This window comes from Cavia porcellus, unplaced genomic scaffold, assembly GCF_034190915.1.
Source record: "Cavia porcellus strain 051 isolate PalLab524CR breed Dunkin Hartley unplaced genomic scaffold, mCavPor4.1 scaffold_17, whole genome shotgun sequence".
In the NCBI taxonomy this organism is placed as follows: Eukaryota; Metazoa; Chordata; class Mammalia; order Rodentia; family Caviidae; genus Cavia; species Cavia porcellus.
Genome location: NW_026947500.1, coordinates 68162124 through 68234212, shown reverse-complemented (window position 1 = coordinate 68234212; position 72089 = coordinate 68162124). Strand labels below are relative to the sequence as shown.

The 72089-nt window shown below is 36.2% G+C and overlaps 2 protein-coding genes and 1 pseudogene across 2 annotated transcripts; all 3 read left to right on the top strand.

Annotated features, from left to right (window-relative positions):
- The first annotated feature begins 23201 nt into the window (after positions 1–23201).
- LOC100730781 (zinc finger and BTB domain-containing protein 44-like) lies at positions 23202–24433 on the top strand (annotated as a pseudogene).
- A 2219-nt stretch (positions 24434–26652) lies between these two features.
- Positions 26653–40940, top strand: LOC100730506 (olfactory receptor 7G2-like). Its single transcript, XM_003461717.4, has 3 exons — positions 26653–27596; positions 29076–29126; positions 40418–40940. Exons 1-3 carry the CDS (start codon positions 26680–26682, stop codon positions 40938–40940), a joined length of 1491 nt encoding a protein of 496 aa, XP_003461765.5. The 5' UTR covers positions 26653–26679.
- Positions 40941–61755: 20815 nt separating this feature from the next.
- On the top strand, positions 61756–62688 carry LOC100730232 (olfactory receptor 7E24-like). Its single transcript, XM_003461716.3, has one exon. The coding sequence runs from the start codon at positions 61768–61770 to the stop codon at positions 62686–62688; it is 921 nt and encodes a 306-aa protein (XP_003461764.2). The 5' UTR covers positions 61756–61767.
- The last annotated feature ends 9401 nt before the right edge of the window (positions 62689–72089 follow it).

Below are 72089 nucleotides of genomic sequence, written 5' to 3'. Positions count from 1 at the left end.
GATACTTACCTGGATATACAGGCTTGGTGACATAGATCCTTCACAGGGCCAACTCCTTTGAATCTTGTTCTCTCATTGAAGGCGGGTGATGCAGATGGAAGGTCTATTCTTCAAAGCAGAGAGAGACAGACACGTACAGGGCCTGGTTGATTGCTCCTGGAGGTTTTAGTGTGACACATAAGGGCCTTGGTGACTATAAGTTAAAGAGTTATGGGTTGTGTCCTGGGGCTGCATCCCCACTGAAGCTTATTAGACAAATTGGTCAACGGTGTGTTCACTCTATGATCAGTTTGGTTTCTCAGACACAGGGACAACACATGAAGAAGTCTCTGAATTTCCAGTCCCTAATTCCTCAGAGATCACCCATAATTATTCTCTCCTATGATCCTCTCCTGTGGGGAGAGTCACTCTAGTCTTTCTGTATCAGCCCTTGGTGACACCATTTGGTGGTTTACTAATTAGGTGGGTAACAGAATAGCCAAAGGTCTCAGAATTCACAGAGTGGGGATTCTCAGAAGTTGGCCTATAATTGGATAATGGTGACATCTGGTTTAAATAAAAATTGCTGAGAGCCACCTCCAGGTCTCTGTCTCAGTGAGTCTAATTTTGAGTCTGATAACTTGCATTTTAGCCAAGTTTCACATTTTACATCCCCAGGCAATCCTTTGACAAACAACTTTCCAGGAGTTAGGTTTCTCAAAAGTACTAACTGGGTATTTGAGTACACAGCTTAACAGTCAATTAAAGACTTACTTTGTTAATATCTTCAAGGGAAGAACTAAGAACTTGCTTTTCAAAAATATCACCATTTGACTTTTTGTGAGAGGGCATCTCACTATGTTGCCCAGGCTGGACTTGCACTTCTAGCCATAAGCTTTCCTTCCTCAGCCTCCCAAGTAGCTAGGACTACAGCTTCCCATTGCCATGACTGGCTTCATTTTATTCATTTTCAAATATACAATTCAGTGGCACTCTGTATAATCAAAATGTTGAATGCGATCACCGTGATCCATTTTCCATTTTTTAATCACACCAAATAGAAATACTATCCCCATTTAATGATAATTCCCTATTCACCTTGCCTTAAGACCCTGGTCATCCTTCTGGCACTTCCTGTGTCCGTAAAATTCCTAGTCTAGGTTCTTCTACTGTAAAAAAGTAATATGTATGACTATTGCCTTAGGAAAACTCATCTTGTAAGGGATAATTAGGAAAAGAAAAAACTAAATCTGTACTTACCATGTAGATATAATACCTTTAGTTTTTATATACAAAGTTCTCTAAACTCAATTATAGAAATTATTCTACCATCCGATCCCTTCTACTCATTATGAAATAATTTCAACTTGAGGATTGCATTTTTGCTAAAGTCTTGAGTATTCCAAAGTATCTCGACAATCAGCCTTGTCATTTCCCAACATCTAATCTCATGATATTTTCTGTTCTCAAAAAATTAGTCTTGGGGCTTAGGATGTAGTTCAATGGTAGAGTTCTTGTCTTGCACACACAAAGCCCTGGGTTTGATGCCCAGCACCAAAAAAACTTAGCTTTTGCCATTACCTCCGATGCATATACAGCATTCTTTCTTTTTTCCAATCTTTATATTTTGTTAACATTTTTGTAGGACATAATGATTACAGTCCTTGTGAAGAGTTGGTACATGAATATAACACATATCAGTTCTTTTTCCATCCCCTTCCCCTGCCCTCCTTCATCTCTTGGATCCCTTCCATTTTGAAAAATGTCTTTCTGCCTATTTCCTGTTATCTATTTTTATTTTTCTTGGTATTTATATTTTCAGTTTCTCATATAAGAAAAACCATGCAATATATGTTTCTGTGTGTGATTTATTTTACTTAACATAATTATTTCAAGGTGAATCCACTGTCCTCCAAATAACTCAAATTTATCTTTTATAATGGCAGAGTAGCATTTCATTGTATATAAATACTATATTTCTTGATCCATTCATCTTTTGATGTGTATATAGGCAGTTTCCAAGATTTAGCTATTATGAATTGTGCCACCAAAAACATGAGTATGCATATCACAGTAATATGAAGACTGTAAGTCATTCAGGAAGATATCTGTAAGAAGAGTAGATGGTTCATGTGGAATTTCTAGTTTTAGAGTGTTTTTTAGGAATCTCTATAGTGGCTGTACTAGTACACATCTTGTAAGCTTGAATCACTTTAAGATCTCAGCATCTGCTCACTAACAAAGGACTCAAACATATTAGACATCTTGGAACAAAGCATGTGTTTAGAGTTGTGCTGCACAAACTTGGTTGTACATTAAATACAGTCAAATGGAATAATTTAAAAATCCTTATTCTAACAGCTTTGATCTTAACACTCAGGATGCTAAGGCAACAAGATCACAAGCTTAAGATCAGCCTGAGTGGCTTAGTGAGACTCTGGCTCAAAAAACGGATTTTTAGGGGAATTCAAAGACCCAATCCAAAAATGGGACTCTGACATGAATTCACAATTCCCATATTGAGAAATACAAATGCAAATTAATACATGAAAAACATTCAAAATCACTGGTCATTAGAGAAATGCAAATTCAAACCACACTGAAATAGCATCTCACTCTGGAAATAATATAGCATAAAAAAAACATGTTGATTGGGATGTGGAGAAAAAGGAACTCTTCTGCATTGTTGGGGGGAGTGTAGACTGGCGCAACCATTGTGGAAATCAGTGTGGAGATTCCTCAAAAATCTAGGGTTATAGGCCATGGATTTACTCAGTGAATTAAGTGCCGGCCTGGCAAGCATGTGGTCATGAGTTCGATCCCCAGTACCAAGAAAAAAAAAAAAACAACAAAAAAAAAAAAAAAAAAAAAAAAAACTAAGGTTAGAGGTTCCATTCAACCCCGCTATTCCCCTCTTCTGGGTATTTTCCCAGAAGAACTGAAAACATCGTACTACACTGATATATATATATATCAGTGTAGTATCATAGTTGCACAATTTGGAAGTAGAACAAATGCGCATCAACTGAGCAATGGATAAAAAAGATATGCTATTTTTATATAATGGAATACTATTCAGTTGTAAAGAATGATAAATTTAAGGCTTTTATAGGTAAATGGATTCAACTAGAAACCATACTCATAAGTGAAATAAATCAAGCTTAAATGTGTAAACATCTTATTATCTCACTAGTGTAAGAAACTGAAAGAGAAAATAAGATCCAAAAGCTACAATAGATATAGCAAAAGGGAAATCATTATTTGATCAATTTTGAATGCTTGTATCTGGTACCCTGAGCAACTATTTTGAAGATAACAATATGCAACATAACAGCTATTGTTAAATTCCTATCACCATGAGGAGACAAGAATATGGTGACTTGCTAGGTAGCTGGGTAGAAAGCCTCTCTGGGAAAAAAAACAGCGCAAATGCTGGAATTTGACAACATGGAGAGGGCCAGATGAGTGGAGATTCCAGGAGGAAACTAAAAGAAAAAGAAAAATAGGAAGAGGAAGGAAAAACATTGGTGAAGGGCTGGAGCTGGACATGCTCACTGGAACCAATCCCCCACTGTGCTGGGTGCACTGTGGAGTAGCACGATTCAAGGTAGTGCTGCATCCACAGCTGCCTGTAGGTACCTCATACTGAAGCCTTGCTCTCCCACAGCTGCCAATAACAAGAGGTGGTGAGTTGCAGGCCCTTGGTGGGAGGACATAGGAGAGCATAGATTGCAGCCACAGTGGAGAGCTGCATTAATTCTCAGTGAGTGCTGGCAATTGGGTCCCATGGTGAGTGTGGCTGGCTGGAAGACATGTTAGAGTTGGGCAGAGTCTGGCACCATGGTGGTGTCAGTCAGCTGCCCCAGGCCCAGGGAGGACTGGTGGGATCAGCTTGAGTTGAGTCATGTCCTTGATCGGGATTCAATAGCCAGGGACAAAACTGTCCTGACCCAGTTATGTCCACAAAGCACAGGCTAAGTTGCTGAAGGCACTTGCCAGTTGACTGGCTCAGAGAAGAGGAACCAGCCAACAGTCCCTGTGTGCACCACAAATAAAAGCACACTGGAGAGGGCACCAAGCCTAAGCCAGCACACTTCAGAAAAAACGTAAGCAATACAGAGAGTGCCTGAGACTTCCACCACACACCTGTCTGAAAGAAACAAGAAACATGACAAGAGAAAGAAACAAGAAAAAACCTCCAGCCACTGACCCTGGGAAAATAAGTCAGGAGAGGCAAATACAGAAGAGAACCAGTGCAGTAATCATGCAATATTAGCCACAACACCAACAAACATAAAGAAATACCTTCGTGTCCTCATAGACGAACTTAAAAATGAAATTCTAACCCAAGTGAGGCAAGATATAAAAAGATTAATAAAACAAATGCTAACCCCTTCTCAAGAAGACACAGATGGAAGAATGGAGGAACACAGAAAAGGAAGAGAAACCTTTGGTGAAGAATACAAACAAAATCTAGAATACATGAAATGGATGCAAAGAGATTACCAGAAAATTACAAACTCCATTGAAAGCTGTCAAAATGCCTTGACAGAAACTCAAGTTAGCCTTTCAATATTTGAAGACAGATTTGCAATGTATGATCATGAAAGAAAAGATCTATTAAACATAACAAGGAACCAGGAAGTAACAACTCAAAGGTTAGAAGATGACAATAGGATCTTTAACTTTAGAATAAAAAACATGAGCAAAGAAGCAGGAGTAACCCAAATAAATTACAAAGATTATTCACAGAAATAGTTAAAGAAAACTTCCCAAGCATCAGAAAAAGAAATGATATCAGGATAAACGAGGCATAAAGAACTCCAGCCAACTACAACCAAAACAAATCTACACCCAGACATAAAATAATAAGGATCCCAGAAATCTGCCACAAGAACAGAATATTAAAAGCAGTCAGAGAAAAGAACCATATCACCTATAAAGGAAAAATCCTCAAAACATTGACAGACTTATCAACACAAACTATCAAATCAAGAAGAGCCTGAGGGGAAGTAGTCCAAGCCCTGAAAGAAAATAACCTCCAACCCAGATTGATGTACCCTGAAAAACTCTCTCTCAAAATTAATTTAGAAACAAGATGTTTCCAAGACAAGGAGGAACTGTGGAAGTTCATGGTCACCAATCCAATCCTGCAAAAAATACTGAATGACATTCTAAAGAGAGATAGAAAAAAATACCAGTATCCCAGCAACAGTGGCAGAGAGGCTTCAATGAATGGGGCAGACAGTGGAATGAAGAAGAAAAGTGGGTAAATAATAGCAGAAAAATAGAATAGCAGAGATGACACACAGAAGGTGGGCTATAATCTCTAATATAGATATCCTTGATACACTAACAAAAAGAAACACAGACAGAGTAGATTAGGAGGCAGGATCCATTGAGATGCTCTGAATATGAAATATACTCTACCTGAAAGAGGGTTAATAAACTGAACGTCAAAGATGAGAAAATGATGCTCTATCTGAAAGGGAACCAGAGAGAAATAGGGACAAGGAGCTGCTGCAGATAGATCAGAAAGCTATGACATTTTTGTGCAGTGGAGAGCTACACAGCTAAAAGTAAGGAAAACCTTGTGGCTTTAGTAAGTAAAGGAATACAGCTCAAGATCAAGCTCCGGGGTAAAAAGATTCAGTAGCACTCAGATAGATAACTGGTTGATCCCCTAATCTAAAAGCTAAGGGAACTAGTGGGACCCAAAATATACAAAGCATCTGGAGAAAGGGAAAGGTGAGGAATTGCCTAAAAATGGAAAGCAGAGGACATTGTTAATAGTGTATCAGGATTTTAAAAGCAACATTTGTCTTATCACTCTGTTTAGTTTGATTTTATTTTGCTCCGGACTATCTACTCATACTAGATTTGAGGGCACATACAGCTATCCCCAAAATAACAGGCTAACCTACCGTAACTGTCCTTAATTTTGTTTTAACTTAAACTGAAGCCGTGTATTACTTATGTTGTTTTACTATGACTGATCTTATTGAAGCTGGTTTGTTAGACCGCTGTTTTGTCTTGACTGATGTTATTCGAATTTGGTATGCTTGATATTATCAAAACTAAGAGTAGAGGCAACTACCCTGAAGATAAGATATAATAAAATATCCACTCAACTTTGATTATTAAGTGCTTTTGAAGTCCTACAAAGTCTCCAAAGTTGTGTTTTTATTAAAATGGCTATGTAATGCTATGTTCAATTATATTATGTCAGATGATATGGACAATTCTATTGAAAATAACAAGAGAAAGCATAGTAACTACTGTAGATCACCTAATATTGTAGTTTTATATGTCCCTTTCATTTCATATTTTTTAGGAATTTGTTTTGTTGTCTTATTTTGATCTGTTTTTCCCTATAATACAGAAAGGATAACTATACATGTAGAGATTCACACTGGGGGAGAATCTCTAAACAGTTTGTGAGAACAGATTACATAATGCATGATGTAATGAACAGATATTCAGAAGAAGAGACACTAAGATACCCAATACTAATGCTGTAGCATTATGATATCAAATCTAGCAATATTATTATTCACTGTTCAGAGTGATATTAGTTTAGTCTCTTATGCTCAATTTCAGCATATGTAAAGATAAGGACAGCTACTTCAAACAGAATGTGAGACATTATACAGGCATTTTTGACTTCTCTAGTGTCAGATCTTGAAAACCTAAAAAGCCTTCATCGTCCTGTTATGATTAGATTAGTTCTATGATGTTCAGTATGTATTCAATATGTGTGAAGATGGGGACAACTATTTGGAGGAAAACTAGAGACAATATGATAGACAGTGAAGATCTCCAGTGGGCTTGCTTTGAAATCCATGTTTCTTAAAATTGTTTCCTTATTATCTGTTTTGTTATATTTAATCTTACCCTCTTTAAAATAAAAAAATTCCTATAATCATTTGAAATCATATATCGCTATTATTGTCATCTTTGCTGCTGTTGCCATTTGCTTTTCTTGTAATTTGTTTGCTTGTTTTCTTGCTTGCTTCTTGACTTTTCTGTGTTTTTTCTCATTAAAATAAAAGAAATATTAATCACTTCTAAAGAAAAGCATTTAAAGGAGAATTTGTTGGGCGATGCTTCATATCGAAACAATAATGCCCAAGATGCCTAACAGGTCCTTCTGTATCAATATTATAAGACTGGTCCAAAGCAAAGAAAAACCCAGCAAGCTTACTCTTTGAAGTGAAGTACCTGAAAATGTTGCAAAAGAAGAGATTCTGAACACCTGGACGACTCCTGTCATGCCTGGAATAGAGTTGCAATAAAGGAGTGGGGTGCAGGTTATGACTATGGCTATGTCTGCTTGGAGTCTTTACTCTTGGAAACTGCCGCTGAGTATACAGAAGTCAACCAGGGAATTCTGATCTATAACAAAGATGACATCCTAAAAGATGTACCAAGCTTGGAATTTTTTGGTGACACAAATAGTGTAAGGCAAGCACTGATGGTCATTAACCTCCATATCCCTTTTGTAGGTGTCAAAGGAAGAGACCAAGCAACAATTAATAAGCTACACTCAGCATCAGTAAACATTCATACCTTCTTCGTGAAAAAAACAACTCAGCCTGCCCTCAGGGCCAGCTGACAAAGACCTAAACCCAAAAAGCAGAAAGGAGGACAACAATCAATGCTAGGGATATCAAAGGAGAAAAGCAGAATAATAGCTGTCTCATTCTCAAAGAAGAGCTCACTTTCCAAATAGTCTGAGAACCATAGTCTGGAGTAACACAGCCACATGGGGAGAGCAAGATAATCATGCTAAGCAGTTAATCATCCAGCCATCAAGTGTGACTGTGGAAGTGGTAGGTCCCTACATCTGTCTTACTAATGCTAATATCATCAAGAGTGTAACTGATCCCATAGACCACACCTATGGTTTTATAGCTTTTGGATGCCTTTACTTATTTTTTATTTTAAATATAGTAATCTTCTACTCCTGCTCTCCCATCATTTGGACCCCAGACTTCTACCTTGGAGGGCAGCCATGTCTGTGCCTGCTCTCCCACCCTTCAGACTCCAGACCTCCACCTCAGAGGGTAGCTACTCCACATTTGCCCTGCCACTCTTGGGGACACCAGTACCTCCTAGACCTATTATTGCTGTTGATCTTCAGCTGCCCCTCCTCCTCCCAGAGCCCTGGACTACAGAGCATTAACCTTGCTGCTTTGATGGGAGACTCAATAATCCCTCATCCAAACAGAGGATCTCAGTAGGCTTCCATCAGTGTGGTGAGTTTGCCCCTCAGTGGGTACACAGGAGCACGAGCAAAGTCATCTCAAGATGTAGGACCTTAGCAAGCCTGGCAAGAGTATGGGTGAGCTCTTTCTCCATGCAGATAACATCAAGTGGGTTGAGGAGTGTGCCAATAAAGCCTCCCCCAATCTGGAGAAAATTAAAAGGGCTTATGAGACACCCAGTGACACAGTAGGATCCCAGCCAAAACAAACGCTACAGACAGGGAGATCTGGTGGCCTGGAACAGCCTGAAGACATAGTACCAGCAGGAACTAAATGTTGACCTACATCAATACTCCTGTGTCAGAACCTGATACAAAGATATGTGAGGCATATAGATGCCAAACAATCACAACCAACATGAATCTACACCCAGACATAGAATAATTGAGGCCTCAGACATAAAGCATAAAGACAGAATACTAAAATCTCTGAACAGATAGCAAGTGAAACAAAGAAACAAATCCATGAGGCTATAGAGGAAATCAAATTAGAAATAGTTTCTCACATAAAGACCAGAAATGACAAAGAGAGGAAAAGAAAGTGTTCTAAAGGATATAACTGCATGTATGTTTAAGTGTATAGGATTGATAACCATATTACTAAGATTTTGTTGGAGAGTTGAACAGAACTATTTGCAATCTCTCTGGTTGTCCACTTTGTATGCTTTACTTTTGTAACTTGAACAACATCAGTAAGAGAACAATATGTAATTTATCAACTAGTGACTTCTTACTGTTTATTTTTTTGAAATTATGAAAATTATTTCTAAACTTCTTCTGTTTTGTTTTTTTCTCTTTAAATAAAATCTCTTAGAGAATCTAAGTCATAATTCAACTATCAGGAAAAGCCCATTAGAATCATAGCAGACTGTTCAGCGCAAAGCCTTAAGTTAAGACAAGCTTGGATTGAGATGTTCCAAGTCCTTAAAGAAAAATCTTTCAACCCAGATTGATGTACCCTGAAAAACTTTCTTAGAAGTCTAATGGATAAACAAAATACTTCCATAGCAAAGAACAACTGAAGACACTCATGTCCACCAAGCCAACCCTAGAAAGAGAGTTGAAAGGAATAATAGAGAGAGATAAAAATAACTACAATTTCCAGAACAATAACAGAAAGAAACCACCAGACAGGACAAGCAATTAAAAAGAGGAAAAACAAGAAAACCAACAGCAGGAACATAACATGACAAAGTTCAGGCAGTGTACATAACTGATATATATATATATATATATATATATATATATATATATATATACATATACAGCCTCCATGTAAATGAATGCAATTCACCTATTAAAAGAAATAGATTGATAGAATGCATCAAGAAACAGGATTCCACAATATGCTATATACAAGAAACACAACTGACTCAAAAGGAAATCATAGATTAAAAGTCAAAGAATGGAAAACAATATTCCATGTGACATGAACCCAGAAAAAGCAGGGGTCCCTATTCTATTTGCAGACAATCTAAACTTCAAACAAAAAATGATCAAAAGAGATAAAGAAAATCAAATCACCACAGACTTTTCAAAAGAACAATTCAACAAGAAGAGCTAAAAATTGGGAACCTGGAGTTCTGGGCCCGCCAGCACCATTGGTTCCAGAGGCTGGGTGGCCTGGGGTGAGTGTTCCCACACCATACCCTGAGCCCAACTAGTTTGGCATCCTAGCTGGGCCCCGAACAGGTAATTTCACAGCTTACTGTTGCACTGGACCAGTTGGGTGGGTCTTAAACAGGCATGCACAGGTCTTGCAGCTCCCTGCCGGGCTTGGCGGACACTGGAGTTCTGGGCCTGCCAAGCACCATTGGTGCCAGAGGCTATGCAGCCTGGGGTGAGTGTCTCCGCACCATTCCCCAAGCCCAGCTAGTTTGGGATCCTCGCTCTGCCTGGACAGGGAACTTTGTAGCTTCCTGTCACACTGGACCCGCTCAGCAGTCTTGAGGTGGTATGCCCCATCCCAGTGACCCTTTATCAATCTGGGGAACAGGACAGCCAGAGTCCCAGGAGCTGAGGGCATAGAAGAGGTTTTCCACCAGGCTCTGGGGAAGCCTTGGACTAACACTTGAAACACAAAAATATAGGAAAGTGACAAAATAAAGACCAAATTACAATATCAAATCTTCAGCCCATGCCAAGAAACCATATGAGGTATGTACATAAAAGAAAATATCTATCATACACCTGAAATATTGGCTATAATAGCAAGTGAAATAAAAAGCAACTCTGGGAAGCTTTAAAGGAATTCAAACCAGAAATAATCTCCCAGGTAAAAGAAGAAATGATAAAAGAAATGAAAGAGATGCTGAAAATATCTAAAGAAGACATAGTTGAAAATTTGGAGGAACTAAACAAAAAGGTAGAATGCCAGGATGAACAATATAAGAAACAAACAGAATACATAAAGCAGATGCACAGAGATACAGAAAAATTAAAAAATTCCATTGAAAGTTGTGAAAGACACCTCAATGAAAGTGAAGATAGAATTTCAGACCTTGAAGACAAGAATGAAGCTAGTGAACAGGAAAGGAAAGATCTTTTCAAAATAACAAAAAAATCAGGAAATAAAAATTAAACAGCTGCAAGATGATGCAAAGAAAAACAACATAAGATTGACAGGGATAAATGAAACAGAAGGGAACAACATAAAGGATGTCAAAAGACATTTAGAGAAGCAATAGCTGAAAATTTCCCAAACATGAGATTGGAAACTGATATCAGGATCAGTGATGCATGTAGAACACCCAAATAACCATAACCAAAATAAAACTACACCCAGACATATAATAATATCCATCCCAGAAATCCAACACAAGAATAGAATATTAAAAGCTATCAGAGAGAAAAGACAGATCACCTATAAAGGAAAACCTATCAGAATCACAACAAAGTCAAGAAGATCGAGGAATGAAGTATTTAATAATCTACATGAAAAGGATTTCCAACCTAGACTGATGTACTCTGAAAAGCTGTCCTTAAATAAAAATTTTAAAAATAAATAAATAAATAAATCTCAGGGGGACTGAGGAAAAAAAAATGGAGGGAGAAATAAGATAATTCCATGACAAAGAGCAGCTGAAGAACTTCATTATCACCAAGCCAGACCAGCAAAGAATACTGAAAGACATTTGAGATACATTTAGAATAAATAAAATTGATAAGCCCATAACCAACGTTATTTAATAAAGAGAAGAAAAATCCCAAATTAATGAAATAAGAAATGAAAAAGGTGAAATCACTACAGACGCTATAGATATACAGATCATCAACACCTATTTTGAAAACCTCTACTCTCAAAGGTTTGATAATTCAAAAGAAGTAGACAGATTCCTAGAAGCATATGAAGTACCAAAGCTAGATCAAGAAGATGAAAAACTCCTGAATAACCCAGTTTCTATTAAGGAAATTGAAAATATAATGAATTCCTTATCTACAAAGAAGAGCCCAGACTGATTCACTGCATAGTTCTACAAGAAATACAAAGAAGGCTTAATGGTGGCACTACTCAAAGTCTTCAGTGAAATTTAAAGGGAAGCAATGCTTCCTAAGTCATTCCTGGAAGCAAATATTACTCCAGTACCAAAACCTGAGAAAGACCCAACTGAAAAAGAGAACTGTAGACCAGTCTCCCTAATGAACACAGATGCAAATTCCTTGATAAAATATTGGTAAGTGGGATACAGCAATTCATCAAGAAGACTATACACCATGACCAAGGGGGATTCATCACAGGCATGAGGGATAGTTCCACATATGTAAACCAATAAATGTAATCCACCATATCAATGAAACCAAAAGCAAGAATCACATGATCATTTCTATAGATGCAGCTTTTGATAAGGTCCAACACTCATTCATTATAAGAACCTTCAGAAAATTGAAATAGGTGGTCTTTACCTCAATATGATAAAGGCGATGTATGACAAATAAACAGCCAGTATCATACTAAATGGCCAAAAACTGAAAGCCTTTACCTTAAAATCAGGCACAAGAAAAGGATGTTCCTTATCACTGCTCCTATTTAATAAAGTACTGGAAGTACTAGCCAGATCAATTAAACAAGAGAGAGAAATAAAAGGGGTAAAGATAGGAAAAGAGAAAGTTAAATTATCATCATTTGTGGATGACATGAAACTCTACAGAGAAAGATCCCCAAAACTGCATTGAAAGATTCCTAGATATAATAAATAAATTCAGCAAAGTAGCTGGATACAAATCAATACTCAAAAATCAATAGCATTCCTATACACTAATAAAATCACTGAGAGAGAAATAAGAGAAGTCATACTCTTCACACTAGCAACCAAAAAATGAAACATTTAGGAATTATTCTCATGAAAGAAGTGTAAGATCTATAGAGGCAAAATGATAATACACTCAAAAAAGCAATTGAAGAGGATCTCAGAAAAATGGAAAATCATCCCTTGCTCATGTATAGGACGAATAAATATTGTGAAAATCGCCATTCTCCCAAATCTCTTATACAGATTCAATGCAATCCCAATACAAATACCATCAATATACTTCGTAGATATAAAGAAATCACTTCTAAAATTCATCTGGAACCAGAAGAGACCTAGAATAGCAAAAACAATTCTAAGCAACAAAGGCAAGGCAAGAGGTATCACAATCCCTGACTTGAAATTATACTACAAAGCAACTAGTAAAATCAACATGGTACTAGAATCAAAACAGAACTGAAGTTCAATGGAATAGATTAAAAAATACAACCGCAACTACAAATGCACTCAACCACCTTATCTTTGATAACGGGGCCAAACATGTTCACTGGAAGAACAACAGTCTCTTTCATAAATAGTGTTGGAAAAACTGACTTTCCATATGCTGAAAACTAAAACTAGATCCATGCCTATCACCATGTACTAAATTAAAATCTAAATGGATCAAAGATCTGAATATTAAAACAGAAATACTAAATCTTTTGGAAGACAAATTGGATAAAAACCTTGAAGACATAGGGGTTGGTAGAGAATTCATGAACAGGAATCAAAATGCACAGAAAATACTTCCCAGAATCAACAATTTTGATCAACTCATTAAAAAATTTCTGCAAGTCAAAAGAAAGCGCTAGGATAGTGAACAGAAAACCTACAAACTGGGAAAAAATCTTATTTAACTGTCCCTCAGACAAAGGACTTCTGTCTAAAACATACAAGAAGTAAAAAAAAAAAATCAGACCCCCGAATTTCAAAGATCCAATCCAAAAATGGGCATCTGAGATGAATACACTATTCTCAGATGAAGAAATACAAATGGCAAATAAACAAATGAAAAAGTGTTCATCATCATTACTCATTAGAGAAATACAAATTAAAACCACACTGAGATTTCATCTCATTACTGAAATAATGGCCAGGATCAAGAAAACTACCAACAACAAATGCTGGAGAGGCTGTAGGGAAAAAGGAACTCTCCTACATTGTTGCAGGGAGTGTAGACTGGTGTAACAATTGTGGAAGTCAGTCTAGAGATTTCTCAGAAAGCTGAGATTGGAAGTTCTATCTGTTCTAGCTATTCCACTTGCAGGCATATTCCCAGAAGAACTGAAAGCATCATACCACAGTGATATATGTGCACCCATGTTTATAGCAGCACAATTTGTAACAGCCAGATCTTGAAAACAACCTAAGTGTTCACTGAGGAATGGATAAAATTTGTGGTGTTTTTATATAGTGGAATACTACTCAGCTATAACGAATGATCACATTGATATATTTATAAATAAATGGACACTGCTTCAGACAATACTCATACATTAAATAAATCAAACTCACATGTATAAATACTGAATAGTTTCCCTAATGTAAGAAATGGTAAGAATGGGTAAAAGTATCTGGTAACCATGATTCTCCATTATATTGCTTTGAGTCTTTATTATCTTCTAATTAATTAAATAGAATGGTTTTATTCTGGGCTGTTTGATTTTGTTGTCTGTGATGGTATGAACAGCTATTTTGAAGAAAAGAAGACATTATAATAGTGCTGATTTAATATCATCTTGTTTTGAAGTCCCATCAAGCTTTTGTTCTTCTGTCTCCATCGATTTTATGATGTAGTATCTTTTGAGATTTTATTATATGTGATAGTATAAACAAAAGTTTTTATAGTCAAGGAGATAATATAGAAATGATTGTTCATGTTCTGTTGGTACTGAATACCCTGTAATATTTCATTCTCTTGAATGGTTTTACACTTTCTTTTTATGCTTGATACTATAGTGTATGAAGGTATACTCAAATATTTCCAGGAAAGAGACATTATGGTAGCTACAGTTATGTCCGGTTGTCTTGTGGTGCAACACTATGTTGCTTAAATTGTTCTGTTCTCACCTATGTTATTATGTCCTCTTTTATCTTAATATTTTTTAAAATTAAAAAAATAAAGAAAATAAAGTATATCCTGAGAATAATGGGAATCAATGGGCAAATCTGCCTATAATGGATAACACAGCTTCTATGGATAAAACATAGTGAAAATGTGCAACTATGTAGGTATCATGTACAATGCCTACCTCAAGACAATGTTTAATGAAGAATTTGCTAAAACAATGCCTGTTAACCCCACAACAGTAAATAGGAAAATAAATCCTAATGCTCATTATATTGCTAGAGATCATTTAATATTTCTGCCAGTAATGTTGCTAATCAAAGGAATACTTTTACTCCTGTAGGAATTGAAATAATTACAGTGGCAGATGTGAAATATGTTTGTGTATCCACATCTATATCAGTGGTAAACATGTGATGAGCTCATACAATAAAACCCAAGAGCCCAATAGATATTATAGCTCATACTATGCCCATGTAACTGAAAGACTCTTTTTTTTACCATAGTAGTATGTGATGATTGTGAAATCATGCCAAAGCCTAGTAAAATAAGAATATAGTGAAACGCTAAACACTTCAAAAACTAAATTGTATCTTATCACAATAGCCATCATCACACCCTGTATTTCTTCAGATCAGTCGATCACTTATGGGGTTGGGGGGGGCTGAATTTGGCTCTTGTTTACCAGCCTGCACACCAGAAGGTGCAGGCATTTGACTCTCTTCCTCAGTGGCCTAAGCATAGCGATGATTCTCAGGGAGTGCTCACTCCTTGGTGACTTGTTAATCTCTTATGCATTCTGCAAATGGCCTTCTCTTTCAATTTCATTTGAGAGTTTGAGGAGTGTTGGAATTATGTCTTCCTTAAATTTCTTGTAGTATTCAGCAATGAATCCATGAGGGCCTGGGCTTTTCTTGTTGGTATGATTCTAATTACATTTTCAGTGTTATTAACTGAAATTGAGTTATTCAGCAGTTTTACATCCAGCCTTAGTAATTCATATGTTTCAAGAAATCTGTCCATTTCTTTTGTGTTATTAAACCTTTCAAAGTAAAGTTTTTTAAAACAGGTTTTGTTGATCTTCTGTATTTCCACAACGTAGGTAATAATTTCACTCTTTTCAATTCTTATTACATAAATTTGGGGTTTTTTTCTTTTTTGATGAGGTTTCCTGGGCATTTATTAATTTTATATAATCTTTTAAAGAACCAACTCTTCAATTCATTAATTTTTCATATTGTTTCCTAGTCTTAATTGCATTAATTTCTACACTGACCTTTATAATTTCCTCCAGTTAGTTACAGGTTGTCTTGTGGTGAAATACTGTGTTACTTACATTGTTCTGTTCTGATTTGCTTTGTTATGTCCTCTTTTGTTTTAATCTCTTTAAAATAAAAAAATAAAAATATGTATATAATTTCCTCCCTTCTTTGGGATATTTTCCTGACTGCTTGTTCTTTTTCTAGATATTTGAGATACAGCATTAGTTTGTTTATTAGTGATCCTTCTGTTTTCCTGATGTAAGAATTCACCACAATACATTTCCCTTGATGACCACTTTCAATGCATTCCAAAGGTTCTTGTAATTTGTATTTGAATTTATTCTTGTACATATTTTAAATTTATTCTTAAATTTCCTCTGCAACCCATTGATTATTCAAAAGGGTATTATCTATTTTTCATGTGTTTATGGAGTTTTTGTTATTTCTTTTGTCATTGATTTCCAATTGCACTATAGTCTGAGAAAATGTATGGAATAATTTCAATTCTTTGAAATCTATTTAAGTATATCCTATTTTAGAGACTTTCTCATGTGCAGATGAAAAAATGTATATTTTGATGTTTTGTATGCAACACATTGTACACATTTACTAAGTCCATTTGTTCACAAGCTTCATTCAGTTCTATTATTTGTTTGCTGATTTTTTTGTCTAGATAACCTGTCTCTTTGTGACAATGGGGGTCAAGGTCTCCAATTATGACTGTTATGATTGCTTATCTGATTTTTCATGTCTACTAATATTTGCTTTAGATGGCTAGTAATTCCATATTTATGATTATAATCTTTTTCTGTTGAAGTTTTCCTCTAACAAGTATGTAGTGACATTCTTTATCTCTTTCGATCACTTTTGGCTTCAAGTTCACACTGTTTGGAAATAGAATTGCTACTCCTGATTTTTTCTGAGTTCATGCCACATGGAGTGCTGTTTTCAGTTCTTTGACATTAAATCTGTGAATTTTTTGAGTTAAATATTTTTATTGTATACAGCGTATTGTTGGATGTTTTCCTTAATCTACTATTTAAGTCTGTTTCTTTTGACTGGTGAATTAAGGCCATTTACAATAATAGTTACAACTTTATATATATATATATATATATATATATATATATATATATATGTTTGCTAATCTTTGTAACATTATTTTTATGTTGTTGGTTTCCTTCTTTTAACCCTCTGTTTAATTACTTGTCCTTCTTGATGACTGCTTGCTATTTCTAGTGTTGTACTTGTAATTGTGATTATTTCTATTTTTTTCTAGAATATCTCTCAGTTTTCTTTAGGTTTAGTTGTGTTGTCAAGAAGATTTTAGGACTGGGGATTTAGCTCAGTGGCATGAGCACCTGCCTGTCAATCTCTGGGATGACGGTGGAACAGTAAGCAGCAGAATAAACAGCCTCTCTGAGAGAAACAGTTCAGATGCCAGAATATAGCATTGTGTGTAAGACAAGAAGTAAGGAAGTGGGTCCCCTGGACCCAGAGAGAATCTAAAATAAGAATTGAAGCACACCGAGAGAGTAAAAAGAAAAACTTAAATGAAGAAGAAGGTGGTGGCAGGCAGTGCCTTCACCTGGAACTGGACCACTCTATGAGAGTTGTGTGAGCCTGGGGATGCATGGTGATGGTGGCGCTAGCAAATGCAGAAGCCCCTCAAGGAGATGCTGCAGTGGAGGGGAGTGACAGACACAGCACTGCACTGGCTGGTGATGAGTGCAGAGGACTCAGTACTCCCATGGGAAATAATGATTGGCCAGGAGCCATTTTAGAGTCAGGCTGGATAAGTTCTGAACCAGAACTGCAGCCAACTCCATCCAGCAACTCCTAGATGGGCAGTCTGGTGGAAACTGCTTGAACTGAACCTCACCCCTGTGTGCATTCCAACAGCCATCACTAAGGTTCCTCACCTGTAACCAACTTGGCTTGGAGCTGGCAGCCAGCCCCACCCCTGTGTGTACTCTAACAATCATGATGGTGGCTCTGTTCTTGACTGCCTGTGCACCCTCTGGCAATCATCATTGTAGATCCCCACAGATAAGCAGCTGGGAGGCAGAGGGCCAGCCCTGCCCCTGTGTTCACTCTAACAGCCACCAGCAAACCAAATAGTAGCAGAGGGAGCTAACCAGGTGGGGGCAGACAGCAGGTGGCCAGTGCAGGCAGAGAGAGCCAATAGATCTGGTTGCTGCTACTGGAAGACCTTTTACTGTAGGTAGCCACAGAAGCAGGGACATACATCAAGATAAGCTCTGTTTAACTGTAGACAAGCTTTGAAGGCCCTTGATTCTTTCAAGCAGCCATCACCCACCAGCAGAATCAGACAAACACACCCCTGTGTACCTGCCACCATCACAGGATTCTCAGTGTAGACACACAGGCTGATAGAAGCATCCACATCTCCCTGCACTTCTGATCATCAAAGCCCCAGTGTAGCTACACAGGTCTAGAGAAGCCTGCTCTATGCCCTGCTATCTTACTGTAACCTAGAGTTAGAGGAACCCAGGTGCCTGTCCCATTCCCCTACACTGTGGAAGAGCAGCCAACATGGGAAGAGCCTGAGGTCCCACAGATGAAGGCGCAAAAGGCAATCTCAGACCTCTAGCCCACACAGAACAAGTCTGGGAGATTAAGGCATGGAAGAAAATGGAATTCATACACCTGAAATCTCTGCGGATAGCACTGAAGTAATGAAACAGCTTCATGAGATTGTAAAAGCAGTCAATTCAGAAATAATGTCTCAGGGAAAAGAAGAAATCACAAACATATAGAAAGAATTGCTTGGCATATCTATATTGGATAGAGATTTTATAAAGATGAGCACAGGAAAGTGATGGAAACCTTGAATGAATACAGAAAGGAATTACAGTGCATGAAACAGATTGAAAGACAGATCCAGGAAATTAAAAAGTCAATCAAAAGGTGGCAAAACCACTTGAAAGAGACTACAGGTAGACTTTCAGTCCTTGAAGATGGGATTTGCAGCTAGTGATTGTGAAAGGAAAGATCTCTTAAAAATAACAGGGAGTCAGGGAAGGATTCAATGTCTACAAGATGATGCAAAGGAGCATAATTTGAGAGTTATAGATGTTGGTGAAGAAGCACGGGTCAACACAAATGAAATTAAAAAGTTATATACAAAAGTAATAGAAGAAAACTTCCCAAAAATAGGAAATGGGTCTGGCATGTTGATAAGTGAGGCATATAGAATTCCAACTAGCCATATCCAAAGTAAATCTACCCCAAACATATAATAATCAAGATCCCAGAAATTCAATGGAAGAACAGAATATTGAAAGCTATTAGAGAAAAAGAAACAGGTTACCAATGGAAAACCACTCAGAATCACAGCAGACTTATCAACACAGAACATCAAGTCAAGAAGAGTTTGGAGTGAAGTGTTTCAAACTCTTAAAAAAAAAAACAACTTCCAACTCAGATTGATGTACCTGCAAAAGCATCTTTCAAAATTGATGGAAAAGCAAGATACTTCCATGATAAAGAACAATTTAAAGAATCCATCATGCATTTGTGAGGAAACATTGCTGTTTTTAATTTTATACTTGTCTATATGTATAATTATATATAAAAATATATATTGTATTTTACAGCTGAAACTCAGTTATTCTCCATATTATTATTACATACATGGAAGTAGGTAAAAGAGAAAGCACAAATTTACTAAAAAAAAACTTTTGTTATAAATGCAAGGTAGGTAAAATGAAGGTGAGTAGAAATCATGAAGAGACTTGGATGAGTGCACCCACCCTCAAGGGTCAGGGAATCAGTCATTCTGAGTTCCTGATTTCAAGTTTCCTTTTTAGAATGTCTCTCCAGGGATCAGAATGAAAGAAACACTTTGATCTAATGAGGAGTTTGGATATTGAACCCTGAGGAATAAAGACATTGTAAGAATTGGCCAATGAATATTTTACCACAAAGTGCTCAGTCAGGTAACAACAGCTGCACTTTTTCACAGTGATGATCCTGTTTGACCCAAATCCCACTGACTGAATCTGAGAGTCTGCTTTTGCTGAGCCAGATCTTCTGTGTTGCCAGTACAGATTAGATGTTGAGTGTCATCCTCAGTGAAGGCAATCAGGTAACTTAAAATCTCTTGGTTTATGATTTATACTTACGGGGGTGTTGTGCTACAATTTCAGGCAGGGAAAACCATTGTAAATGCATGCAATAGTACTCTTTTGTAAAAGAAGGATAAAGTTGAGATTTTCTAGGTAAATGGCTTCATCAGGAGACCGTAGTCATAGCTAAAGTAAACCAGACCCACGTGTGTAAGCACCATATTGTCTCACTACTGAGAGAAGCTGAGTAAGTAAATAAGATCCAATAGATATTGTGAATTGGTAAGAAACTGTTCAAAATGAAAGATAAATTGTGATGGGGAAGGAAAAATGAAAGAAGGAAAAGGGAAAACAACATATGCATTTATGCAAGATAGTTAAGATAGTTATACTACTGCATCCTCTTAGTTCTTGAAAATAAAGGTTTACATTATTGTTGTTTGAACAATATTTTATGCCTATATCTTCTACTCTCACTACTTTGAGAATAAAAATTTGCAATGTATTAATTATAGTTACTATCTTTTTATCTTGTTTTGAAGTTCTGTTTTTTTCTTCTTAAAATAAAGTTTCGTACATAAAATGATACAACACAGATGCCTCATGAGCCTGTTTGACTGTCACATTGTTGACACAATCTCATTTACATTTTCACCATTATTCACTCATCTCTCATCCTGCATAGCACTAAGAATCTGTTCCATCTCAAGTTCTTAGTTTCATGATATATTCTCATGTTTATTTGAGACATGGTGGTAAAGTGTACGGATTATAATTATAGCTGTATGCATATAGCTGTATGTATATAGCTGCTATATAACAATGTAGCAGTCTAGGTAGTATAATGCCTAAAATTTATGTTGTCTCAGTTCTCAAGCCCAAAATTTGAATAACTAGGATATAAAAAGAATTAGTTTTTTCCTAGGGTTTCTCCCCTTGGGATGTGGATGTCTTGTCTTCACTCAGTGTATTCCTGTCATCTTCCCTGTTTGCAAGCCTGTGTCCTAATTTTCTCTTCATAATAGAAACTGAATCAGATTGGATTTAGAGGTCACTCTAATGGCCACATTCTTAATTAAGTACCATTAGATTTTAAAAGACTTTTGCCTTATTTCTGTACTAATAATTTTAAATTATGTAAGTAAGCTAACAATGCCTAATACCCAGGTTTATAATTTGCTTCATTTTCATTTTTTATTTGTACATATTTTCAGTACATATTGACTACATGCATCTTGGGGAGTTGGTATATGTATAAAACTCTCCAGAACTAGACCTCCAAATTTAGTACTATTCTGTCATATTGGGAGTTAGGATCTGAGCATACGAATTTGTAAGGAATCAGAGTTAACCCTGGTACACTCTCTTCCTGACGTCTTTCTGATCCTGATACAAGTTCATCACTGTCCAGCGATTTTCTTTTTATCTGGTAGGGGAGCTCTGAGGACTCTGAGAGAAGAGGTGGAGATGCAGAGAGTATGATCAATCAATAGCTTCCTAGTTCCCAAGATTTATTTATTCAAATTAGCAAATATTTTAAGTAGGAACAGCAGAGATCGTGTCAACAGCACACACAAAACAACCACAACAAATCCTGACCAGGCATAACACTGTCCAAAATCAAGAATGTTGATTTTGGTTACATCCGTTTCAGAATTTTTTGAAATAAAATCATGAAAGAAAGAACACAAATGTGCTAATATCATATTGTTGCTCTGGCATGAAAAATACAAAGTGCAAAGAAGTACCAAAACTCTTACTAGGTCTAGGAAATGGAAAAATCTCAACATAGAATGGGAATAGGGAGGGGAGAGGGGGAAAGGAAGAAGGGAAGAGAAAAGCAATGAGAAAAGAAGAAAAGCTGGAAACAAAGCTTCTGTAAACAAAAGAGGAAGAGAGGTTGAAGGTAGGATAGAGGAATGGGAGGAAAAGGAATTAAAATATACAATGTACAGGTGCAAAATGCCTAGGATGGATGTGATCATTATGTAAATCTAAAATGTGTGTGGAGCAGCGACCCTCAAACCACTGGGGAAAACTGAAGCCCTGTGTGCTCCCCCATCTGCTACTCACCCTGGGCCAACCATTCCCCTTTTCTTTCTTTTTAAAAAAATGTTAAAGTTAGTAAAATGCAACAAAACAGTACAGAACAAAGCCAATCAAGACAATGCAGTGAAACTGGTACAGAACTTCACAGCAGGATGCCGGTATAACAGTAATATGATATCATAGTATATCTAGTTATCTTCACAATGGTTGCCCATTCAATCAGGTATAGCAAAATCAAACCAAAAACAGAACACTACAAAACCAATCAAAACAGAATATTGAATAGAGCAAGACAATTAATCAGAACAAAGCAAAACAGTGAAAACAATATTTGCCTTCAAAAACAAGATAGAAGGAAATCCCCCATATTTGCTATGTTGCATACTGTCATCCTCTCAAGAGATGCTCAGACCTCTGGCCCCAGTCCAGTATAATCAACCAAACAATACAAGCGTTTAGTTGTTTTGTGTACCTTAGCTGCTATTAACTCTGGCTGACCTTGAAACCATCCAGTTTGTAACAGGGAGTTTGTGGGGGTGGAAGGCCCACAGGACTTTTGATTCTCAGCCCGTGTGCTGGTGGGTTCATGGGAGACACTGACTTATCCTCTCCCTTGCATGCCCGTGGCTCATGCCACTTATCAGAAAGGGTAGCTTGTTCCTTTCTTGATTGGTTCCCCAAGTTCCAGCATGGCTGAATCTCAGAAGATGCTGACTTTTTCTCTCACTGGTGTGCCTGTGGCTCACTCATGGCAGGAAGGATGGACTATTGCATTCTTGGTCATTCATTCAAGTTCCAGTGTGGCTGATCCTTGGGGGACACTGGCTTGTTCTGTCCCTGGTGTGCCCATGGCTTGCTTCAAACCATCCCATTGAGACTACTCTCAGGCCCCTCTAGGTGGCTGGACTTAACTCCTGCAGGCTGCACTGTTCTCTAGCTGTGCCCAAGCCTTGGCGTAGTGGCCTGAGATGTGGTCTATTGCTCTTAGGGAATTGAAGGAGAAGCAGGCCTGCCAGATTGATGCCAGCAGCTGGTGCTTGGATGCTGATTGATACTTGCTCTGAAAACATGTTTCCTTCTTGAACCACTTGATCCTAATCCAAGACATTTCAGATCAATTCACATCCTTGAAGAGTATCTCTAGTAGACGAACGCAAAGAAATGAAAACTTTGACTCATAGATTCTTTTCTCATATAAAAATGCTTGGAAAACTAAATATGCTGTGAAATGATGGACATTTCTGTGATATCAGTATTCATGTACAGAATAAAATCTTGGCAGTGCCCAACGTGGTCTTAGTAGCTTGCAGTGATTTCCTTCAGTCTAAACTCTATACCAAGGAGAAGATGAGAACAAAAATGTGCTGGATCTCCATCATGTTAGAGTGACTGGCTTTATTTTTACTTTAGAATATACTTATGTACCTCTGTGAACACAGAAGCTATTTCTATTGTTCCACCTGCAGTCAGCTATATGCAAATGTTTAGAATTACCAGCACATCCTCAGAGGTCATGAAAAAATTATTTTATGGAATATATACACTAAATAACTAGTCAGAAAAGAGTCTGAATCCTGGGCTAGAAAATAATTCTAACTTCAATTTTACTTCTCAAAATACATGCATTTTTTTCAGGATCTTCACAGCACAGTGTGGAAAGAACCACTCCTGTCTGCTGAGAATCCCTGACAAACTGCAGAAAATACATGATTTCGTCTCCTGAGAGTCCTATAAAGTGTGGCACACAAACAAGTTTTCCCTAGGTATTGAATTCTTCAAATTCCTACACAGAAAGTAGAAATAAAACACTGAATATGTCCTGAACTTTACTTGGGACTTTTCCTTTTGGAATTGGTCAATGGGTTCAGCCTGAGAAAGTTAAGAAGTCAGAAAACTCAGATTTGAGAATTACCTGGCAGGTGGGAGAATGAGTAATTGTGTGACTTCTGAGAGCACAAAAACTGCCTTGCCTCTGGTTTCCGAAGAGGATGTCTGAGTCAAAGTAGAAAGGAGAAGTGATGAGGAAATCCATGAGGGAGTATCCCAGTCTGTTAGTACATCTCAGAATTTGCTGAGTAATCAGCAGGAAGTGAATGAGTCCAAAAGTAGTCTTCCAATATAGACTCAGTACATTTAGGTGCTACTGAGGGTTGCCTATAATACAAGGCACTTCTAGCACTAGTGCTCATGCAAATGATGATGATCAATGGAAAAATGTTCGGTATCCTATATTGCTGTTTCTACCATCAGTATAGAACCACCAAGTCCAAATGAGCCAGACAGACTGTTTCAGTGTCCAATCCATGGGGTGCGATTCACCTACATTCAGAACCTAAAACTGCACATGCTTATCCACTCAGAGATTGACCATTTCAATGTCAGCACTGGGGAAAAATTTCACCAGAGCTTACTCACTAAAGATGCTTGTTTGAAGTATAAAGTGATTTAGTGTATCGAACTGCTTAAAGCAATAGCAAGAAGAGACCTTGTTCAGTATGATCTTGGAAAGCATTTTTTTAAAAAAAATAACTCCTCTATTCAAATGTCTGTAGTGTCACAAGTCTCCTCCATCCAGCAGTGTGAAAGCACTTTCTCCTTTGGATCTCTTGCTGGGCTGGCAGGAAAGGAAGAAGAGAAGCCAGAGCAGACAGAGACCAGAGCTTGAGCTGAAGCTACCATGATGATCCTCCACTATCGGCATTGTCTTCCATAACTAGCTGGCTGTTTTGTGGCTTGGCTTCATTTTTTGGAAAATGTTTGTTTGATCTTTAACATTTAAATCAAATTTAATTATTTTAAGGAAGAAAGGGTTGGACAAGGAATCCCTTTTTTCTCTTTGTAAGCCCTGAAATTTATACCTTATTTTTCTTAACTGAGAGATTGTTTCTGCAAGGGCACAGAATCATGGTGTTGAAATAATAGAAATCATGAGACCCAGTAGAATCAGTTAACTTAAAATATGTACCACATTTTTTATTTTCATTATTATAGATAGGCTAACAATCAATTTAAGTAAAGAAGAAATTAGATGATTATTGATTGTCCTATGATGAAAGAGTATGTGACAAACAAATTATCAAGCAGAATTTGACTAACAGCCTGAGTGAGGTTTACTCTTTGGGCAAGATGCTTTCAAGCCTTGTTTTTTGAAATATTAGTGTTAAGCTATCTAAAAATCTGAAATCAGTGCACAGGTTAATATCTATTAATAGCTTTGTTTTCTCTATTATGATTTTTAAATGAAAATTTTATGTTATGTAGGCATTTGCTAAGCTTTTCTGGTAAAACTCCAAAGGCAAAGAATCACCATCACTAAGACATCAGGCTGGGTATGAAATGACTAGGAATGAAAATGAAAAATACAGATCTTACCTTTATAGAAGAAGGCAACATACTGCATTTTTTATTTATTTGGAAAAATAGCACCAAACATAATGTAAATTGTGACAGTATGGTGGAATAATCTGGTAATTAGAATTTGTGAAGGGGTACTGCCAAATATCAACAGCACATATATTAGGGTCTATGTAAAGAAGTATCTAAAAGGCAACATATTGCATATTTTATTTACTTGGAAAAATACTACTAAACATAATAAAAATTGTGGGAGAATAACATATAACATGGTTGTGTGATAATTATCCTGAGAAAGAATATAATAAAATTAGTCTAAGTAAACACAGGGAGGGCCTGAAAGTAGTCTTTATTGTTTCTTGTAATAAAAATAGCTAAAGAAAATAGGTAAAATTAGTGAAATATTTATTATTTGGAGGTCTTACATTATTATCTGATCTATTATGCATAATCTATAGCTATATATATATAATGGCTCAAAGTACTTATGATTTTTCTTATGGTGTGGAATTTTTCACATCAAGTTTTCCTATCATAGGCACTCATAATTCCATGCCTGCTTGAATCGATGGTGGAGTAGTAGACTCATCTAAAAATCAAGGAATCACTAGAGAATATGTTCAGGCAGACTTATTTAGGGGGAATTATAATATTTTCTGGGTCATTTAGGAAGGCTAATTCTTCACTCTTCAGAGACAGCAGAGTTAACTGAATGTTAACTTTCAGTCAATCTGAATTCTGTTCCAATCTTTGCCAAAGATCATGTTTATGACATGCTATCCTGTGTCTATGAGACTAAAATGTTAACTGATTCATCTGTAATTTGAGAAGCCCTTCATCTATGGTGTCAAACATTTGGAGATTTATTCTGCAAAGGAGAGTTAGTAAATTCATCAATATCTTTCTTTTGGCATGAAAGTATGGAATATCCATGCATTACTCTGGTTAAAACTTTAGCACTTGACACAATAAATGAAAAAATGTTAGTGATAACAAAGAGAGTACAATATAGAAATTGGGTAGAATGAAAAATAGAGAGAATGTAAGCAAATATTTGCATATTTGTGCCATTCAAAAATAAATGGCAGTCTGTTTATTTGCTTGTTTAAAGCTCTTGTTCTCAAATTGTAGAGGCGTGAAATTCAGCTGGAGTGTTATTTGAAACATATTTTTCTGTTCTTCATCTCCAGACACTATCAACTGTTAGTGGAAAAATGTGCCAAGATTTTTAAACCTACTCTGCTGCCAGGTGCTTCTTTTGCTTGTATAGAAAGCATTCATTTCATATTTTTGCCACATGTTTTCTGCATGATATACTATTGAAATGGAGCTTACAAACCAAACACCTGTCTTCAAATTCTTTCTTGTGGGACTGACAGATGATCCAAACCTACAGCCCCTCATCTTCAGCCTGTTCCTGTCTATCTACCTGATAACCATCTTGGGAAACCTGCTCATAATGCTGACGGTCAGCTCTGACTCCCACCTCCACACACCCATGTACTTCTTCCTCTCCAACCTGTCGTTCACTGACATCTGTATAAGCACAACCACGATCCCAAAGATGTTGGTGAACATCCAAACACAGGATCAGCGAATCAGTTACACAGGCTGTGTCTCCCAGATTAGCTTTGTGTTGATTTTTGGTGGTTTGGAAAATTGTCTCCTTGCAGTGATGGCCTATGACCGCTATGTGGCCATTTGCCACCCTCTGACGTACACAGTCATCATGAACCTGCTACACTGTGTCTCGCTGGTTCTGCTCTCCCTGATCATGACTACTGTGAATGCTCTGCCTCACAGTCTGATGGTGCTGCGGCTGTCCTTCTGCACAGACCTGGAAATCTCCCACTTCTTCTGCGAGCTTGCTCAGGTCATAAAACTCTCTTGCTCTGACACCCTCATTAATTTTCTGCTGATGAATTTAGGGACTAGCATATTTGCTGGGATTTCTTTATGTGGGATTATTTTTTCTTATACTCAAATTATCTCTTCTATTCTGAGGATTCCTTCTGTGAGTGGAAGATATAAAGCCTTTTCCACCTGTGGGTCTCACTTCTTAGTCGTGTCTTTATTCTATGGGACAGGTTTAGGTGTGTATTTGAGTTCTGCAGTTAAAGGCTCTTCCGTTAAGAATATAGTGTCTTCAATGATGTACATTGTGATTCCTCAAATGCTGAACCCCTTTATCTACAGTTTGAGGAATAAGGAAATGAGGGAATCCTTGACACATCTCCTCACTGGTAAACCTTCTTTACTGTGATTATGTCAACTACTTGTAGCTTGAGTTCCTAATATCACCTAAAATGACAGAAATAGTGATGAACCAGAATTCTGATTCTCCATCAGTATATTTCTTTAAAAATGACTGCATAATGGGAAGTCTAAATACATTTCAACACAGACTACAAATTCACTCTGCCCTTTTTGTACTGGAAATCAAACTCACAACCTCATGCTTTCCAGGTATAAGCACCTGTGCCACTGAGCTAAATCCTCACTCCCTCGTTCTTTTTTATCCTTTTCATTTTCAAGCTGTTTGTTCCTGCCTCACTTCATCCTTCATTTTGACACACTTTACCACTTTCAAAACGTTTTCTTATTTTCTACTATCTCTCCATTATTACACTCACTCATCCATTTATTTATATTTTTGAATTATTGCGAAGAAGAAACTATATAATATTTAATTTCCGTGTCTGACTTCTTTCACTTAGTTCGATGTTGTCAAATTTCATGTATTTCCTCCAAGTGATGTGATTTTATTATTCTTTGTGATAAAATAATGTTCTATTGTGTGAATATACCACATTATCTTTATTCACCCATCTGTCTTATATGGACAAATGTATAAAACACTTCCATTTAGAAACTCATTGCACTAATCCAATTTCTCTTTCTGCATAAGCATATTTACAACAGCCCAAGTCACAGCTAACAGCTCAGATGCCAATCAACAGATTAATTGAATGCATTATCACTCTTTTATATGTGATTTAACAAGTTATTTCATATTTTCTTCTTGAACACAATGCTTAAAGCCAATAAATTAGTTCTGTATCTATATTTTTTTCATCATTGAACTGCAGAGATTGCATCATATTTTGAAGTTTAGTGGCAATATTTCATTCATTGTCATTCATTCAATTTCAATATTCATCACTCTGTCTCACTGTCACTCTTGCTTTTGCTTGCCCTATGTCTCTCATGTTTTTTCCACATTATTGAAGACTGACCATAGGGCTTTTGCATGGTACAGAAGAGCCATACTGCTGAGCTATATCCCTTACTCACTTTCTATTCTTACTTGTGCAGTGATAATAAGAACTAGGCAGAGTTTCTGACATTTAGATAATCTGGTACTTGCTTTTCTACCACTGGGAATAAGCCTAAGAGAATATTTAATATCACATCATGATGATAATGAAAACTATATCTTGATGTAGATTTATTGAAGCTAGAGAGCTAAGAAATTTGACAAATTCAAGTAAGTTTCCTCCATGAAGCTAGAGAGCTAAGAAATTTGGTAAATACAAGTTATTTTCTTCAAACATGTATTGTGTTCAGTGTGAATTCACTGATTCCCATTTGTATATATTAGAATTTTTTATTTCCTTATGTCTAACAGTCATTGACATGTGCAGGCCTATTTACTTAAATGTCTGTTCTCTCTTTTTGCAATCTCCTTCATCTTGCCATTTGATTTTGTCTTTCTCATCTTAGATTAACTTACAGCATATTAGTCAGTTGTTGCTTTTATTTTTATTCAGGGTTTTTCAAATTTCCTCATTCTATTTTTTTTTAAAAAATAGAGTAGTGATGTGACATTTATGTAATTGTAAAGATTACCAATGAAAGTAACAAATATAATACATAAGTGTTATAAAAGCATATTTCCTGGGTCCTCTTGTTATGGTCTCATGTGCTCAAAGAATGAAGAACTTGAAATCTAAGGAATAATGTCTGCCTACTCAGGTAGATATTTTCAGAAGGGAAATGGAGGGATCATGATGACATTCCTGTATTTCTAAGCTGGTACAACTCACTGATCACCTCAGGAGATGCCCTAAGGTGAAATGTAAAATCTGGTGCTTTTAAATGTACATGAATTAATTCTAAATATAAATTTAAAAAAGAACCTTGCCAGCTCTTTCAGCCTAATATTGCTACAGCCCCATCCTCTGTGTCTTTAGAAGCAAAAGTTTTCCTAGCAACATTTATACACACTTTGATTTCTTTCCCATGTTTTTCTGAGGTCTATCCAAACATACTCAGGTTTGACTACTCACTTGCAGTTCCAGTTGCCCTCACAAATCAGTATTGTAGTATTTACTGCTGACTACAGTTTATTGAATTCTGTTTCTTGGCAAAATACACAAAATTGCAGATCCATATCAAGGCCAACAATCATCTTTGTTAAGTTTTCCATTCAAGACTTTTCTTAAACATTAAAATGTTCAAACTCACAGTCCTGGGTGTAGGTAATAGTCAACATTTGAATGAAGTTATATTTCTAAAGTTCATAAAATGTACAAAAATGAAAATATAGATTTAATTAATTCCAATTATAAATATCAAATCTAAATGTTTTAATCTCTACAATTTAAAATGTATAGCTATGAAAATACTAAAAGCACTGAAATTCTTCAGCACATTGTCATGGGCAAAGATTTTTAAATGATTCGCCAAAAAGTAGAATATACAAAACCAAAAACTGATGTATTAGACTATATCAAATTTAAAAGTTTCTAAATGGAGAAGAAAATAAGCACTACAACTTACAGACAGTTCATACCATGGGAAGTAATAAATGCCAGCTACACATCTGACAGAGGGCTAATTCAGGATGTATAATAGTGCAAATCACAGGAATAAAAATTTTATTTAAAATGAGTTAAAATACATAAAGAAGGATAAACTTGAGACATTTCTATCAAAACAGATACAACTTGAGACCACACTGTTCAGTGAAATAAATCTGACACATAAGGAGGATTTGACATGTCTCAATAGAGGAGGAGCCACATTGGAGCTACTCAGAGAAAATCAACTAAAACTACAGGTAATAAACAGACCAGCAAAATGTATGAAGAAGCAAAATACAACAATATGGGGTCTTCAGTAAACAGATTTAACTGAAAAACAAATTTGTAGACTAAAAGTCAAACATGAAAATCAATACTCCCTGTGACAGCAATGTAGTAAAAAGCAGTGGCACATATTCTATTTGCAGACAATGTAAACTTAAATCCAAGACTGATCAAAAGAGAAAGAGGTCACTGTGTACTTTTTAAGGTAAAACTCTTAGATGAAGAGATAAAAACAATATAAATGTGGGTGTGCCTGACTACATAAATATATTAATAGACATAAAAAAGCAACCAATTGTCATACGGGACTTTAATGTCCAACTTTCAGAAATAGGAAGATAATTGAGACAACCAAATTAGTAAAGAAATATCAGAAGCAAAGAAAATCTGTGAAGAAATTTTCTTAGCAATTGTCTACAGAATCTTCCAACCACAACATCGTAATATACTTTCTTCTCAGTTCTCACTGAACATTCTCAAAAGTAGGCCCCGTAAAGGCCATATTATATCCTTAAGTAAATGCAAAGGAATTGAAATTATCTAATTTGTATTATCAGAGAATAGTTCAAAAAAATAAAAATCAATATTAAAAGAAACTACTGAAATTACATAAGTAACTAGAAATTAAAGAACATCCTCCTGAACATCCAATGGCTCACAGATCAAATGTTCTTTCTACAATTAAATGAAAATGCCAATACATTCTATATGAATTTATGGTACGCAATGAAAGAAGTGAAGAATTCTCCCATCAGGAAAACAGAATGAATTCAAATAACAACTTAATGTTGAATCTCAAACTTCTAAGCAAAAAACATACCAAATCCAAAGCTTGTACAAGCAAAGATATTATAAAAATTGCTGCACAAATTGAGTTGGAGACTAGAAAAGCAATGCAAAGAATTAATGATCAAAGAGTTGGTTCTTTGAAGGGCTAAGTACATCTGATAAATGCTTAGCTTATCTCATCCAAAAGTAAAGACTCAAATTCAAATAATTTGAAATATAAACAAAACAGATAATGCAGGAATCCAGAGGATCATCTTTACCTTCTTGGAAAACATGTACTCTAATAAGTTGGAAAACACACAATAATTGACAATGAATTACCACTAGAAGAAGATATATGGATTCTAAAACCCACTATTTGTCAGTGAAACTGAAAATGTATTTAAAAACTTACTGAACAAATAAAAGCCAATGTCCTGATGGGTTCACTGCTGAATTCCACAGGAAATTTAGAGAAGATCTAAAGCCACCAGTGCTGAAACACTTTAATGAAATTCAAAGGGAAACAATACTTCCAAAATCATTCTTGAAAGCAAGTATTACCTTAGTAACTAAACCAGCGATGGATTCAACAAAAAAATAAAACTATACCCTAATGAACATAGGCACAAAAATTCTCACTAACAGCTATCATCCCAGGAAGCATCCAGTGATGGATTCCTTTCCCCTGTATTGTGGGACCTGGCAACCAGCCCAGGAAGAATCCAAAAGACTGGTTCCTCTCTCACACATTGATGAGACCACATGACCAGGGGAAGGTCAGCCACAGGTTAGGACCCGGAATATGGTGCACAGCATGAAGATGCAGTACAAGTGGGCTAAAAAATTCTGAAGCAACATTAACAATATGAATCATCCAGTGGTAAGTTAGATGAACCACCTTTGTGCTTGGAGACAAAGACACACAGGATAAAAGCAGGTGGGTGGACACTCCTTTATAAACAGATTTCCTTTTCTTTTTTTTCTATTTTGACTCCTCAATACAAACACTCAAGAAGCACTTGGAGTGAAGTATTTCAAACCCTTAAAAAATAACTTCCAACTTAAATTGATGTACACTGAAAAACTACCTTTCACAATTGATGGAGAAAAAAGATACTTCCCTAACAAAGAATTACAAAAAAAGTTTATGACCACCAAACCAACCCTCAAATAACTACTGCAAGATATCCTGGGAAGACATTTTTAAAAATCACAATTCCAAGAACATCAACAGAAATAAATTACCAGTCAGGGTAAAACATTAAATAAAGGGAAATCCCAGATAGCCAACAGCAGGAATGTAATATGGCAAAGATAAGTGAATACGTGTCAATATTAGCATCAATGAAAATGGCCTCAATTCACCAAAGAAAAGAAACAGATTTGCAGAATACATCAAGAAAAAAATCCAACAATATGTTCAGTACCAGAAACGCATTTAATTAAAAGAGAAACTCATAGGCTGAAAGACAAAGGTTGGGAAACAATGATCTATGCAATACTCTATGCAACAGGAGCCCAGTAAACCATTCAGGTGTAGCTATTGTGGTTGTGAACAATGTGAAATTCAAACCAAGAATGATAAAAAGAGATCAAGAAGGTCGCTATATATGTTAGAGATAAATTTCAAGAGGAAATTATAGCAATCATAACTGTATCTGCACTAAATACAGAAGCACACAATTATATGAGAAATATTAATAGAAGTGATAACATCAGACAAGCAATAACACCATTGTAGATAGATCAGCTAGACAAAAAGCAGCAAAGAAATATCAAAACTAAGTCAAACTTGTGAACAAATGTACTAGGAGATGTTTACACATCGTTCCACCTAACAATGCAGGACTACACATTCTTCTCAGCTGCAATTTGGAGTTTTCCTAAACTAGACCAAATTGTAACCCACAGCACATGCTTAAGTAAATGCAAATGCAAAATTTCCATTTGCCTATGCATATTGTCTGACCATAGTGCAATGCAATTGGAAATTAATGTCAAAAGAAACCATAAAAACTACACAAATGTGTAGAAATTAAGTAGCATTATCCTACACAATCAGTGGAACATAGATACTATTAGAGAAGAAATTAAACAATATTTACCATTAAAGGAAAATGTAGATACAAGCTGTGGAATTCAATGAAAGCAATACTAAGAAGGAAATTTTTAAGGTGAGTGCTCACATCAAGATACAGAATGAGCATGAATAAACAAACTAATGTTACACTTCAAGTTTCTAGAAAAGGAAGAGTAAGTTTTATCCATAGCCCTACAAGGGAGGGAAATATAAAGATCAGAGCAATAATTAACACAATTGAGGTTAAAAACAAAAATAATTAATGAACTGAAGAGTTGGTTCTTTGAAAGAATATATCAAATTGATAGACACTTAGAACCTTAAAAAAGAGGAAAGAAAAAAGTCTAATTTATGCAATGAGGAATGAAAAGGTGAAGTAACTATAGGCCCTGTGTACATTCAGATTACCTATTTCAAAAATCTTGAGTCTTGCTGGAACTTGGAGGACTGTAAAAGAAAGCAACATGTCCTCCCTCCTGGTAAGGTGACATGAGTGAGCAGCAGATGCACCAGGAAGAGAATAAGTCAGCGTCTTTGAGATCCAACCATGTTGGAATTTGGAGGGATGAACAGGAAAGCAGCAAGCCCTCCTTCCCGGTAAGCAGTGGCACAAGTGAGCAGTGGGTGCACCAGAATCACAGACTACCGGTGCACAGGCTGAGAATCTACTGTCCCATTCCCGCCCCCTTTAGCAACTGGATGGTGTCGAGGACAGCCAGAGTTGATACTACTAAAGCACATAAGGCAACTGAATGCTGGTATTATTGAGCTGATTATGCTGACCTTAGACCAGAGATGTGAGCATCTCTTGGGGAATGACCATATGCAATATAGCAAATATGGGGGATTTTCTTCTATCTTCTCTTTGAAGACAAATACTGTTTTCACTGTTTTGCTTTGTTCTGATTAATTGTCTTGTTGTATTCAATATTCTGTTTTGATAGGCTTTATAATGTTCTGCTTTTCGTTTGACTTTGCTATACCTGATTGAATGGATACTATTGTGAAGATAACAAGATACACTATGGAAACCTATTACTGTTATTCCAGTATCCTGCCCTAAAGTTCTGTACCAGTTTCACTGCATTGTTTTGATTGGCTTTGTTCTTATTTTGCTGTATTTTACCACATTCAGAAAAAAAAAACACAAAAATCTTTACACACGGGACTGAGGATTTAGCTCAGTGGCATAAGCACCTGTCTAGCAAGCAGGCACCAATCCCTGATACTGATAAAAAAAAAATGGTTACACACATAGGATGCAAAACACAGAAGACATCGACAGATTTTTTGATGTGTGTGAATTTCCAAAGCTTAATCAAAAACATAAAAATTATGAATAACTCAATATCAGTTTATGAAATCAAAAGTGTAGTTAAAAACTTGCCAACAATAATAGTCCATATCTTGATAGATTCACTGCTGAATTCTGTAAGATATTTAGAGAAGATTTAAAGCAAATATTTCTCATGCTCTTGTAAAACATTTAAAGGGAAACAATACTCCTTAAATCATTCCTGGAGGCAAGTATTATTCTGATACCTAAACAGAGAAAGACCAAAGCAAAAAAAAAAAAAAAAAAGAGAGAGAGAGAGAACACAGACCATTTCACAAATGAATGTAGAAGTAAAACTTCTCAATAAGAACCGAATGTGGCAAGTCATCAAGAAAACCTCATATCATGATATGAGGTTGGCAGGGATTCATGCCAGGAATGCAGGGTACTGTGATGAATACACACTTCTTAGATGAAGAACTACAAATGTCAAATAAGTATTTGAATAAATAACATTACTGGTCATTTGAGAGATGCAAATTTAACAACAATGAGATTCCATTTCACTCCAGAAAGAATGATTATCATTAAAAAAATCAAACAATAATACATGCTGGAGAGGCTGTGTATTCCCACTGTTAATGGGAATACAGAAATGCGCAACCAGTATAAAAATCAGAAAGAATATTCTCAAGAGTTTTCTTTGGATGTGGGTTTTCCCCTTCTGTGTGTCTTCCTAGAAGAATAAAGAACATTATACCACAGTCATACACGTGCATCCATGTTTGCAGTGGTACAATTTTTAATAACTAAATCTTGGAAAAAACTAAATGTCCATCAACCAAGGAATGAATAACAAATGTCCTTTTTAGACAACAAGATGCTACCGAGCCATAAGGAAGGCAAATTTTTATACTTTCATGGATCAATGAATGCAATTGGAGACTATACTAAGTGAAATAAATCAGACTCACATCTATAAACACTGCTTTGTCTTGCTGTTTTATGGTGCTGATAGACTAAATAAATGTACAGTGCACAATAAATATTGTGAAATGGGAAGAAATTGTTTAAAAGAAAAAATGAACTAGGATGGGAGGAAGCAGGAAGGAAGAAAGAATACCTGTAGGGTTCAGCGAAGAGGAAGGTTTATACTAACATCAGTTGGAAAGATTTTTATGCCCATATCTTGTACTCTGAATAATTACTTTCAAGACCACAACATGCATTGTATTAACAGTTGTTATTCTTCTATTGTTTTGTAGTGAAATTCTGCCCTAATATTTTCAATAAAAGAAAAATTTTTAAAAAGCATCGTATCATAGTGATATATGCACATCATTGTTTGTAGCAGCACAGATTATAGTAGGTAAATCTTGGAAACAACTGAAATGCCCTTCAACTGAGGAATTTATATAAAACATGTGACTTTTTATGTAATGAAGTATTACTCATCCATAAAGAATAATGGACTTGAGACATTTCCTGGTAAACGGATGCAACTAGAGATCATACTATTAAAATAAATTAATCAGAAACATATATTGTCTTATTTTTACTTTTCCCTCATTGCTGAGATGAAACACCTGACACCCAAAATTAGGGAGGGAAAGTTGTATTTGTCTTACAGCTTTGGAGGTCTCAGTCCATGATCAGCCTGCTCCAAGGCACGGTGGCATGGCACTGAGGCAACAGCTCAAAGCAGCAGCCAGGGCAAAAAGGGGAAGAGCAAGTCTCTTCTCCTTCCTTATAATGTATAGAGGCTACCTGCTCCCCCTTCAAGACAGGGGTAGCACTCATAAAATCTCTTTGTCTTCCTTTGCACAGGGTGGGGATATTTACAAAGAAACTTTGCTCCCTGTTGAGTCTCTTAGTTAAAACTTCTAAACTTCTCAAGGTGATACAATGTATCAAGCATAACACATGTATAAATATCTCATTGTTATCTAGTGTGAGAAACTGAAAATGTAAATAAGGCCTCAAGTGTATAACAGCAACTGTGAAATCAGAAGACATTCCTCAAATAGGGATAGTTGAAAGACAAAGCAAGAAAGGGGAAAAATGATAAAAGAAGGATAAAATGAAAGCAAAATATTGTAAATAAAAAGAGGAAGAGGGATTGAAGGGAGGAATAGGCTTAGGAAAAAGGAACAATCAATTTGTACACAGGTACAAATTCCCTATGATGATTATGATCATTATATATATATATATATATATATATATATATATATATATATAAATTGAGCCAATAAAAATAATTTTAAAAATAAAATTGAATGACATAAAATTTGCGAAGAGAGATATTGCACCACCATCTGGACCCAAATTTTAAATATCTGTCTTAGAAATTGCAAATTCATACACAATGAACTGTCATGGTATGATACAGTTGAAAATATAGTAGTCTTTGATTTTACAAGATTAAATTAAAGTGAGCACTAATATGAATCATCACTTCAGGCCATAAAATGATGTTTGTAATCTGACCAAAGGTACCCACTCTGTGGACATCTCTGCATACTTTTATTTTTGGAGATTTTGTCATAAGTAACTTAACATTTTTATTTTAAAGTTAAAACAAAAACTAAACCAAACAAAGCAAAGCAAATCATAAAAGAACAATGCAAGCAACACAACACTTTACAATTAGACTGTTAACAGGACAATAACAGTGGCTACCATAATGTATCTTGTTTTCTTTAAAATAGTTGACCAAACCTTCACATACAATAATATGAAACATAGCAAAATAGTGTAAGGTCATTCAAAAGAATGAAAGCATTACAGGACTTCAAAATCAGATAACTGGAAAGGAGCAATGGCTACTACAATCTTATTTTGATACATTGTATCCCCTTGAGAAGTTTAGTAGAGTTGACTGAGAGACTCAGCAGGGAGCCCGGGTTCTTTGCAAACATCCTCATCCTATGCAAAGGAGGACAAAGAGATTTTGCCAGTGCTACATCTGCTGTGAAGGGGAAGGGTGTAGCCTATGTACACTATTTACTATCACACATAGTAAAATCAAATAAAATACAACAGAATACAACCAATCAAAACAGAAGAACAAAAGCATGATAGGACTTCAAAACAAGATGATAGTAAATCAGCAATTGCTACCATAATGTCTCGTTTTCTGCAAAATACCTGTTCATAGCATCACACATAATAAAATCAAACAAAACAAAACAGAATAAAAGCAATTAAACAGTTGAATAAAAAATTATAAGACTTCAAAACAATATAACAGGAAACCATGATTACAATAATATACTTATTATATTCCAAATAGTTGCCCTTATCACCTGACAGAACAAAATCTCACAAAACATGACAGAAAAAAAGCCAAACCTAACAAAATTATGAAAATAGTACTAGAGTTCAAGATAAGACAATAAGAAATCAACAGTAGTTTCCTCTTTTACTTTCCAGGTGTTTCCTCCCCTATCACCCTTATAGTAACTATGTTGCTTTTGGGTTCTATTAAATCCTGTTTTTTTTTTATGCTAAGGTTCATGTGTATGAGTTTAAACTTTTGCCCATGAGCATCATCTACAGTTGTGTCCATTTACCCACAAGAGCCTCGAGATTATTCTACTTTATATCTGGGTATGTTTCCACTGTATGAAAATACCATATCTTTCTTATTGACTCTGCAGTTGATGGGCAAGTTACTCCTGCTTTTCTTCTGGTCGCCTGTAACATGGAGCAATGATGTTCTCTCCCTTGATTTTCAGTCTATGAATTTCCTTTCCAGTTAAATGTGTTTCTTGTATACAGTATATCAATGGATCTTGTTTGTTGATCCACTTTCCCTGTGTTTCTTTTTATTGCTGAATTAAGGCCATCTACATTAATGATTACAACCAGCATACATTGGTTGGTCTCTGCCATGCTATCCTCCTGTTTTTGGCCCTCCACTTCATTCAGTTGCCTGTCTTGTTTGGTGATCATCCTCTGCTGCTGTTGCTGGAACTATGGTCATCTTTATCTCTCTCTAGAATATCCTTTAGCACTTTCTGTAGGGCTGGTTTGGTAGTCATAGGTTTTTTCAGTTGTTTTTTTTTTATCATGAAAGTATCATACTTTTCCATTAATTTTGAAAGATAATTTTGTAGGGTATATCAGTCTCAGTTGGAAGTTGTTTTCTTTCAGGATTTGAAACATTTCACTTCAAACTCTTCTTGACTTGATGGTTTGTGTTGATAAGTCTGCTGTGATTCTGAATAGTTTTTCTTTATAGGTTAACTGTTTCTTTTCTAATAGCTCTTAATATTCTGTCATTCTGTTGAATTTCTGGGATCTTGGTTATTTATGTCTGTTTGTAGATTTACTTTGATTATGGCTAGTTGGAGTCCTATATGCCTTACTGCATGTCAGATCCATTTCACATATTTGGGAAGTTTTCTTCTATTACTTCTGTAAATATCCTTTTAATTTCATTTGTGTTGACCCCTGCTTCTTCGCCAACACCTACCACTCTTTCTAAAAATTTAAAGAAAGAAAAACAAAATAGAAAAAAGTAAAAAAAATAGAACAATACAGAATTCAAAAAACATAAACACTAGGAAATTGCTAATTGACACGTTAATCTACTACTCAAATTATGCTTCTTTGCATCATCTTGCAGCCATTGAATTGATTCCTGATTCTTTGTTAGTTTTTAAGAGATCTTTCCTTTCATGAACACTAGCTGTGATCCTGTCTTCAAGGGTTGAAAGTCTATATTCAGTCTCTTTCAAGTAGTTTTGTTAGCTTTTGGTTGACTTTTTAATTTCCAGTATCTTTCTTTGAATGAGTTTCATGCATTGTAATTCCTTTCTATATTCACTGAAGGTTCCATCATTTTCCTATGCTCCTCTTTTTAAAAAAAATCTGCCTACTTTATACATGCTGAGCAATTGTTTAAGTCAATTTGTGATTTATTCTTTTACCTGAGACATTATCTCTGATTTGATTGCTTTTACAATCTCATGAAATTGTTTCTTTACTTCAGTTGCCATCCTTTCAGAGATTTCAAGTGTGTGATTTCCATTTTCTTCCATGACTGAATCTCCCAGACTTGTTCTGTGTGAGCTAGAAGTCTGAGATTGCCTTTTGCTCCTTTGTCTTGACATTCTCCTGGATTCCACCCAACAAGCTATTTGTGGGGCTCCAGGATTTTCCAACATTGGCTGCCCCTCCACCATGTAGAGGAATGGGACAGGCATCTGTGTTGCTCTGACCCCAGACTTAAAGGGAGGTAGCAGGCCATGTAGTGGCCTTCTCTAGACCTATGCAGCTACACTGGGGCTTCACTGATATTCAGGAGTCTGTGGAGATGGAGATGCTTCTCTTATACTGTGTATCTATGCTGGGACTCCCATGATGGTGATAGACACACAGGGGTTTTTGTCTGATTCTACTAGTGGGTGATGGCTGCCCAAAGGAATCAAAGGTCTCCAGTGGTGGCCTACAGGTGCACAGGGCTTACCTTGCTGTGTTTCCCTGCTTCTGATGGCTGCTCACAGAAAAGGGCCTTCCAGTGGTGGCATTTAGCAAGTGGCAGTGGATCTCCTGGCTTTCTCTGACTGCACTAGCTGCCCATTGTCTGCCCACTTGGTGAGCCCTACTGTTTGGCTTGCTGGTGTCTGCTGGAGTGCACACAAGGGCAGGGTGACCTTCTCCCTCCTAGCTGGTAACCTTTGGGGTTCTGTGATGATGGTTTGCAGAGTACAGGCAGGGGAGCAGAGCTAGAGCTCCCACCATAACTGTTACAGTACACGCAGTGTTGGGGTTGGCTACCACCCCCAGGCTGATTTCTGATCAAGAACCTCAGTGATGGCTATTGGAATATGCACAGGCGTAGGGCTCAGGTCAAGCAGTTTCCATCAGATTGTCACCAACTAAGAAATGCTGGAGGGAGCTTGCTGCATTCTGGTTCTGGCTTTATCCAGCCTGACTCCAAAATGGCTGCCAGCCAATCACTCTCTCCCAAGGGAGAACTGAACCCTCTGCATTCACCACCAGCCGTGCAGTCCCTGTGTCTGCTGCTCCTCTCCACCACTGCAACTCTTTGCAGGGACTTCCAGATTTCCAGGCACCACAGTCACCATGACCCTACATTCCCAGTTTCCAACAAGTCCTCTCACACAGCAAGATTGGCACTGGGTCAAGGTGCTACCTTCTACTCCCTTGTTATCAATTTTTCTTTTTTACTCTCTCTATGGGCTTCAGTTATCACTTTAGATTCTTCATTGGTCCAAGAGACTCTCTTCCTTCCTTATTGTCATCCTCATGATGCTATATTCCAGTATCTGGATTATTTCAGAGAAGCTGTTTACCCTGCTGCTTACTGCTCCACCATCTTCCTGGAAATGTCATAAGTAACTTAAAATGAAGACAGAGTTTTCATCTGTGAAAGAAAAATTTTGAAATCATTCTGACAATGTAGAGAAAAGTGTTCATGGGATTTAAGATAGGAAGTCATATTTCGTGTACATTTTTGCAATCAGTGTTGAATTTATAGATAGCCAAGAATCTCCTTCGCAAATTATAAAAAAAAATTATGTCTCAGTGAACATAAAATGATACAAAGAACACCTCAGAATATGTATATTTTTAGTATTTTGGTTAATATTTGCAATTACATTATTGATAACTACTTGTATAAGATGCATTTTCACACCTAAAGAACCAGTTTTCCAGGTGTCAGCAATTCTAAAGACATTCCTTATTACTTATTCTATAGACATTACTAAAAAAAATTGTTAGAAGTGATGGGCATATGGATGCCCAGATGAGCAGAAATAAGAGGAAAATGAATGTTGTGTGTCTAGACTCAGAAATGAGAAAACCACCACCCTGTTTTCTTCAGTTACATTGCATTAGTCTTTAAGGACCTATACTACTGGGAGAAGAATACTAAAATAATGGTCTAGTTAAGTGCACTGAATACTGATCTCCCAGGAATATAGAGGCCAGAGGTGCTATCAAATGACCCCATTCAATACCTCTGCTTCATTCTGAAACAATACCAAGCCTTATTCCACAGATAATCATTCTTTTTTTTTTATTTAAGGAGGAAAAAAAAGCAGAGAAAGGGTACAAGTTATACAGATTTACAGAAAAAAAAAACAGTAGGAAATCACTAGTTAATGGATTACATATTGTCATCTTAGAGATAATTGTTCAAGTCACAAAATTAAAGCTTGTAAAGTGGACATTCCAACAATGATACTGCAAACAGTTCTGTTCAATGATCCAATAAAACTCTGTGATATCATTTTCTATCTTATACACTTAAATATACATGCAGTTATATAGTTTAGAGCACTTTCTTTTCCTCTCTTTTGTACAGTGACTATTACACATTTTGGGTTTCATTGCTCCCACGGTTCTTTTTACTTTTTTGGAAGAGAGTAAAACCAAATGTGACATAACAGAACAGAATCGGTCAAATCAAAAGGGTGGACATAATAGATAATGTAAAAACATAATACAAGGTGATCAACAATGGTTACCATAATGCCTCCCGCTATCTCTAATAGAATTGCCTATATCATTAGTTATAATAAAATTGAACAAAACAGTAAAGAACAAAACCGACAAAACCAAAACATTGGAGACATTGTAGGTCTTCAAAAGTAGATAAAAGTCAACGAGAATGGGCGTTATAATGAATCTCATTATCTTCACAGCTGATGCCTAAACTTTCGAACCTGATACTATCCAGCAAAACAGAATAAGAACATATTTTATTTTAAAAATAGATTGCAATAACAATAAAATACCATAATCTGGCCATTATAAAAGAAAAACAAAACGTAAGTGGAATTTACTTTTTTATGAAAATACATAATTACCACTGTAATATACTGGCAACTCTCGCTTATTTTTATTTGAGCTACTTTTTCATGAATTATTCAAGGAGGTTTAAAAATCAGAGTAGCATTTGTATATACATTTGGGTTGTTCTTATCTTCAAATAAATATATTCTCAGGGAACTCAAAGAAACTTATGCACTTACTTACAGAAGCATAATAAGAAAGTAAAAAATTCTCAGGAAATATATCCCAAAGCAATACATAGTTTTATATTACTGGTTCTGTAACTTAAAAAAGACTATATCCAAAGTACTCTTTGAAATAACAAATTACACTACTTACACAGAGAAAAGACATAACTAAAATATCCAGTCCCAAAAAAGAGGAAACTATCAATGATAACTGTAATTTAAAAATAGTTGTCTACATGCAAAGTGCTAAAGAATAAAGAAGCAAGTATTCAAGAAAAACTTCAGGCTTATACTGAAAAACAAAGAAAAACAAAGACAAAGAGAGTAAAGACCCTCATCACCATAAGTTCTGTTTTAACCGAATTCACTAAGAAATGAAAGCAATGGTTGTAAGACCAGTTAAGGTCCTGTTAATAGCATACAACTTACCCGTTGGCCAACATTATTTTCAATCAAAGCTAAGCATATAAGCTTCATAAAATTTCCTCCATATTTCATGTGCTATATAAGCTTTATCATTCTATGTTAAAGAGAAGGATGTCAGTCACTGTTGATGGGATGGGCAGCTATTTCAAAGATAACAAAGTATGTTATGGTAGCCATTGTTGATTTCCTATTATCTTGATTTGAAGCCCTATATTTCTTTCATTGATTTGTTTTGATTGATTTTATTATATTTTGTTTCATTTGATTTCATTACATCTGATGGTATAGGCAGCTATTTTGAAGAATGCAAGAGACACTATGGTAGTCATTGTTGATTTTCTATTGGTTTGTTCTGAAATCTTGTACCAACTCACTATTTTTGTTTTGATTGTTTCTACTCTGTGTATTTTGCTTGGTATTTTTCTCCTCAAAGTAAAAATACTGGAATAAATATTCACTAAGTGTAAAATTAGCACATGAATGTGAAATAAAAGCAATTTCTAGTGAAAGATATTCTCACAGTAACAAATAACCTAATGTCTAGTCTTTTCTATAATGCCAACCTTACATTTGAACATTTAAAACATTTTTAACACTGCAGTTTGCCTAAATTCATATAGAAAAATAATATTATATCAATTAATATTGAAATCTTAAATTAAGATGTTAATAAAAATACAAGCTTTTGTGATCCTCCGTTGGGTGTCTTAATAGAACAAAGCACAGGTATTGCTTGGGGTTTATTTTGAAGATTCTGTTTCTAGACCAAATACCAAATACTTTAAAATATAAGATGTTAAAATTTTCTTGAATTACACTTCAGATCTGGTTAATCAATTATATAATTTCTACCATTGTCATTAGTAATTAGTTTGTATACAGCACTGAAAATCATTGAATATTTTGTGTGAGCAACAAAGATTCAAAATCCTGATTGCTATGATGACCTCCTTAATTGTAAACTCAATTAGCAGACTGGTTGCCCTTTAGTGATGCTTCAGTTACTGATCCTATGTGACCAATACCACAAAAATGTGAGCTAGGAGTTGTCTTCCTTGAAGTATTTCTAAATGTGAATATAACCATTTAAAAAATTATTTGTAAGCTCAAACTATTCATTTAAAGGTTTAAACTAAGACATTTTTACATTTAGTAAGGTGATGAGGCATTTTCACATATTTCTGTAATACATTATCCATCATACACTTGGCCCATTTATACTGTTTTAAGAAGAAAATATTATTTCAAACAAATAAAACCAAATTATAGAGCCCCGTCAGTATTTTTTCTTTGGTTCTTGAATTTCCTTAAATGACAGTATCATCAGTGGTTCTATTAAATGCCTCTTCTCGAATAATACATTTTTCATCCAATATAAAGAACAAATAAAATTCTCAGTGTCAGTAGAGTATCAATCACAAAGCTGTGTGTTCCTCTATTTTCTTTAGAATGAACAGTTATTAGCAATGTCATAAAACTATTAGGGATTATGGTCATCATGGAGGTTGACATCTGGAATATTTTTTATACTATTACATATAATAAAATCCAATATGATACAACATGATACAACCAATGGAGATAGAAGAATAACAGCTTGAAGGGACTTCAAAATAAGATTATATTAAATCAGCACTAGCTATTATGATGTCTTGTTTTCTTCAAAATACCTGCTCATACTATCACAGACAATAAAATCAAACCCAGAATAAAACCATTCAAATTAATGAGTGAAAACTTTATAAGGCTTCAACCCAATAAAATGGGGAATCATGGTGTAACACATACTTTTATGTATATTTATCATTTATTACACTAGGGCAAGTATTTGGTATTTAAACATGTAAGTTGATTTATTTCACCTATGAGTATGGTCTCAAGCTGTGCCCATTTATTTATAAATATCGCAATTTGATCCTTCTTGATAGCTGAATAGTACTCCATTGTAGAAAAATACCACAACTTTTTATCCATTCCTCAGTTGTTGGACACCTAGGTTATCTACAAGATCTGGCTATTACAAATTGTGCTGTTATAAACATGGGTGCACATATATCACCATGGTACGATGCTTTCAGGTCTTATGGGAATATGCCTAGAAGTGGAATAGCAGGGTCAAATGGGAATTCCAATCCCAGCTTTTTGAGAAATCTGCAGACTGATCTCCAAAATACTTGCACCAGTCTAAACTCCCACCAACAGTGCAGGAGAGTTCCTTTTTCAAACACAGCCTCTCCAGCATTTATTTTTGGTGGTTTTCTTGATCTTGGCCATTCTTTCAGGAGTGAGATGGAATCTTAGTGTGGATTTAATTTGCATTTCTCTAATAAGTACTGATGGTGAAGCTTTTATCATGTATTTATTTGCCATTTGTATTTCTTCATATGAGAATTGTGTATTCATCTCAGATGCCCATTTTTGGATTGGATCTTTGAATTTTGGGGGTCTGATTTTTTTTAATTCTTTATATGACAGAAATCCTTTGTCTGAGGGGCAGTTAACTAAGATTTTTTTCCCAGTTTGAGGCTTTTCTTTCACTATGCTGGAGATTTTTTGATGTACAGAAACTTTTTAATAAGACATGATCCCAGTTATTGATTCTGGGAAGTGTTTCCCACGTGGTTTGATTCCTGTTTAGGAAATCTCTACCTACTCCTATGTCATCAAGTTTTTATCCAATTTGTCTTCCAATAGATTTACTGTTTCTGTTTTAATATTCAGATCTTTGATCCATTTAGATTTTAATTTAGTATACGGTGATAGGCATGGGTCTACTTTTAGTTTTCGACATATGGAGAGCCAGTTGTTCCAGCACCATTTATTAAAGAGACTGTCCTTCTTCCAGTGAGCCTGATTGGCCCCTTTATCAAAGATAAGTTGGTGGAGTCTGTTTGTAGTTGTGGTTGTATCTTGAAATCTATTCCTTTGATCTTCAGCTCTGTTTTGATTCCAGTACCATGTTGATTTTCCTAGAGTTGCTTTGTGCTATAACTTCCGGTCAGCGATTGTGATGCCTCCTGCCTTGCTTTTGCTGCTAAGAATTGTCTTTGGTATTCTAGGTCTCTTCTTGCTCCAGATGAATTTTAGGAGTGATTCCTCGAGATCTATGAGGTATGTTGATGGTATTTTCATTGGGATTGCATTGAATCTGTATAACAGTTTTGGGAGAATTCCATTTTTACAATATTCTTCTATCCACGAGCAAGGGATGTCTTTCCATTTTCTGAGATTGAGTTCAATTACTTTTTTCAGTGTATTATAATTTTCCCATATAGAGCTTTAACTTCTTTCGTGAGAGTAATTCTGAAGCATTCTCCTTTTTTTGGTTGATAGTGTGAAGGGTGTGGTTTCTCTTATTTTGCTCTCTGTGACTTTGCTGTAGTGTACAGGAATGCTATTGATTTTTGAGTATTGACTTTATATCCAGCTACATTGCTGAATTTATGTATTATATCTAAATGTCTTTCAATACACTTTTGGGGGTTTTCTATGTAGAGCATCATGTCATCTGCAAATAATGATAATTTAACTTCTTCTTTTCCTATCTTTAATGCTTGTATTTCTGTCTCTTGTCTAATTGCTCTGGCTAGTATTTCCAGTACTATATTAAATAGCAGCAGTGATAAAGGACATCCTTGTCATCTGCCTGATATTAAAGGACTTCCATTTTTGGCCACTTGGCATAGATGTCCTTTATTATATTGAGGTAAAGATCATCTATTCCAAATTTCTGTAAGGTTCTTATAATAAATGAATACTGTACTTTATCAGAAGCTTTTCCTGCATCTGTAGATATGATCATGTGATTCTTACTTTTGTTCTTATTAATGTGGTGGATTACATTTATTGACTTACGTATGTTGAACCATCCCTGCATGCCTGGAATGAGTCCCACTTTGTCATGGTGTATAATCTTCTTGAAGATTTGGTGCATCCTGTTTGTCAATATTTTATTGAGGATTTTTGCATCTGTGTTCATAAGGGAGATTGGTTTATATTTCTCATTTTTAGTTGAGTCTTTCTCAGGTTTTGGTACTACATAATATTTGCTTCTAGGAATGACTTAGGAAGGATTGCTTCCCTTTCAATTTCATTGAAGAGTATGAGGATGTCAGCTTTAGGTCTTCTTTGTACTTCTTGTAGAATTCTGCAGTGCATCCGTCTGGGACTGGGCTCTTCTTTGTAGGTAAGGACTTAATTACATCTTCAATGTAATTAATAGAAATTGGGTTATTCAGCAGTTTTACCTCTTCTTGACCTAGCTTTGGTACTTCATATGTTTCTAAGAATCCGTCTATTTCTTCTGTGTTATCAAACCTATGAGAGTAGAGGTTTTCAAAATAGATGTTGATGATCTTCTGTATTTCTATATAGTCCGTAGTGATTTTGCCTTTTTAATCCTTATTGCATGAATTTGAGCTTCTTCTTCCCTTTTTTTAAATAAGGTTGGCTAGGGGCTTATCAATTTTATTTATTCTTTCAAAGAACCAATTCTTTGATTCATTCATGCTTTGGATTGTTTCCTTAGCCCCTATTGCATTGATTTCTGCTTTGATTTTTATAATTTCCTCCTGCTTTTGGCTTTGGGCTTGACCTGCTCTTCTTTTTTGAAATGTTTGAGGTATAACATCAGGTTATTTATTTGTATTCGTTCTGTTTTCCTGATGTGGGAACTCAATGCAATAAATTTTCTTCTTCAGACAGATTTCATTGCATCCCACAGATTCAGGTAAGTTGTATTTGTGGGGGTTTTTGCTTGTAAGTATTGCTTAATTTCTTTTTTAATTTCCCCTGTGACCCATTCATTACTCAAGAGTGTGATATTCAGTTTCCAGGTATTTGTGAAATTTTTGTAGTATTTTTTATCATTAATTTCTAATTTCATAGCGCTATGATCAGACAACATGCAAGGGATAATTTCAACTCTTTTGTTTTTATTTAAGTATGTTCTGTGGGGGGGGTCTGAAAATGGCGGTGAGCTAGGGGATCGAGCGAAGAGTCTCTCCAGAGAATTCAAACTCAAAGCTTAAAAAAAAGACAGCATGGAGAGGACCAGACAAATCGATAGCGATTCTTATTAACCAAGACAGTACAGCTGGAGGATTTAAAGTCGTGCTGAGACCGGAGGCTGCAAATCCCGCGCCCTTAAATCAACAAACAGACTCGTGGACCCAGCACGAAAAGCTGAGTTGCTTTTGGGGACTGCGGGAAACTGAGACCCAGATCGAGACTCCAAGTAGCAGCCAGTTCTGCACCGCTGCACTAGAGCAGATGTACAAAGCTCTGGCGTTTCAAATCTAAACGGTGCACAGAAATCTGACCGGTCAGCGCTGAGCCGGGCGTGCGGGAAAAGTGGACAGCTTGGTGTGCGGCGGTCCTGGAACGAGGACTTGCACCGGACTCTGGTGAGTACAGAAAACCCCGCGGCTGCTGGGTTTGGCCAGAGAACAGCTGGCCCGCCACCACGGGGAAATCAATAACACAGAGTCTGGTGCAGACATATTAGCCTGGCGGCAGAAACCGCAGCTTGGTGACATCACCAGGTCCCCCTGTAGGGAGGGCTGGTGGAAGACATCTTGAGTCCTGGCAGAGCCTGATTACTTGCTGGCTTCAGCTCCACACAGAGAACTTAGTGGGAGCCATCTTGGTTTTGGGCAGATCTGCTTTTCTGGTGCTCCTATCACAGAGAGGTTTGGAAGAGAACGGCTGGGACCTGGGCAGAATCCTGTGCCATTACTCAGCTGCTTCTGATTCAAAGAGAACTGGCAGGAGCTACTGGGGCTAAACCAAGCCTCTGCTTGGGGCCCAATAAGCAGATACAAAATAGTCACAACTCAGTGACAACCAGAAAGTACAGCCTAATTTATGAACTAACTGACACAGAGGCTAGAGACTAGACTGTACCGCCCCTACATCCCAGCCTACCCCAGATAACAGCAAATTGGGGAGGACAGCAAAAACTCAAGCCAGCACGCTTCTGAAAGGCCCTAAGCAATTCGGAGAGGGCCAGAGAACTCCAGGACAGTCTGAAAGAAACCAGAAACATGACAAGAGATAAAAATAAAAAAAAATCTCCAGCTGTTCAACAGGAGAAATTAAACCCAAGAGAACTAAACACTGAAGAGAACAAACACAGTAACCATCCTCTACTCGACACAGCATCAGCCGAAATTAAAAAGTACCTACATGATCTCATAGAGGAATTTAAAGATGTACTCATGATCCAAGTGAGGCAAGATATAAAGAGATTAATTAAAGAAATGACAAGCCCCGCCCAAGAGAACACAGATGGAAGAACTGAGGAAATCAGAAAAGAAAGAGAAGCATCTGAAGAAGAATTTAAGCATAACTTAGAATACATGAAACAGATCCAAAGAGAATATCAGGAAACTAAAAACTCCATTGAATATTGGCAAAATGCCTTGACAGAAACTAAAGACAGCCTTCTGAAACTTGAAGAGAGATTTAGGGCTTATGAACGTGAAAGAAAAAGCCTCTTAAAAATAACAAGGAACCAGAAAGAAGCAATTCTAAAACTGGAAGATGACAAAAAGATACATAACCTAAGAATAAAGAATGTGAGTGAGGAAGCAGGAACATCCAAAAATGAAATACAAAAAATATTCACAGAGATATTAAAGCAAAATTTCCCACGTATAGCAAAAAGAAATGATATCCAGATAAAAGAAGCATACAGAACGCCAGCTACCTACAACCAAAACAGATCTACGCCTAGACATATAATAATCGAGATCCCAGAAATCCACCAAAAAAACAGAATATTAAAAGCAGCCAGAGAAAAGATGCAGGTTACCTATAACGGGAAATCTATCAAAATAACAGCAGACTTATCAACACAAACTCTTAAGTCAAGAAGGGAGTGGGGAGAAATATTCCAAGTCCTGAAGGAAAAAAATATGCAACCGAAGTTCATATATCCGTCAAAACTCTCTCTAAAAATTAATGAAGAAATAAGATACTTTCAAGACAAGGAGGAACTGTGGGAGTTCGTGGCCACCAATCCAACCCTACAGAGAGCGCTGAAGGACATTACAGAGAAAGAGAGGAAGAGATATCAGGATTACAGCTACAGTGGCAGAGAGGCCTCAGTGAACGGGGCAGACCATGGAATGAGGGAATAAGGTGGACAAATTATAGCAGAAAAGTGGAGTAGCAGACATGAGGCAGAGACGGTAAGCTAGTCTTTAGTAGAGACAGCTCTGAAACTATATTTTTAAAAAAAGCAGAGGTCATTGCTAATGGTGTATAACGATTTAAAAGACACAGTAGTCCTAGTGCCATATTTAGATTGAATTAAATTTGTTCTGGTTTGTCCACTCATGTCAGATTAGAGGACACAGACCTGTAGAACCAAAAATAGCAGGTTATACCGTGGTAACTATCCTTACTTTCCTATTGACTTAGGCTGAAATCCTGTATTACTTACATTGTCTTACTATGACTGATCTTAACTGTATCTGAATCATAAGAATATTGGTTGGCCTTGACTGATCCTATTTGAAATTGGTATGCGTGTTAGAATCAACCCTAAAAGTAGAGGAAACTACTCTGAGCATGACAAGATGTAAAGGATATCCATACTGGTATGAATCAGTAACAGCTCTCAAATACTACAATGCAGTCAAAGTTAAGTTTTTATAAAAATAGGTGATAGTATGTTTAACTATAATAAGCCAGTGTTGTCGACAAATCTATTGAAAATAACAAGAGAAAACATAGTAGCTACGGAAGATCATTTATATTATAGTTTTATATGTCTTATCCATTGCATGTTTTTCTAGGAAATTGTTTTGCTGTCTTGTTATGACTTGGTTTTCCCTATAATACAGAGAAGATAGGAACAAATACTCTGAGGAAGAGACCTGAAAAATCCGAGGCTTATTTTGTAGCATTATAATATAAATTCTAGCCATCTATTGTTTGCTGATTAGAATGACATTGGACTGGTTTCTTCAGTTCAACTTTAGCATATGCAGAGATGGGGACGGCTATCACAAAGAGAATGAGAGATGCGATGGTAGTTGCTATTGTCTTCCCTAATTTGGAACTTGAGGACCTAAAAAGACTTCATCATCCTGTAAGGATTTGATTAGTTCTATAATATGCAATAAGTATATAAAGTGGGTGAAGTTAGGGACAACTATTTGTAAGAAGCTAGAGACAGTTAGATAAGGAAGATCTCCAGTGGACTTGCTTTGAAATCTGTATTTCTTTAAATTGTTTTTTATTTTTTTTAAATGTTCTGTTCTGTTTTGATACGGTTAACCTTACCCTCTTTGAGATGTAAAACAAATATGTGGGACTGATAACCATATTATGGAGCTTTTGTTCGATCATAGAACAGAATGGTTTGTAGGGTCACTTTTTTGAATGTCATTCTAAATACTTTAATTCTATAACCTGAACAGCTATTTCGAAGATGACAATTTGTAACTTATCAACTGGCAATTTCTTACCTTTTGTTTGTCTGTAATTTTGTATTATTTCTACCCTTTTTTTTATCTCCATGTATTTTTTTTCGTTTCATTTTCTTTAAATAAAAAAAAAGAAAATATTTCCCATCCACCTCATATATCGGACACAATAGCTACTGAAATTGACAATCAACTCCAGGAAGCTTTAAAGAAATTCAAACTCGAAATAATCTCCCAGATAAAAGAAGAAATGATAAAAGAAATGAAAGAGATTCTAAATATATCTAAAGAAAACACAGCTAAAAAATTGGAGGAACTAAACAAAAAGATAGAATCCCTAGACGAGCAATATAAGAAACAAAAGAATACATAATACAGATGCACAGAGATATACAGGAAATAAAAAACTCCACTGAAAGTTGTAAAAATCGCCTTAATGAAAGTGAAGACAGAATTTCAGACCTTGAAGACAGGATTGCAGCTAGTGAACAGGAAAGGAAATATCTTTTGAAAATAACAAGCAATCAGGAAACAACAATTCAACAACTGCAAGATGATGCAAAGAAGAATAACATAAGAATGATAGGGATTAATGAAAGACAGGGAGACAACATGAAGGATGTCAGGAGGATATTTAGAGAAGTAATAGCTAAAAATTTCCCAAGCATGTGGTCAGAAACTGACATCAGGATCAGTGAAGCATATAGAACTCCAAATAGTCATAACCAAAATAAAACAACACCCAGGCATATAATAATCACCATCCAAGAAATCCAACACAAGAATAGATTATTAAAAGCTGTCAGAGAGAAAAGACAGATCACTTATAAAGGAAAACCTATCAGAATCACAGCAGACTTCTCAGCACAAACAATAAAGTCAAGAAGAGCATGGAGTGAAGTATTCCACATCCTAAAGCAAAATGATTTCCAACCAAGACTGATATATCCTGCAAAACTATCATTCAAAATAGATGATGAAATACGATACTTCCATGACAAACAACAGCTGAAGAACTTCATGATCACCAAACCAACCCTGCAAAAAATATTGAAAGACAGTTTAGATACACAAAGGAAAAAACCACTAAGCAAAGCAAATAACTAAACAGAACAGAAAGATAAAGATGCAACAGCAGAGAGATAACATTCTTACAATTAACCAGCATTTAACAGTAATAACCATTAATGTAAATGGTCTCAATGCACCAATCAAAAGAAACAGACTAGCAGAATGGATCAAGAAACAAAATCCAACCATATGCTGTTTACAGGAAACCCATCTAACCCAGAAGGATACTCACAGACTGAAAGTCAAAGGATGGAAAACAATTCTTCATGCAGCAGGAATCCAAAACAAGGCAGAAGTAGCCATTCTGTTTGCAGACAACGTGAACTTTAAACCAACAATGACCATAAAGGACAAAGAAGGTCACTACATACTCGTAAGGGGAAAACTCCAAGAGGAAGAGATAACTATCTTAAATATATACGCACCAAACTCCAGAGCACCCAGTTGTATAAAGCAATTAATAACAGAAATGAAAACTCAAATTATCAGTAACACAATTGTAACAGGAGACCTTAATACACCACTGACACCAAGGGACAGATCAACCAGACAGTAAATGAGCAAAGAAATAACAGAACTGAATCACACCTGTGAACAAATGGGTTTGATAGACATATACAGAATGTTCCACCCAACAACATCAGAATACACATTCTTCTCAGCAGTACATGGATCATTTTCTAAAATAGACCATACATTAACTCACAGAACATATTTAAGCAAATGCAAAAGAGTTGAAATCATCGCTTGCATATTATCAGATCATAGCGCTCTGAAATTAGAAATTAATGATAAAAGATACTGCAAAAATCCTGCAAACACATGGAAACTGAATAACACACTCTTGAGTAATCAGTGGGTCACAGAAGAAATTAAAGAAGAAATTAAACAATACCTAAAAGAAAACGAAAATGCAGATACAACTTACCGGAATTTGTGGGATGCAATGAAAGCCGTCCTCAGAGGAAAATTTATTGCACTGAATTCCCACATCAGGAAAACAGAACGAATACAAATAAATAAGTTGATGCTACACCTCAAGCAGCGAGAAAAACAAGAGCAAGTCAAGCCCAAAGCCAAAAGAAGAGAGGAAATTATAAAAATCAGAGCAGAAATCAATGCAATAGAGACTAAGAAAACAATCCAAAGAATCAACAAATCAAAGAGTTGGTTCTTTGAAAGAATAAATAAAATCGATAAGCCCCTAGCCAACCTTGTTTTAAAAAGGGAAGAAAAAGCTCAAATTCATGCAATAAGAAATGAAAAAGGAGAAATCACTACAGACCCAATAGAAATACAGAAGATCATCAACACCTATTTCGAAAAACTCTAGTCTCAAAAGTTTGATAACACAGAAGAAATAGACAGATTCTTAGAAGCATATGAAGTGCCAAAGCTAGATCAAGAGGATGTAAAACTGTTGAATAACCCAATCTCTGTTACTGAAATTGAAAATGTAATTAAGTCATAACCCACCAAGAAGAGCCCAGGCCCAGATGGATTCACTGCAGAATTCTACAAGAAATATAAAGAAGACCTAATGCCGACACTCCTCAAACTATTCAATGAAATTGAAAGGGAAGCAATCCTTCCTAAGTCATTCCTGGAAGCAAATATTACTCTAGTACCAAAACCTGAGAAAGACCCAACTAAAAAAGAGAACTATAGACCGATCTCCCTAATGAACACAGATGCAAAAATCCTCAATAAAATATTGGCAAATAGGATCCAGCAAATCATCAAGAAGATTATACACCATGACCAGGTGGGATTCATCCCAGGAATGCAAGGATGGTTCAACATACACAAATCAATAAGTGTAATCCACCATATCAATAAAGCCAAAAATAAGAATCACATGATCATTTCTATAGATGCAGAAAAAGCCTTCGATAAGGTCCAACATTTATTCATGATAAGAACTTTACAGAAAATTGGAATAGATGGTCTTTACCTCAATATAATAAAGGCCATTTATGACAAACCAACAGCCAGCATCATACTAAATGGCCAAAAATTGAAAGCCTTTACTTTAAAATCGGGTACAAGACAAGGATGTCCTTTATCACCACTCCTATTTAATATAGTACTGGAAGTACTAGCCAGAGCAATTAGGCAAGAAAGAGAAATAAAAGGGGTAAAGATAGGAAAAGAAGAAGTTAAATTATCATTGTTTGCAGATGACATGATACTCTACATAGAAGACCCCCTAAACTCCATTGAAATACTCTTAGATACAATAAATAAATTCAGTAATGTGGCTGGATACAAAATCAATACTCAGAAATCAATAGCATTCCTATACACGAACAACAAAATTACAGAGAGGGAAATAAGAGAAACTGGACTATTCACATTAGCAAGCAAAAAAATGAAATATTTAGGAATTACTCTTACGAAAGAAGTGAAAGACTTATACAGTGAAAATTATAATACACTGAAAAAGGAAATTGAAGATGATCTCAGAAAATGGAAAGACATCCCTTGCTCATGGATAGGAAGAACAAACATTGTGAAAATGGCCATTCTCCCAAAACTGTTATACAGATTCAATGCAATCCCAATAGAAATACCATCAACATACCTTATAGATCTAGAGAAATCACTCCTAAATTTCATCTGGAACCAGAAGAGACCTAGAATCGCAAAGGCAATTCTAAGCAGCAAAGACAAAGCAGGAGGCATCACAATCCCTGACTTGAAGTTATACTACAAAGCAACAGTAGTAAAATCAACATGGTATTGGAATCAAAACAGAGCTGAAGATCAGTGGAATAGATTAGAAGATACAACCACAACTACGAACACACTCAACCACCTGATCTGTGATAAAGGAGCCAAGCACACTGGAAGAACGACAGTCTCTTTAATAAATGGTGCTGGAAAAACTGGCTCTCCATTTGCCAAAAACTAAAGCTAGACCCATGTCTATCACCATGTACTAAATTAAAATCTAAATGGGTCAAAGATCTGAATATTAAAACAGAAACACTAAATAGATTGGAAGAAAAATTAGGTAGAAACCTTGGAGACATAGGAGTAGGTAAAGAATTTATGAACAGGACTCAAACCGCACGGGAAATACTTCCCAGAATCAATAACTGGGACCACTTCTTATTAAAAAGTTTCTGCATGTCAAAAGAAATCTGCAGCATAGTGAAAAGAAAACCCACAAACTGGGAAAAGATTTTAGTGAACTCTCTCTCAGACAAGGGACTCTTGTCTAAAACATATAAAGAATTAAAAAAACTCAGACCTCCAAAATTCAAAGATCCAATCCAAAAATGGGCATCTGAGATGAATACGCAATTCTCTGATGAAGAAATGCAAATGGCAAATAAATACATGAAAAAATTTTCATCATCATTGGTCATTAGAGAAATGCAAATTAAAACCACACTGAGATACCATCTCACTCCTGAAAGAATGGCCAGGATCAAGAAAACCAACAACAACAAATGCTGGAGAGGCTGTGGGGAAAAAGGAACTCTCCTGCACTGTTGGTGGGAATGTAGACTGGTACAGCCTTTGTGGAGATCTGTCTGGAGATTTCTCAAAAAGTTGGGACTGGAAGTCCCATTTTTTCCAGCTATTCCACTTCTAGGCATATTCCCAGAAGAACTGAAAGCATCATACCACAGTGATATATGTGCACCTATGTTTATAGCAGCACAATTTGCAATCGCCAGATCTTGGAAACAACCCAAGTGTCGATCAACTGAGGAATGGATAAAAAAGTTGTGGTATTTCTATACAATGGAGTATTACTCAGCTATAAAGAAGGATCACATTGAGATATTTATCAATAAATGGGCGCAGCTTGAGACCATACTCATAAGTGAAATAAATCAATCTCGCATGTGTGAATACCGACTAGTTTTCCCTAATGTAAGTAATGATTAAAATATATAAAAATATGTGGTAATCATGATTCCCCACTAGGTGGCCTTGAAGCCTTACAAAGTTTTCACTCATTAATTAGAAAGGCTTTATTCTGGGCTTCTTGATATGGAAATATTTGAAGCTAGAGTATATGAAGTTTTATCCAAATATTTCAAGGAAAAAGACAGACACTATGGTAACTACTATTAAGTCGGGTTATATGGTGGTAAAGTACTAGGTTGCTGAAACAGTCATGCTTTGACCTCTATTGTTATATTGTTATGTCCTGTTTTATCTCAATCTCCCCCTTATCCTTTTAAAAAAATTATTTAGTCATTTCTTATGTTTTTCTTAATTAAAGAAAAAATTTAAAAATTTACGATATATAAATAGTAACTCTTTTTGATTTCCTACTAACTTGTTTTGAAGTCCTGTAGTACTCCCACGATCTTGTTTCGACTGATTAGACTCTGTTCCATTCTATATGATAGTATCAAGTTTGAAGACATAGGCAACTACTTTGAAGGCAATAAGATTCACTAAGATACCCATTCTGGTTTGACTATTGTCTTCTTTGGAAGTCCTGTAATGTTTACAATGCCTAAGTTTTATTGGTCTTGTTCTCTACTGTTTTGTCCAACTTTATAATATCTAATGAGATAGACAATTCTTTTTAAGGAAACAAAAGACAACGTTGATAACCATTGTTGATAACCTTGTACTCTGTTCTACACCATGTGCTATGTCTATCCTTGGTTTTGACTGACAGCTTTGTTTTGCCATATTTGACTGTATTCTCTCCCCCCCCCCAAAAAAAACTAATAAGCACTAAGGAGTAATAAAATCCAAAATGTGTAAATTTTGTTGTAAAAAAGAAAGGGAAAAAAAAGAAAAAAAAAAGAAAAAGAGCTCTAACGGATATAACAACAAGTGTGTTTAGGGGTGTTAAATAGCTGACTATATCAATGTTTTTGGATCATTGAACACAGCTGTTGGCAGTCTCCCTGTTTGAATGTCCACCTTATATTCTTTGATACTGTGATTTGAGCAACTATTTTCAAGATGATAATATGTAATCTACTAACAGGTGATTTCTTACTGTTATTTTTTTTTTGTAGTTCTGTATTACGTGTACCCTTACACCGCTTTGTTTTGTTTTGTGTTTTTCTCTTTTTCCTCTTAAATAAAAAAAACAATGTGAATGTAATTGAAGTCATTAAAAATATACATAATATGGTTAATATTGTGCATTGTTTGCTAGTGTGTTTTACTCTATGGAAAACATATAGGCAGATGGCCATTTAAAAATTGTTCATAAAGTAACAGAAGTGATTAATGAGTGCTACTTCACCTGATTAGAAGAAAAACCCCAAAACTCTCATGGACACTTATTGTCTTTTGTCTCCTTCCTCCATTCTCTTTGGAAAGTCCTTAGAGATGGGCATGGCATGGACCAATTTGGCTAATTATGAGCTCCAGGTATTGAGTCTCTAAGGTCATGGAGTAGTCAATAATCAGTTGGTGTCCATGTCCTCACTTTGATGATTCCTATCCAGGGAGTTCCACACTTTGTCACAAGCTCCGTGGTTGTCTGCATTGGGAAGCACCTATCTGACTTTGTATTAATTTAAATTCTGAGGACAGACTCTGAAATTTCACTGGGCAGCAGTCATAGGAGGATCTTTGGACGTGATTTCCTTGGCTGTGACCTAGCACAGAAACAGCATCAACCAGTAAGTACATAGTGATATTAGTGATATGGGAAGCATTTTTGAAATGTATGATTCCTTCATCATAAGGACAATCATTCCAGATTTAAAAAATTTTTTGGTACCAGGAATTGACCTCAGGACCTCACACTTGCCAAGCAGGCACTGTACCACTGAGCTACTGCCCCAGCCAACTATGTCAGTTTAGGTAGTCAGATACAGAGGAATAAATATGAAAAACATCTGTTATAATGAATTGGACTTTTATGGTGGTACTTGTAGTAGGGAAAGCAGAGTTACTACTTCAAACTTGATTTTCCCAAACCCTGTTTTTACTTTCCACTGTTGTTTCACACATAGCAAAAAAATATATCTTTCTACAATGCTTCTTAACTCTAAAAGTTTTACCAAGGTGATGATAAGGTTGAAGATATGTTAATGATAGCATTATGAACTGGTTTTGAGAGCATTGTGTATTCTGGGCTCTGAGCAATCTGTTTTATGTCATTTGTTTTATTTCATGTGTTGTTTCTTCCTGTAATTGTAAGTACCCACATTATCATTACTTATAGAAAATGGAAATCTTGTCATTTTAATGGAAACTGCAGTAGGTTCTAAGGTGGAAAAAAATGATGCATGGGAATTGGGCTGTCCTAAACAGACATGGAATTGTACAAGAATGCCACTGGCAGATTGTCATTCATATCCTTTGACTTCTGTGTTACTCTAGAAGGGAACTGCTATTCACCATGTCTTTCTTGTTGAGGCTTGTGAAAGCTCAAAGAGCAGAGTCATGACCAGCATCTGGTGCAGCCACCAAGGAAAAGCCATCATCTCATGCAGTTTCTCTCCTGCCACCACTGAAGGACAGCTTTGTAGCTTGCCATATCCTCCCTCTGTTTCTACTAATTCCACACAGCCTTAAGTGAGGTTAAGGCAGGTCAGGATTTCACTTCTCTTTATAAAATTTGAGATTTAAGTATGAAACTCTATTGCACTAGCAATTTAGACTCAGAACCTCTTCTAAAAACTTTCTCTGTTGTGATAAGTAAATATTTTACTGTATTTGGCAGAATCTGTTGGTGCATTTTTAATTATTTCTGCACTAAGTATTTTTGACATATGAGCCTTATAGACCATTTAATTTATCTGTATAAAAATATGAAAACATAATGGAGTATTCATTTTTTGCAAAGGTGGAAAGAGACAGGAGCAGGTGAATACATGCTTGTGCTTGAGATGCATAAAAAAACATCATATTTTTCAAGTCTCTTATTTTTTGGATAGTTCATTCTATTTATCAGTAATTTTCCAGCTTGCTTACTCATGTAATTAGTTTGTAATGAAACAAAAGCTGATAAATATTAAAGTTCCAAACTCCGTTTAGTTACCACATGTGGAGATAATGTTATTGTCCTTGTTTTCCTCTGGCCTTATGGCCAAAGAGAGGAAGAGAGACTGACAAACAATTTGACAATTTTAGCAGAAAAATGATTCCGGGCTAACATGTTCATTTCCCCTGTCTCATTTCTTGGTACAGGATCCACCACTGGAGCAAAATGCAAATGTTATTCTCGTATGATGAAGATGCAACTTTCTGTGTGTTGTCATATAGAAAAAACTACCAGACCAACTTCAGGGATACTTTGAATGAATATCTCAAGAACATAAGGTTATAAATTATACTGCCTCACTCACTGTTTTTAGCAAATAATCTGAAATTTTATATACATAATTTTTAGAAATCAGAGAAGTATCACTCACAAATACAGTGTATACAAATTTGCATGTGAATGACAAGAAGAAAGGCACAAAGAGTTTCAAAACATTATGTTAACAATAAATTTGCAAGTTAAATGATATCTTATTACCTCTCTGATCAAGGTGGCAATAGCTGAAGGAGAGATAAAATAACTTCATGAAATCTATGCTCTTTTAGGCACAATGATTTCTTTTCCTAAACAAGCTAGGTGAGTTTCAGGTACTATTTAGGGGGGGAGCTTTTAAAACACTACTCAGTGTTCATAAATCAGTGACAACCCAGAAATACTGAAAGAGAAAATCCTGTCCATAAAATTAATAGGACTAGATGCCTATGAGTACAGGAGTGCAAGAAAATGAAATCATGGAAAGATAGAAAGAATCCAAATTTCTTAGGTGACTGTTTAGAACTGAAAATCATTGGAGTTGATGTAAATGCTAACAAATAGATATAAACATGTATGCACTTGTAGAGATATTAATGGGATATTTCTAATTACTAAAATATATTTAAGACATTGATTCTCAACTCTAGTGTAAGAGAATAACACAAGTACCTGAAATGTAGATTTCAGATTAAATTTCACGGTCTGAGGCTGAAGTATGTGGATGTTTAAAAATTTACCTGGATGAATATACTACATGCAAGAGTAATGAAACCTGAATTATTTTGAAAACAATTTTTTACTTCAACCATGTAAGGTAAATACTTTTCTGTTATTCCAGGAGGGGGATTACATTATTTACAGATGTGCTTACCCTGCTTTATATACCTTGATGATTGCAGATGAGTTTTGAAATATGCTTACATTGTTTAATGTACTATTCTTTTGTGTGTTTTCCCACAAAAAAGTGAATCCAAGGTTCCTTCACATATCTGAAAGAAGAGAAATGCAAGACTTATTTCTGGAAGGATTCCTATTTAAATCTGTCAGTTAGAATTAAGAAACATGGAACTTAGCCAGATTTTCTTTGTATTTCATGTTTCCCATTGCACATAGCATTTTTTATGTCAACCAAAATAATAAAGCACATTACCACAACACTGTTGAATACTGAATCAGTAAACAGAACAGAAAGATGTTAAATAAGCAAATATCTTCTTGGTATTGTATTATAGCAAAATGCTATGAAAAACTAAATCATCAAATATGATTTTCATCATTGTTGTTTAATCTCTGGAAAGTAGAGTGTGGTTAATGCTGTATTTGTGGTCATACTGACCTAAAATTATGTGCACCTATTTTAACCTCATTAACACAGATAAAAGAACATTAGAGACAACAAGAAGAGATACATGTTAAATAAACTGTGCATACACAAAGAGTGAGAGAGAAATTATCTCAGTGCATCACAGAAATCAGAAAATCTAAGAAAGATAAAAATTTATGTCAGGTAACTACCTGAATACAGTGTGTTCTAACAATGACCAAATTTACTGTATTTTATTTTCAGAGAGTGCAGTCCTAGTATTTGTAATCTTTTCAACACCTGAAGATAAGAGGCATTGTATTTTCTGAGATTAAAATAACTTACAATTGAATGCATTGTGTTTTTTTCAATAGAGTCATATTTGTTAAATAGGGATGGGTTAACATTCTTTCAATTATTTTTCAAGAAATTACTGGTCTCAGAGATTTCTGAAGCCTACTGGTCTTGGTCTCATAACGTTGTGCTGTAGAGCATCTCTAAATTGAGACTGTATGGAAGACAGTGGTAAACAAGGAACCCAGTAATGAAAGATGTTATGACAGTCAAGGTTGTCACAATAGAAACGATTGCTGAAGGTTTCAGCCTTCATATAGGCATAATTTCATTGGAGATATTTGTATATATAACATATGCAGAATTTGTGTGATTTAATTTTTCTAATGGATTTTCTTTCTGAACAGGTGTTCAAGCATTATCAGAATGTATAATCTGACACGTGTCTCAGAATTCCATCTCATGGGCTTCTCGGATGACCCAGATCTGCAGTTAGTCCTCTTTGGCCTGTTCCTGTCCATGTACCTGGTCACTGTGCTGGGGAACCTACTGCTTATCCTGGTCGTCAGATCTGACCCTCACCTCCACACCCCCATGTACTTTTTCCTCTCCAGCCTGTCCTTTAATGACATCTGTTTCACCTCCACCACGGTCCCTAAGATGATTGTGGACATCCTAACTCACAGAAGAGTCATCTCCTACGTGGGCTGTCTTACACAGATGTCTCTGTTTGGCCTTTTTGTCGGTATGGATGACATGCTCTTGACTGTGATGGCCTATGACCGCTTTGTGGCCATCTGCCACCCCCTGCATTATGCTGTCACTGTGAGTGCACATCGCTGTGCCTTACTACTTTTGGCATCTGTCTTTCTTAGCCTTGTGGATTCTCAACTGCATAATTTGGCTGTTTTACTGTCTACCTGCTTCAGGCATATGGAAATTGCTAATTTCTTCTGTGACCCTTCTCAACTGCTCAGCCTTTCATGTGATCCTTTATTGAACACCGTGGTCACATATACTGTTGGTGTTATCTTTGGCTTTTTTCCCGTCTTAGGGATCTTTTTCTCTTACTATAAAATTGTTTCCTCTGTTCTAAAAATACCATCATCCAAGGGAAAGTGTAAAGCCTTTTCTACCTGCAGTTCTCATCTGTCCGCCCTTTGCTTATTTTATGGAACGGGTATGGCGGTGTACTTTGGCTCAGATGTGTCCTCTTCTTCCATCAAGGACATGGTGGCCTCCGTGATGTACACTGTGGTCACCCCTATGCTGAATCCCTTCATCTACAGCCTGAGAAACAGCGATATCAGTAGCACCCTGAAAAGGATTCTCAGCTTGAGAGTGTAATCACAAGATGTTTGCGATCCACTTGGAATGTAGGTTTAAAAGTATTTTGAAATCAAACACCGCAACTAGCATTTTTAAATACATTAGGTTTTCTTGGTTATTTTATTTCAGAACTTTGATTCTTTAATATGTTTCATATTAGAAGAACAGCTAATTGGTGAAGACGGAATTCATGTGGATGCAAAATTTCATTTTGGAAGTGGGAAAATTTTAAAAGTGGATAAAGAGTATTGTTTGCACAAAAATGATAACCAATGTGTGCTTGCAAATTATAAAAATGATGTATTTAGTTTTGTGTATCTAACTACATTGACAGATAAAATGCTGAGAAGTTTTTATTTTAAAGTGAAAAAAGTAAAACAAAATTTCAAAACATGATAATTAGAGGGTAATAATGGTTAATATAATTTTGATGTTTGTCTTTAAGCTAGTTACTCAGAATACAAGATACTGCATTTACTTTTTCAAAGAATATTAGCAGAAATTTCTATTTTCAATGACAGAAATTAGTAATATAACTATCTTAATTATCATATATATACATATATAGCTTATCTATCTATTTCTTAGAGCTTCTCATACTAGGGAGACAATATGATGCTATCTGATTTTTGTCTTTTGAATGTTGTCCCTAGTTGCATCCATTTATGTATAAAACTCTAAAGTTTATCCTTTTTATGATAGAGTAGTACTCCATTGTATAACAATACTGCATCTTGTCTTTTCAATTTTTTTATGACGGGCATTTATTTTGTGTCCAAGATCTGGCTATTATTAATTGTGCTGATATAAACATGGATGAACTTATTTCACTCTGGTGTGATGTTTATAATTCTTTTTTTTTTTTAATTTTTATTTAAGGAGAAAAGAAAAGAAAGAAAAAAAACAGTGAAGGGGTACAAGTTATACAGATTTACAGAAGAAAAAAATGCGCAGTAGGAAATCACTAGTTAATGGATTACATATTGCCATCTTAGAAATAATTGTTCAAGTCACAAAATTAAAGCTTGTAGAGTGGACATTCCACCAATGATACTGCAAACAGTTCTGTTCAATGATCCAATAAAACTCTGTGATATCATTTTCTATCTTATACTTTTAAATATACATGCAGTTATATAGTTTAGAGCACTTTCTTTTCCTCTCTTTTGTACAATGAGTATTACACATTTTGGATTACATTGCTCCCACGGTTCTTGTTGCTTTTTTGGAAGAGAGTAAAACCAAATGTGACATAACAGAACAGAATCGGTCAAGTCAAAAGGGTGGACATAATAGATAATATAAAAACATAATACAAGGTGATCAACAATGGTTACCATAATGCCTCCCGCTATCTCTAATAGAATTGCCTATATCATTAGTTGTAATACAATTGAACAAAACCGTAAAGAATAAAACCGACAAAACCAAAACATTGGAGACATTGTAGGTCTTCAAAAGTAGATAAAAGTCAACGAGAATGGGCGTTATAATGAATCTCATTATCTTCTCAGCTGATGCCTAAACTTTCGAACCTGATACTATCCAGCAAAACAGAATATAGGAACCTCAGTCAAAAACAAGATGGTGAGAGTAATACAGGGCCTCAAATCGAGATAATAGAAAGTCAAAGTGGGTTACTATATTATATCCTGCTATATTTTTCCCTGTAATTCAATGGGTAAAAATAAAAAAGTAAATAATGGAGTGGAGATTGAGAAAAAAAGAGGGCATAACAGCGAAACAGGGCAGATCAAAACATAACCATTTAAGCAGAATAGTGTTTCACCACCAGCTAATCCTGACCCAAAAATAGTTACCATATTGACTCCCTCCCTGAAGTCCTTGAGTACAACTTCATATACTGTAGCATTAAGTATATCAAAACAATGTAAATCCATTTAAGAGAATAACAGCATTATAGAGTATTTAGAATCGACTAACAGAAAATGAACAATGGTCTCTGTATAATCTCCTTGTCTTTAAAAGGTTTTTTCTTATACTATCGTACATAGTAAAATCCAATAAGATACAACCTGTTTAGACCATTGGAGACAGAAGAACAAAAGCTAGATGAGACTTCAAAACAAGATGGTACTAAATCAGCATTACCTATTAAGATGTCATTTTCTCCAAAAAAAGCTGTTCCTATCATCCAATCTTCTCTGTCTCATTTCTGTTGAGCTCTTTTTCTGTCAGTAGCTGTCAGTTTGTCTTCTTCGTTTTGGTCTCTGCTCTATTCATTGTGGCCTCCCCGCCCCTATTTCTGGGTTCTTTGTATTTTTCTTTTTTTAGAATATCCTGCAATACTTTCTGTAGGGTTGAATTGGTGGTTGCAAATTCCCCCAGTTCCTCTTTATCTTGGAAGCACCTCGTTTTTCCATCAATTTCCAGGGACAGTTGTGCAGGATATCTCAATCTTGGCTGTAGATTATTATCTTTCAAAGCTTGAATTATTTCTCCCCATGCTCTTCATGATTTGATGGTTTGTGAAGAGAAATCTGCTGTAATTTTGATGGGTCTTCCCTTGTAAGTGATCTGTTTCTTGTCTCTTACAGCTTTTAATATTCTGTTCTTGTATTGAATTTCTGGAATTTTTATTATTATATGCCTGGGTGTTTCTCTGTTAGGGTTGTAGGTAGCTGGGGTCCTGTATGCCTCATACATTTGAGTATCTTTACCTTTTGCTAAATTAGGAAAATTCTCCTGGATTATTTCTGTGAGTAGCTTTTGTAGTTCACTTGTTTGTGTCCCTACTTCTTCTTTTATGTTCTTAATCCTTAAGTTATGGCTCCTCTTATCATCTTCTTGTCTTTGTATTATTGCTGTGTGTTTCTTTGTTATTTTTAAGAAGTTTTTCATTTCATTCTCCCATGTTTCAAGTCTGCCCTCCAATTCAGATAGTCTGTCCTTAGTTTCTTTCAAGCTGTTATGCCAGTCTTGGGTATACTTCTTGATTTCTTGATAGTCCCTTTGCACCTGCTTCACATACTCAATGCTTTCTCTGTTTTCTCCATCAAGCAATTCTCCCCTCTTTTTCTGTTCTTCCACTCCACCATCTGCTTTTTCCTGGGTGGTGCTTAGCATTTCTCTAACTATTCTGCATACTTCTAGCTTCAGGTCATTGATAACTTCATTCCTGAATTGGTCTATGAGGCTCTCTAAATGGCGCTTAATGTATATTGGTACAGTGTCCACTATTGCCTGATTCTCAGGATTGGGGGTCGAGGAGCCTTTTTTGTTGCTTCCCTTCCCCATATTTTCTGTTCCTTATAAAATGTAATCTTACACAGGAGGCCCGGCTTCCCTGCCTGTCAGCTTCAGCTTGATCGAATTGCGCTAGCTAGTTGTTCCAGCTCACCGCTGCGCCCCAGGGAGTTGCGGAGGAGGCAGCCTACGTGGAAGTCGGTCGCTCCTCCGGGCCACCGTCAGGCTCTGGGATCTGGGCTAGGCCAGCCTAGGGAGTCCGCGAGCAGCGTCCCTCCGGCCAGGCACCTTTCACCAATCCCGTCCGAGAGGGAAATGCGCGGCTGCAGTTGCCACCGCGCCCTGCTCTTACAGGACTGCCCGCGCCCAGAAAATCCTCCGCTGGAGTCAGACTGCGGTAGGGAGTCAGTTCCTCGCTCACCTCGCCACCAGTCAGCCTTCCTTCCTGCCCGTCGTGTTTCCGAGACCGTTCCCAGACGCCCGTTCCCAGAGCTCGGGGGTCGCGTCTCTCCTTGCTGAGCCGCTGTGGAGGTAGCCGGCCGCCGCGCGGCGGGAAATCCAAGCCGCGGTTTCCAATGGCGCGGAGTCGAGCCTCCACACCGAGATTTTTCTGTTCCTATTTTAGCGCCAGGACTGTATTCCAAGTTGGATTCTCTCAGCCCAGTTCGTTCCTGAGTCAGCAGAGCATATCTCTACTGGTTCGAATCTCCTTAGTCCGCATCATTCCTGGCCTCTGAGCCGAGCCTTTAGAGAGCGTTCAGTAGTTGCTGTTGTCTGTCCGCCATGTTCTCCAGAGTCCCGATGTTTATAATTCTTTGGGGAAGTATCCAGAGGGGGAATACCTGGGTCAAATGGAACCTTCAATCCTCATGTTTGAGGAATCTCCACATTGATTTCCAGAGTAATTGTACCAGTTTGCACTTGCTCAAACAGTAGAAAAGTACTCCTCTTTTCCCACAGCCTCTCCAGCATTTGTTATTGGTTAATTTCTTGATAAGAGATGTTCTGTTGGAAGGGAGATGGAATCTCAATTTTGTTTTAGTTTTTATCTCTCAAATAACCAGTGATAGTGAACATTTTTTCATATACTTATTTGTTCTTCATCGGAGAAGTGTATGTTCATCATAAGATGCCCATTTTTGGATTGGGTCTTTAAATTAGGAGGGTCTGATTTTTTTTTAGTTCTTTATACGTTCTTGATAATAATTCTTTTTCTGAAGAACAGCTGGAAAAAATTTTCCCACAATGTGTGCTGTCTTTTCACTCTGCAGTTTGTTTCTCTTGATAAGAAAAAGATTGTTCATAAAATTAGAGCCCATATGTTGATTCTCTGTGATAGTTCCAGTGTGATCAGGGTTTTATTCATAAAGCCCTGGCCTTCTTCAATATTTTCAAGAGTCTTATCTATTCTTTTCTTCAGTAGATTTAAGTTTCTATTTTAATATTTAGATCTTTGATCCATTCCAAATTTACTTTAGTGCATGGGAAAGACGTGCCCAATTTTAATGTTCAGTATACACAGAGCCAATTTTTCCAGCACCATTTATTAAAGAGACTATCTTTCTTCCAGTGAATGTGTTTGGCATTTTGACAAAGGTAAGGTGGCTTAGTATGTAAGGAGTTGTTTCTAGATCTTCTAATCTATTCCATTGATATTTGAGTCTGTTTTTTCAGCACCCTGATGCTTTTATCACAGTAGCTTTGTGATATAATTTCAAGTCAGGGATTGTGATGTCTCCTGCCTTAGCTTTGTTGCCCCTGCTATTCTTGGTCTCTTCTGGTTCCAGATGAAGCTTAGGAGTAAATTCTTTAGATCTATGATGTATGCTAGTGGTATTTTGATTGGGCTTGCGTTAACTCTGTATAACAACAATCAGAGAATGGCCATTTTCACAATGTTTGTTCTTTCAATCCATGAACAGGGAATATCTTTCAATTTCCTTTTTCAGAGTAATGTATTTTTCACTGTATAGATCTTTTATTTCTTTTGTTAGATTGATTCCTAAATATTTAATTTTGGGGGGTGCTACTGTGAAGAGTATTGATTTTCTATTTCTCTCTCAATGAGTTTGCTGTTTGTGTAGAGTAATGTTAACAATTTTTAATTGTTGGCTTTATATCTAGCTACATTACTCAATTTGTTTATCACATAGAGCAGTCTTTCAATGGAATTTGGGAGTCCACTATGTAGAGTACCATATCATCTGCAAATAACAGTATTTTAACTTCTTCCTTTCCCATCCTTATACCTTTTATTTCTCTTTCTTATCTAATTTCTACGGCTGATGTTTCCAGCACTATATTGAATAAAGTGGAGATAACGGACATCCATGTCTTGTTCCTAATTTTAGATTGAAACTTTTCAGTTTTTGTCCATTTAGTATGATGTTCGCTGTTGTATTATCATATATGTTTTTTATCAGATTGAAGTAGAGACCATGTATTCCGATTTTTTGTAGGTTTCTTTTTTTATCAAGAATGAGTGTTGGATTTGTTGAAAGCTTTTGCTTCAAATATTGTGATGACCATGAAAGTCTTGTCTTTTCCCTTGTTGACATGGTGTATTATGTTTATTAATTTGTATCCCTGCATTCCTGGGATGAATTTCACTTGACCATGAAGTACAATCTTTGTGATGACTTGTTGCACTCTGTTTGCCAGTGTTTTATTGAGGATCTTTGCATCTCTGTTCACTGGGGATATTGGCCTGTATTTTTCGTAATTTTTTGATTGTCAAAAGTATTCCAGAAGTCTGGTTTTGGTATAAGGATAATATTTGCTTCCAGGAATGAGTGAGAGAGAATTGCTTCCCTTTCAGTTTCATTGAAGAGTTTGAGGAATGTTGGAATTAAGTATTCACTAAATGTCTAGTAGAAATCACTTGTGAATCCATCAGAACCTGGGCTTCTCTGTGTTGGTAGTGTTATAATTTTTTCCCAAGTTTGATTTAGTTCTGTTATTTCCTTGCTGATTTTTGTTTGGTTGATTTGTCTCTCAGTGGCAACAGAGTGTTAATGTCCCCTGTTATAACCATATTACTGTTTATTTGGTCTTTCATATCTATTAAAATTTGCGCTACAGATTCAGTTGCTCCCATATTTGGTGCATATATATTTATGTTTGTAATCTCTCCCCTTTGAATTTTCCCTTAGCAAGTATGTAGTGACCATACTTAACTCTTCCGATCATTCTTGCTTTGAATTTCACATTGTCTGCAAACAAAATAGTTACCTCTGCTTTTTTCTGGGTACCTGTTGCATGGAGTATTATTTTCTATCATTTGATTTTTAGTCTATGAATTTTGTTTTGAGTTGAATGTGTCTCTTATACACAGCATATTGTTGGATTTTGTTCCTTAATCCACTCTGCCAATCTGTTTCTTTTTACTAGTGAGCTGAGACCATTTACCTTGATGCATATAACTGATGAGTAATGACCTATCACTGTAGTGTTATCTTCCATTGCTGGTTTCCTAGTTTGTCTGTTTATTTTTTTATACTGCTTAGTGTTTTCCTTTTGTTACTGTTCTTGAGATTGTAGTTATCTTTGTCTCTTTGTAGAGTGTCATTCAGTACTCTTGTAGTGTTGTTTTGGTGACCACGAACTTCTCGCTTTCTTTATCATGAAAGTGTCTTATTTGTCTATCAAATTTCAAAGATGGTTCTGCATCATTCTGGGTTTAAAACTGTTTTCTTTTAGGACTTGAAATATTTCATTCCAAGCTCTTCTTGATTTGAACATTTGTGTTGAGAAGATTTCCCTGATTCTGATGAGCTTTCCTTCATAGGTGATCTGTTACTTTTTTCTGGCAGCTTATAGTATTCTGCTCTTGTGCTGAATTTCTGAAATCCTAATTATTTTACGTGTAGATGAAGATTTATTTTGGATATAGCTAACTGGTGTTCTATATGCCTCACTTATCTGGATATGAGATTCTTTTCCATGTTTTGAAATGTTCTGCTATTATTGCTGTAAGTAGTCCTTTCATGTCCTTTGTGCTGACCTGTGCTTCTGCATTGACATTTATCAATATTATATCATTTCTCTTTGGATCATTTTGAGCTGTTGAATTGTTCCCTGGTTCCTTGTTATTTCTAAGAGATTTTATTCCTTCATGAACATAAAATTCCATCCTGTTTGCAAAGTCTGAGAATCTCCTTTCAGCTTCGTTCCAATGGTTTTGCCAGTTTTTCATGGAATTTTTAATTTCCTGAATATCCCTTTGAATCTGTTCCATGCATTGTAATTCTATCTTATATAGTTGATTCAAAGTTCCCATCGTTGTCTTATGTTTTTCTATTTTTTTATCTAGATCTTCTTTAGTTACACTTAACATTACTTTCATAATGTTTGTTGTGTCATTTTTTTTTTACCTGAGAGATTATTTCTGATCTGGTTTCCTCTATAGCTTCATGGAGTTGTTTCTTTACTTCAGCTGTTCTCATTTCAGAAAGCTCAGTTGTGTGATTTTCGATGTCTCCCATTTCAGTGTTTCCTCTTTTTGTTCTTGGTGGCCTGAGGACTGAGACTGCCTCTTCTCTTTCATTTTGTCATTTTCTACTGGGACTCGTGACTAGTCACACACCCTCCTGATAGATTGCAATGGAGTGTTCTGCTGGGCAGAGTCTCAATCCTCTGACATCCCTGTGGCTAGCCAGGGTTCACCCCAACCTATGGCACCAGATCCTTGTGGCCTGAGAATCTGGCCGGGTGTCCCTCTGATGTACTGTGCTGCATTGCTCTGGGTTTATGGGCTGGGCAGTGGTTGGATCTTCTTGCTGCTAGCATGGACAGACTATAGGAGTGTGTTGCTGGGGAATAGAACCTGGTTGAGTGGAGCTGAGAAGCTCTGGCATCCAGGTGGCTAAGAGGCGTGCACTCCCAGGATGTTGCCTGGGCACAACACCTGGCTGCATGGAGTTCAAAGTCTCTGGGAGCCTGGCAGCTAGGTGCAGCATGACATTGAGTGTGACACTACCTGGGCCTTGCCACTGGCTGGGAGAGTTCAAAGCTTCTGGAGCATGCAGTTAGCCAGAGTGCAACACTGGTGTATGTTACTGGGGCCTTGCTGCTGTCTGGGTGGAGTTTGGAACCACTAGGACCCATCACATGGCTAGCTGTGCTGCACCACTGAACTATGGAGCTGGGGCTTTGTGCTATGATGGGTGGAGCTCAAATTCTCCAAGACTGATTGTTTCTCCCTGATGGGTGGCTCTGGGATTCTAGGCTGCGCTGGGCTTGGTAACTCTGTGACCAATGGAGCTGGCCAGGAATTCCCCTGATGGGCTGCACTGGGTCACTGGGTTGGACAGATATCAGGTTTCCCTGAAGGAGGGGAGGATGCACTCCTGGAGTGTGGTGCGAGGGCATTATCCCTGGCTGGGTGAAGTTCAGAACCTCCAGGACCCATGCAACTAGGCAGAGCAGCACCCTGAGTTTAGCCCAGCCTGGACCTTGCCTCTTGCTAGAAGGAGTTCAGATCCTCTGTGTGTTTACTGATTATTAACAGACAGACTTCTGGAATACTTTTGACAAGTTATTTTATGAGTAACATGATGTGTTTAATAGGACTGATAGTTTATTGGAAAAATAGAAGTGATTCATTGTAAAATAGAATATAAATCAATTATTGGGATTCAAACAGATATTCTATCTGTTCATAGGAGAGTATAGGCAACTTCACTAAGATGACAATATTTACTATGATACCTATTCTGGTTTTACTACTACCTGCTTTTGTAGTTCTATACTATCTACAAAGTTGTACTTCTATTAATACTATTATGTACTGATATATTCAATTATATTATATCTGATGTTATAGCCAATTCTAATGATGGTAACAAAAGACAGCACAGTAACCATGGTAGAACTCCTTTTACAGTGATTTTATATGTCTTTTTAAATTTATGCGTCTATAGGAATATGTTTTGTTCTGTCTTGCTTTGCTCTGCTTCTCCATCTAATATAGAAAGGATAGAAATACATGTTAAGATTCATGCATGCATAGAACCTATAAACAGTTTATGAGAACTGATCTTATGACATTTGATGAAATGAACACATACTTTGAATGAAAAAAAAAAAAACAAATTACAGTACCCAGTGCTGATTCCAGTGTGTCGTGTTGTGAAATCCAGCAATACTATTATTCTTTGTTCAGAGTGATTTTAGTCTGCTTTGGTTTGTTTAATCTCAACATAAAAGACGAT

Bases quoted from the DNA above. Each gene is read 5' to 3' on its own strand.
- LOC100730506 (XM_003461717.4), top strand. From the start codon at position 26,680: ATGGAGCTTACAAACCAAACACCTGTCTTCAAATTCTTTCTTGTGGGA. The intron at 27,597-29,075 runs TGGTAAACCTTC...TCTTTCTCATCT, and splicing joins TCCTTGACACATCTCCTCAC to TAGATTAACTTACAGCATAT. The intron at 29,127-40,417 runs GTTTTTCAAATT...GAATATGCACAG, and splicing joins TGCTTTTATTTTTATTCAGG to GCGTAGGGCTCAGGTCAAGC.
- LOC100730232 (XM_003461716.3), top strand. From the start codon at position 61,768: ATGTATAATCTGACACGTGTCTCAGAATTCCATCTCATGGGCTTCTCG.